Genomic DNA, 72089 nt, shown 5'->3' on the forward strand with positions numbered 1-72089 from the left:
TTATATGTGTTGCATGAGTATTTGCTGCATTGTTATATGTCATATGATGCATGCTATTATGTCACGAGTTATGATGCATATTGCATATCATGTTGAGCCGTATCTCCTTCGAGATAGCCTTTACTGTTGAGCTGTATCTCTTTCGAGATAAGCTATATCTTGGGGCCGCTCAGCCCTGTCTTGTGGACGCATGGACACCGAGAGTACACAGTGGCCGACGGTTCGGGAGGGCTTCGGTGGTCCGGGACATTTTAGGTCCACGTCTGTCTTGTAGTGGATGCAGTGACCCAGAGGTTGGACCGCGCGGCACTATCCACTTGGCGCCTCTAGACTGAGCATTGTTGAGATCCTTTTGTGACTCCTGTTTCTTGACTACCCCGGTATCATGATCATAGCATGTGCATTTCATATAGGTCTGTATACTCATACTTTTGTACTGGGCGTTCTTATCGCTCACGTCCTCGGTTTTGTTTATTCTTGGACACCCCATTCCCACGGGGCAGGCCTCAGGTTGGATGGCTCAGGAGGAGCAGGAGGAGGACGTTGAGTAGCTGGTTGGTTTAGTTTTCAGTGTTTTCCATTTGATTCGATATGGTTGTACTGGATATTTCATTTTGAGTTAGTCTAGACTTCGATTTCTATTGGGTTGTATAACTATTGTTGTTGGCCATATTTCCGCTGTTATCTCTGATTATAATTAATTAGGTTAATTGCATGCTTAGTTTTTGGTTAGTAGGTGATTCTGGAACGGGTCACTACATTTATGGTATCAGAGCATGCGTATGATTTTGGGATATAGATTCTGTTTTGGGATTTCCGTTGACCATTTTACCATTTTCCCTATTCTATCTTGTAGCGATGGCTGACCATTTTGATGACGGGAGTAGTCAGGGGAGTGTAGGTCGATGGGGTGACCAGGACGATCATAGACGTCATCGTGAGCATCGTCATCATCGGGATGGTCCTAGGCGTTTCGATATGCATCGTTTCATGCAGATGGGGCCTAAGCCTTTAGTTGGCGGTGAGACTCCCGATGATGCGGAGGATTGGTTAGAGCGCATGGAGAGTTGTTTCCGCGCATTCCAGTGCACCGATGAGCAGAAGATGGAGACCCTTAGTTTTCTTCTCGAGGGCCGTGCTCGCAGGTGGTGGCGATCGACTTCTGCGCCGATAGTTCAGTCGCAGGGTAGAGCGACTTGGGTCGATTTCCGTGCAGCGTTCATGCAGCTGTACTTTCCTCCAGCCCTTCGCCAGGCCAAGACGATTGAGCTCCTGAACCTTAAGCAGGGGAGTATGTCTGTTGATGAGTATCAGCAGAAATTCTTTGAGTTGTTACCCTTCGCTCCTCATATCAGTGGCAGTTCTGAGGCCAAGTATGATCATTTCCTCCAGGGCCTTAATCAGGAGATCTTTGATCGAGTCACTGTCTGTGATAATCCTACTTCTTATGATGGGTTAGTGAACCGGTGTCGCCAGGCAGAGATCAGTCTCCAGCGTGGTAGGGCTATTCTTTCTTCTTCTAGACCTCCGAGTACTTTGAGGCCTCGATCTCAGTCATTCAAGAAATCTGGTTCATCTTCTTCTGGATCTGGATCTCGATCTAGTGGTGTTTTCCGCTTTGGTAAGAAGAAGGAGTCTTGTGCGCATTGTGGGAAGAACCATCCATCGGAGCAATGCCGAGTAGCCGCAGGAGCTTGTTATCAGTGCGGAGAGATGGGGCATATTAAGAAGAATTGTCCTCAGTTGCGAGGTGGAGCAGGATCCGGTTCTGGATCTCAGACGACTGTTCAGCAGAGGAGGCAGGGTCAGGCAGTGGGTAGTTCGAATCTTCGACCTCGTGCCCAAGGTCAGGTTTTTGCGCTGAACCAGGATCAGGCTGCAGATGAGACGGAGAGAGTCATAGCAGGTACTTTTCATTTATGCGGTATTCCTGCTTTTGTTCTTATTGATACAGGAGCCTCTCATTCCTTCATTTCTGCACGATTTGTTAAGCGTCATAGGTTACCCTATGTTTCTCTAGACGTCATTCTTTCTGTTTCTACTCCGATGGGTCATTCGGTGTTAGCGAAGCGTCTAGTGATGGGTTGTCCCTTAGATTTTGAGGGTAACGAGTTGACTGCGAATCTTATGATCCTAGAGATGGAAGATTTTGATTGTATCTTGGGTATAGACTTATTGACTACCTACCGAGCTACTGTGGATTGTTACCAGAAGCTTGTTCAGTTTCGTACGACTGAAAGCTCTAGTTGGTTTTTCTATGGTGAGGGAGCGCGACCTCCGATGCCAGTGGTATCTGCTCTGAAAGCCTGTCGTGCTTTAGAGTCGGGCGGGGAAGGCTACCTCATCTATGCGATTGATTCATCCACAGGTAGTGTTGGTCTAGAGGATATTCCAGTGGTTTGTGAATTTCCTGATGTTTTCCCAGATGAGATTCCTGGTTTTCCTCCGGTTAGAGAGGTGGAATTTGGCATAGATTTAATGCCAGGGACTGCACCGATTTCTCGTGCCCCCTATCGTCTTGCTCCGTCAGAGATGAGAGAGCTGAAGCAGCAATTGCAGGATCTTCTTGATAAGGGTTATATTCGCCCGAGTGTTTCGCCTTGGGGAGCTCCAGTCTTGTTTGTCAAGAAGAAGGATGGATCGATGCGGTTGTGCATTGATTATCGCCAGCTGAATCGGGTAACGATCAAAAACAAGTACCCTTTACCCCGTATTGATGACTTGTTCGATCAGCTTCAGGGTACTTCTGTTTACTCCAAGATCGACTTGCGATCGGGTTATCATCAGATGAGAGTCAGAGATGATGATATTTCCAAGACTGCATTTCGTACTCGTTATGGGCATTACGAGTTTCTAGTTATGCCATTCGGATTGACGAATGCGCCAGCGGTGTTCATGGATCTGATGAACCGAGTCTTCCGAGATTTTCTGGATCAGTTTGTGGTGGTTTTCATTGACGATATCTTGATCTATTCCCACAGTGTGGAAGAGCATGCCCAACACTTGAGGATTGTGTTGCAGATTCTTCGCGAGAAGCAATTGTATGCTAAGCTGAGTAAGTGCGAGTTCTGGATTGATCGTGTGGTATTCCTTGGTCATGTGATTTCCAAGGAAGGAGTTTCTGTGGATCCCAGCAAGATTGAAGCAGTGCTGAATTGGTCACGTCCGACGACGGTGGCTGAGATCCGTAGTTTTCTAGGTCTGGCAGGGTATTATCGTCGCTTCATCGTGAATTTCTCTCAGATAGCCAGACCATTGACGCAACTTACTCGGAGGGATGTTCCATTTGAGTGGTCATCCGAGTGCGAAGATAGTTTCAGAGAGCTTCGTCGACTTCTGACTTCCGCACCTGTTTTGGCATTACCGTCAGGATCTGATGGTTTCAGTGTTTACACCGATGCCTCCACTCAAGGCTTAGGGTGTGTGTTGACGCAAAACGGTCATGTGATTGCTTATGCTTCCAGACAGCTGAAATCTCACGAGGAGAAGTATCCCACTCATGATCTGGAATTGGCAGCTATTGTGTTTGCGCTGAAGATTTGGCGTCATTATTTGTACGGTGTTCAGTTTGAAATCTTTACTGATCATAAGAGTCTGAAATATCTGTTCACTCAGGCTGAGTTGAACATGAGGCAACGTCGTTGGATGGATTTGCTGAAGGATTATGATTGCGAGATCAAGTACCATCCAGGTTCTGCGAATCTCACAGCTGATGCGCTTAGTCGCAAGGTGAGAGCCTCTGCACTTCAGACTTGTGCTTTGACTAGTGCCATCCAGGATAGTTGCTCGTTGGGGTTTAACTTCAAGCATCGGAAAGGTATGGAGAGCATTCGTGTTGCTACCATTTTATCTGAACCCAATTTGTTCACTCGGATTCGAGAAGCTCAGATGTCTGATCTCAAGACTCAGAGATTAGCTCGGTTAATTGGTGGTGATAGTAATTTCCATTATCAGTCCAATGGTCTTCTGTGCTTATCTAATCGGGTTGTAGTACCAGAGGATGACACTTTGAGGGACGAGATATTGTCTCAGGCGCATCGAAGCAAGTTAAGTGTTCATCCAGGAAGCAACAAGATGTATAGAGACTTGAGGCTGCGGTTTTGGTGGAAAGGGATGAAGCGCAGCGTGTATCAGTTTGTCTCCAAGTGTCTAGTTTGCCAGCAGGTTAAGGCAGAGCACCGTCGACCGGGAGGATTGTTGTTGAACTTACCTATTCCAGAATGGAAGTGGGAGCATATTACGATGGATTTCATTACTCACTTGCCATTATCTTCGAGGAACAGCGATGCTATCTGGGTAGTGGTGGATCGACTCACCAAGTCTGCTCATTTTCTGCCGTATAATCGTGATTTCACTTTCGATCGTATGGCTCGATTGTACATTCAGGAGATTGTACGTTTGCATGGAGTGCCTGTCAGTATTGTTAGTGACAGAGATCCTCGTTTTACCTCACGGTTTTGGGGTAGTTTCCAGTCAGCTTTGGGTACTACACTGAGTCTGAGTACTGCTTATCATCCGGAGACTGACGGTCAATCAGAGAGGACTATCCGTACGCTTGAGGATATGTTGCGAGCCTGTGTTATGGATTTCGGACCCGCTTGGCAGGATCATTTGCCTTTGATTGAGTTCGCGTACAACAACAGCTATCATCGTAGTATTGGTATGGCACCATTTGAGGCGTTGTACGGGCGACATTGTCGTACTCCATTATTCTGGGATGAAGTCGGGGAACGACAGGTAGAGGGACCGGAGTTAGTCCAGCAGGCTATAGATAAGGTTGCAGTAATCAAGAAGCGGATTAAGACTGCTCAGGATCGACAGGCTAGTTATGCGAACACAAAGCGTCGACCTCTTCATTTTCAGCCAGGTGAGAAGGTGTTTCTCCGAGTTTCGCCTTTTCGCAGGATTTTGAGATTTGGTCTCAAGGGTAAGCTGTCTCCGAGATTTATTGGTCCATTCGAGATACTGGAATGTGTGGGAGATTTAGCTTACAGACTTGCGTTGCCGCCGTACCTATCAAGTATTCATGATGTGTTCCACGTATCCTTGTTGAGACGTTATGTAGCAGATGAGTCGCACATCTTACATCCATCTGAAGTTCAACTTGATACGGATTTGTCTTACGTGGAGCGACCAGTTCAGATTCTAGATCGCAAAGATAAGGTGTTGCGGAATAAGATCATTCCTCTTGTCTTAGTGCAGTGGCAGCGTCGAGACACTGAAGAAGCCACTTGGGAGTTAGAGAGTCGTATGCGTTCGGAGCATCCAGAGCTCTTTTGAGTTGTGCTTTGTATAAGTTTGTGTTTTCAGTTGTAATCATAGTATCAGTTGTATTCAACAACAATTGAGATGTATTAATGATGTTGTTATTTCGTTTTGTTCATTCTCTAAGCCTGATTTCGAGGACGAAATCTTTTGAGGGGGGGAGAATGTAGTAGCCCGAATTCCAAATTGGGTAATTAACGGAGTAATGGTGATTAAGAAGGTTTAAGGTGTAATTTTGGCTATGGTCATGATCGGACGGACCGAAGAGGGTTCGGAAGCACCGAAGAGTTCGGACGATCCGAAGTGTAGTTCGGTGAATCCGATCATAGGTGTCAAGTGTTGATCGACACGTCATTTTCCATGCATGTTCGGACGGTCCGAAGTGTATGATCGGAGGATCCGATCATGAGCTGTCAAGAGCCAATGGACACGTAGCGTTCGGACGTTCCGAAGTGTTGTTCGGAGGATCCGAACATGGCCTATAAATAGTGCTCGGATTTCCTCATTTTGACTTGCCAATTTCTTGAGTTTTGCCTCATAGTTGAGAGGATTTGGAAGGTTTCTAGGGTTAGTTGTTGGTCGAGCGATAGCCAAGAGCTGCCAGGAGTAGTAGCGTAGCGGCGCCTGAGTTTCAAGGCAATCGACATCAAAGGGCTGTCGACGGACGAAGGTAAACCCTAAACCTTTGGTAGTACTAGGGAGTACTGGTTTTGCTAGTCGAGCATGGTAGTATTGATTGAGTATGCTTTTGATGCGTAGGCTTGTGCTAAACCTGATTAGCGGTGTTGCGTAAGGCTAGGCTTGCTGTGATAGAGGTACGAAAGTACTATCCGAGATATCCTGGTTGAGTATACATTCTTATATGTGTTGCATGAGTATTTGCTGCATTGTTATATGTCATATGATGCATGCTATTATGTCACGAGTTATGATGCATATTGCATATCATGTTGAGCCGTATCTCCTTCGAGATAGCCTTTACTGTTGAGCTGTATCTCTTTCGAGATAAGCTATATCTTGGGGCCGCTCAGCCCTGTCTTGTGGACGCATGGACACCGAGAGTACACAGTGGCCGACGGGTCGGGAGGGCTTCGGTGGTCCGGGACATTTTAGGTCCACGTCTGTCTTGTAGTGGATGCAGTGACCCAGAGGTTGGACCGCGCGGCACTATCCACTTGGCGCCTCTAGACTGAGCATTGTTGAGATCCTTTTGTGACTCCTGTTTCTTGACTACCCCGGTATCATGATCATAGCATGTGCATTTCATATAGGTCTGTATACTCATACTTTTGTACTGGGCGTTCTTATCGCTCACGTCCTCGGTTTTGTTTATTCTTGGACACCCCATTCCCACGGGGCAGGCCTCAGGTTGGATGGCTCAGGAGGAGCAGGAGGAGGACGTTGAGTAGCTGGTTGGTTTAGTTTTCAGTGTTTTCCATTTGATTCGATATGGTTGTACTGGATATTTCATTTTGAGTTAGTCTAGACTTCGATTTCTATTGGGTTGTATAACTATTGTTGTTGGCCATATTTCCGCTGTTATCTCTGATTATAATTAATTAGGTTAATTGCATGCTTAGTTTTTGGTTAGTAGGTGATTCTGGAACGGGTCACTACAATGGCTGTCCTAGGGACTGTAGCCATGGTTAGAACCCTACCTTATCATGTCTAGGAAGTGACCAAATCAGTTTCTCCAAGCCTAGTTCACGGATCATTCAGATTTTTACAGCAACATGTCAAGTTTCCCACGGTTCTAAAATTCTGTTTTTTTTTTTATGAAGATGGTTTCAGTTTTGGTGTGTTATTTGGATTATGGTTGGCTTCTAGCCCACAGCCATGATTCATACAACTCTCCATCATGTTTAGATCGAGCCAAGGTCGATCAAATGGCCCTTGGAACGAGACAAGACAGTACAATATTGTGATACAAAACACTACACAACAAGTGAGCTCTCGGTAAGAGCTTGATTTTGTCCTAGGTATTGGTTTGGGTTATGGTTGGATTTTATCCCTTAGCCATGGTCCAAGCCATGCATTAGGATGTTGGTATGAGTCTCTGGTTGATGATTCAAGCCCACGGCCATTTGTTTCATCTATATACCTCATGCACACACCATAGCTGCTACTGAAGTTTCTGTATGTGATAGCAACTGTGAGTCCTATTCAGAAGGCTTGTGTGAGTTCTTGGTAAACTTTTAGCCTATGGCCTTGGACTGGACACTACCTTAATGAGTTAGGAAAGTCGTGTTTTTGGCCGTTCGTGATTTGGTCTAGTTTAGAGGTCGTACGAGAATTTAAGGTGAAAGGTGCCAAAATGACTCTCGAAAGTGTGTTTTATGTTTTTGAGTTCCATTCACCTATTTTCGTGTTTTACAGTCGTTATGCATATTATTCAGTATGTTTGGAGTATTTTTAATCATGGTTAAACGTCGGTTTAATGTTGGTTCAGGTTGGTACATGCCATTATTAAGAATCAAGTTGTTGGTCCGAATCGTCTCGTTTTTGGTTAAATTGTCAAGTTTTTGGAAAGTTAAGATTTATTGCATGTGTCACATATTAGAATTAAGTCGCAGCAAGCCTGGGAACAATCCAACTCATCCGGTAAAAATAAGGTTATAATTATATTACGTGCATAAAAATATAAAATGTTTATTTTGAGATATATGCTATATGTCTTGTGGCCACCTTACGTTTATGGGTTTGGAAGTCAGTAGGCGCGACCGAGAACCTCTCTGCCCGGTGACTTATGACCGGTTTATGATTATGTATGGGTAAAGACATCCAGTCCAAGGGCTGTGATTGATCTCTACCGCCCAGTATACTGTGGTTTAGTCTGATCAAGCGCTTACGTTATGTTATGGGCCACTTGCTTAGAAACATTATCTCTACCAGAAAAATAATGATATGTTATGACAGAACTCTATTGAGCAAAGCTTTTACGTATGATTTTCAGATATGCACGTAGTTATAATTATTCATGATACGATTTTCACCGTACGTCTTAAGATACTTTAATTTTACATTGCATGCGGTTTTACGATATATTTACTTATTATTCACGATATATATACATGTTGAGTCTTTAGACTCACTAGACTCGACTGTTGTAGGTATTGATGAGGTCGAGACCGCGGGGCGGAGACCAGTGAGCGATCTTGGGACAGCAGTAGTAGACCCGAGGACCTCATGATTTAATTTATGCACCTTTTATCATTCAAACTCGATTTTAACATGTCGGACTATTTTTAAATTACTGTTTGAAACACTATGTTGACTTCCGCTGTTATTTTGAGGTTATGTTATTTACATGTTTATTTTATAAATTGGGCAAGATATTTATTTATTTAGAAATTTTTTAATAATTCCGCCAAATTATGAATACGAAATATGGGCCTTTTCAGGTTTGGTACGGTATATCGAGTTTTCCAAACAATACAATATACCGCACCGAAATATACGGCATTGGAATATCTGATGATGATACCGTACCGAAATATCGGTATACTGAAATCTCGGTATAGCGAAATCTCGATAATGAATACGATATCGGTAAATTACCATTGATAACAAAATTATATGTACAAAAAAAACTTTTCCATCCTCTTGCAACGTAAACTGATCACTAAGTACAAAATGAAAGACCAATTTGGATGTACACTCTTGACAAGAGCATATTTCACCATTATATATTTAGGCTAGGTTATCATCCAGTAGGAATACATATAGGCAAGAATCTTTCAAGTTCTGGTAGCCATAAAGCATTTCTTATGTTCTGGAATAGAATGAAGCCATAAAACCATAACACATAACAAGTAAATACATATAGGCAATAATCTAACCAAAGTTTGGCTCTTTAACGAGCACCCTCTCCCTGCACAAAGCTCAATGCAGCAGCGACATAGGTTGTTCCTAATGAACAACCAGATGGTGGCGGACTCTAGGAGAACAACGTGGCGATTCAGAATGGTACGAGACAAACATATGATGATGCGTTCTTGGCTTCTTCCATGCGAACTCTACACAAAAGCTTCCTCGGTTGGAGGAGAATCATGTTAGAGTTAGGGCAATATACAAGACTCCAAGGAAGACTTGAGATAAACAAGAAATCCTTGTTTGTTAGGCCAAACCCAAATTGTTGGAGTAAAGTCTGAAGCCCAACACAACATAATAGAAATTGAAATCTTAAAATGCCCTAATTTATAAGCGAAATTTTCGGTATTTCGGTATATACCGAAATATCGAAAACATTTAAAATATATACCGTATACCGTACAAAATTTTTTGATACCGAACTGAAAATTTTTGTATACCGTTAGTTTCAGTTTGTTCGGTATGTGTCGGTATGGTATGTGCAGTATACCGGAATTTTCGATATTTTTCTCACCCCTACCTGTAAGTAACATAAAAAAAACCTTTTATATATTTAATAAAAGGTATTTAATATTCAATATTATTACTTTCACATAGTTTGAAATGTATCATAATATATATCTATCCTTGTCTACATTTTTAATTAATATTAAGAAATTTATAAAAAAAAATGGGATATATGCCTAAATTTTTTAAAATAATTAATAATTTAAAAAATCTATGCACGTAAATTAGATTGTCATATATTTGTAGTATATATGCAATAAATTTTAATTAATGTGCATATAAAATAAGAATAATCTCTTGTGAAAAGTTTCACGGATATATATTATTGAGATGAGTCAACTTGATCTATACACAGAGTAATTTGATTGAAAATTTGGAACAAATATATGATATTGCAAAACAAATTGTTTTAGATCATGAACCAAAGATAAAATTTTGAGTATAAAATTAGAACAATATATTAATATCAATATTTATTACACTTGTTTGTGTGCTCAAATATCATATATTAGTACCCAATCTGAAAAAATTAATATCATATATTAATGTAAAATATTTAATATTTTGTATCAATTTTCATACAAATAAACACGTGTCATTAATATCAAAATTTGTCATACATCTTTGATACTCAAAAATCATATATTTTGCTAGATCCGAAACATTAAGTATTAAAATATATCATTTATTAATACAGGTCAAGGTATAGCGAAGTTTCATACAAAAAAACGTGTTATTAATATCAAAATTTATTATAATTGTTGTATGTTAATATCATATTTAAAATATTTATTTTTAAAATATTGTATATTTATTCAAAATTTTCTATTTTTATATCGAATTTAATTAAAAAAGAAAGAAAAAAGAAAACAGGCATGAGTCTGGTACTGCAAAATCGATTTGACTAAAACTAAATACATTGATAAAAACTTGTATGAGACGGTCTCACGGGTCGTATTTGTGAGACGGATCTCTCATTTGGGTCACCCATAAAAAAATGGCAAAAACTTGTGTGAGACGGTCTCACGGGTTATATTTGTGAGACGGATCTCTTATTTGGGTAATCCATGAAAAAGTATTACTTTTTATGCTAAGAGTATTACTTTTTATTGTGAATATGGGTAGGGTTGACCCGTCTCACGGATTAAGATCCGTGAGACGGTCTCACATGAGACTCACTCTAAAAAAATATTCCTTTTTATGCTAAGAGTATTACTTTTTATTGTGAATATGGATAGGGTCAACCCGTCTCACGAATTATGACCCGTAAGACGGTCTCAAATAAGACTAACTCAAATACATTTTACTATTAGCACGGAAATTTATTGATCATTTTGCTCTAAAATTGTCCCATTGGTTTTGCATTTTCACGGTAAACCGAATCAGGCAAAAACTCGTAGTCGTTTTGAGTTTACAGAAGATCTCGTAGGCAATTCTCATGGGACACCTAGGCGAAGAAAACAATTTTCACAAACCCTAGAAACTCCTTAAATTCAAGAATTAGGTATCAATCCATACTGATATCCATCGCCCCAGTCTCGGAACCGATTGAAGTTGATGAATTAATTATGGTTATTGTGAACAAGTAGTTGCAAGTTTGGAGGGATAGAGGAATTCTGGTATATGCTGGATGGTTTCACACTTGCGATGGGTGTGACAGGTTCCAAGTTAGAGAAGGCTTTAGGCGATCAGTTTCCTGAGGGGGAGCGGTATTTTGGGTTGGAGAATTTCGGCAACACTTGCTATTGCAACAGCGTACTCCAGGTGGGATGTTGTTGTAGCATTCATTTCTCGTTTATTGTGATTTTAATTTCTCGTTTATTGGGGCTTTTGATGAGTTTTGGGATGTGTGTTTTGGCTTTTGGGATGTTTTCCTTGGTCATTTCGATTTTTGTGGTCAAGTCAAAAGGAAAAGCTAGGACAGCCTCCAACCATGATTATAAGTTTATATTGGTTTGTTGATTTTTGTTTTCTTGAGTGCCGATTTCAGGGAAAGAGTTTATTGGGTCTGCCATGTATTTTTTTTATTTTCTTATGAGTTTTATTAAATTGGGTTGAAGTAAAAAAATTGGTTTGTTTTGGTTTGGTTAATTTGGTCTTGGGGAAGAAATTGATATGCCATTTGTAAAGGAAACTGGATTACTGAATTTCAAGTTACGAACTGGATTGCAGAATTTCAAGTGTTATTTACTGCATGGATGGCCTCAATTTGTCCTTAATGCAATCTCAATGGCTGTTGCTGAGATCTCCTGTCCGTTTTTACCTTGATGAGTGCTGAAAGAAATGTGTTTTGGAAGTGTAGCAAAAGCCTTTTATTATATGACCGTGATGAGAATCTTGAATGCTTCCTTACTTCGATATCACTTGTTTTTGCAGGCTCTTTACTTCTGTGCGCCGTTTCGTGAACAACTGTTGGAGTATTCTTCAAATAACAAAACAAGTGAAGCAGATGAAAATCTCTTGACTTGTCTTGCAGAGCTGTACTTCCAGGTAGTAGATTCATTGCTGAACTAAGTGTTTAGTTTTTGGCTGCTTTGATACATCTTTGAGGCATTCGAACTGCTTATAAGCTTCTTACTTGACTGATCAATCTATTTTGTCGGAATTTCGTGAACTTAATACACGAGGCCAAATCGCTTGCTTGGTAAAAGAATCCCTCTGATGTGAATGTGTTTATCATGGTTCCAAGTGCACTTTGAAATACTTTTTTCATAATTTTCATGGCTCATTTCATGGTTTTAATCATCGTCTGCTAAATAACAAAAGAAAAGCTTTGGTAATTACCTGAAAGGCTGAAACATTGGTTTCTTGACATTTGTTAACCAGTAACTATCCATGAGAAATGTTGGAAAACACATGGCTGGTTCATTTTGCCTGATTGGTTTAGCAACCATCAGTTTGGGACGAAGCCACATTGTGTATTGGTGATGCAGTTGGTTTGAATGCCTGTAATTTGGCATACTCTTGAGATTTGCAAATTAATGTGTTAATTAATTTTGTGCAGATAAGTTCACAGAAGAAGAAAACAGGTGTCATAGCTCCAAAACGCTTTGTACAGAGAGTAAGAAAAGAAAATGACCTTTTCCGAGGATACATGCATCAGGTGTGTTTTTGGTGAACGATAGCTTCTTTTGCCACTTGGAAGCACTGTGTTGGTTTCAATAGAATCTAAGTTGTCCAAGCTTTTTTTTTTTCGAGTGCCAAACGTTTCCTGGTAAATCCTTTTTTCACCATTAATCTATTGTGATTAAAATTCATGTCCGAAGTTTAGATACGTGTTTGTGGACACCAAAGTTATTTTTTTTTTGTTCATTTGATTCCTGAAATTCACACCAGGAATTTGTTGTCACGAAAGATTTTATTATAAACATTCAGAACATTTATTGTTTTGCTACGTGGTGCCGTGGTGGTTGTTCATATAGCTTTGAACCTTTTAGTTCTTTTAGATGGCAACTTATTGGAAGTTTCGACAATTAAGCAAATGTTGAGTATAGATGGTTATGAACTTTACAATATACTAATCTTCTTCATTATAACTTTCTCTTTTCAAGCTTCAAGATGACGTGAAATCCATGCTTTCATGCAGGATGCCCATGAATTTTTGAACTTTTTGTTAAATGAACTTGTCGACACACTGGAGAAAGAGTCTAAAAAAGTGCCAAGTATTCCACATACTTCTGCTGTTGAGGGTCTTGCAAATGGGCTAAGCAACGGCCCTATAAATGGTGTTAAGAAGGAACCATTAGTTTCCTGGGTGCACACCATTTTTCAGGTTAATACTCTGGGAATTTATGAAAATGATAATTTTTGGATTCAGATTTTATTGACTGAATCTCCACTCACATCAGAAATGTGCTGTACCATGATATAAAATGATCGTTGCTTGCCTGTTACGACTTTTTAGCAGAGCTCAAGCTTTTTTATACATAGCATTTTAGTAATTTTTTATTGCTTGAGAACTCATATAATCATTACGTGATGTGGTTGCCAAATGTTGATATGCTTCTTGCTCATTTTATCTCCGACTCTCGGCGAGACGCAGGGTACTCTTACCAATGAGACAAAATGTTTAAGGTGTGAGACAGTTACAGCAAGGGATGAGACGTTCTTAGATCTGAGCCTTGATATCGAACAAAACAGTTCAATTACTAGCTGCCTCAAGAACTTCAGCTCCACTGAAATGCTGAATGCCGAGGATAAATTCTTCTGCGATAAGTGCTGCAGGTAGGCTCCTTTCTTGACATATATTCTCACCGAGACTTGTCAGAAAAATTAAACTCTGTACGCTAAACACAGTTTGCAAGAAGCACAGAAGAGGATGAAGATAAAGAAACCCCCACATATCCTCGTCATTCATCTCAAGCGATTCAAGTACATGGAGCAGCTAAATCGGCACAAGAAGTTGTCCTATCGTGTGGTATTCCCTTTGGAACTAAAACTCACCTGCACCATGGACGATGTTGACTCCGAGTACTCATTATTTGCCGTGGTGGTACACGTAGGGAGTGGGCCGAATCATGGGCATTATGTCAGTCTCGTCAAAAGTCACAATCACTGGCTGCTCTTTGACGACGAAACTGTGGAGATGATTGAGGAGTCGGCTATCCAGACGTACTTCGGTTCAGCTAACGAATATGCGCCCAATATTGACCATGGATACATTCTCTTGTATGAAAGCATAGCTGGCGATAAAGCTGAATAAAATTTGATCCAACAATGGGAGCCCCCTATTCGTTTCGGTTTAAAGTTCCATAACATGTGGCCGTGCTGGAGACTTGGTTTTCATGTACAGTTAGACAGTGAAGGGATTTGCACTTTGTTACAGACTGCTTCTGTTACCTGGGAGCAGTTATTAGACACACAGAAATAAGAATGACTAATACTTGATTTACCTTACCAAGTTCTATGCATTCGTATCGGGCCAATCATGTTAACTTATTATAAGCCCCAGAAACAAATTACTTGTTTGTTTTCATCATGAAGCAAAACCGATTGGAAATCGAGTCACGAGTCTATTTTCTGATTATTTCTTTTCGTTTTAATTGTGAATCGATTTGATCGATAGATCGTCTCACAATATATCTACTTAAAATTAATGATATCGTAGTAACATAATCAAATTAATTTTACAATATATCTACTCAAAAGTTAATGGTATTTGATGTCAACCGGGCAAATCGGGTAGTAGCCGGGTGGGCGATTTGCCAAGTCGAGTGTTTAGATATATGTGCGAATGTTAATGCGAGTTACTGATGGCCCGGGGTGGTTGAGCTCCCTGTCACCTGAAAGACAACGCCCGGGATGATTTGAGTAATAACCCTGAAACCACAGAACGTTAGGGGAGCGCCGGAAGTTGTTCCGGCGTATCCACTCCGACGCTCAAGTCAGTGATGTACGCAAAGGAAAACTTGGGAAGAAAATAAGAATCTTCGTGAGTGCTTGTGTGTTTTTTAGAGAAAAGGATCGATGCCCCTTGAGAATACCTGCGAGGGGTACTTATAGGTGAATCGGGTAAGTGACTTGCCCACAAAGTTCGGGTGATGGTCACGATTGTGGGTGGTGGGCCACGTTGTAAAGTAGTGGGCCACGTGTTGAATGTTGGCTTGGTCACAGAACGTGGGAGTACAGGTTCCGAGTTTTCCGGAGAACGTGGTGACCAGGGAGAGATTGGGTTTTCTTCCCAGATATTATTTACCCGGGAACTTCTGGGACCGGGAAGCTATAACCCCGGGTACTGACTGGTTATTCCCCTGGTAGTCGCTTGCTACGTGGTGCACAACTCGCCGGGCCAGTGAAGACCCGGGATCCTTCCTTCACACCGGCTCGCCGCATGTAACCATACTTTGGTATCTCCTCCCTGCTCTCCACTTATCCGAGTCCAAGAACCTTCCGGGTCCGGAGCTTTACCCGGGCCCGGGCTCCTTTGGGGGTATCACCACTCCCTCCTAAAAAAGGTCGGGCTAGAGTCTATCTCGCTGTCCCGATTAGTAAAAGAAATGGTCCACACACCCTGAGCGAAGCCTTATAGAAATTTTAGAGAGATGGACACTATTGCTGGTGCTGCTACAAAACCCTAAAATTCGAACTTATCCGCAAGGTTTCGTGTTTCGAGGACTGTTATGCTCCCTCGATATTTACGCCTGTCTTTTAGCCTGCTTGGTGCAACTTCCAATATTCATTCCCACCGTTGATATATTCGAGAACCAACGATTGTGATTCACTCCTCTTCCCTATATATATATGATATCCTCCCACCCTTCCATTATCCTCCGCTGATTACTTCAATAGACATGGCCGGCGCAAGCAGCTCAAGAACTCCAGGGATGATTGAAGCGCTTGGGGAACCATACCTGGAAGCTCAAAAATCCATAATAGAAAATGAAGTGCTCAACGAAGTTCTCCGCTATTGGGAAGAGCTTCAAAAGCTGAAACTTCTTTATGATTCTGGGGAAGCCACCACCCCTGCCCTGGTATCCAAACTAAAGACAGTGCGCCGACAACTACACATAGCTGAGTGGGTGGACATCTTCACGGATGGCCGCGTCTATCAGCTGATGCTCCGACAAGAATTGAAGCTACTGAAACGTATCCTCGGTTCTCCCAGTTTCTGGCAAGGCTCCACTCCTCCTCTGTCTGCTTGGTTGAAGATGCGAGTACTTGTTATAGAAGAGAAATATGACGATGTAGTATGCACCAATGTATATGGTTGAATAAGAATTTATTTTAGTTCTTTTTTCTCTATCACCACTCGGCTTATAACCACTGTAAATCCACTGACACATCATGAACTGCGTAAAACCATCTGAAATAATTTACTAAAAACTTCTGGACTTGATATCTCCCGGGCGATTAACCCCAGTGCCGGGGCCTTGCGCTCCCCGGGCTGTGAATCACCTGCGGGGGCCTCGTGCTTCCCGGGCTCCATGAAATGCCGGGGACTCGTGTTTCCCGGGCTTGGATAAGTGCCGATACCCTAAGACTCCCCGCCCCTTGGTATGGTGTCCCATACACAAATTTCGATTTTTGATACTAAAGTTCCGCCGAGGGACGCTCCATTTCCCAAGGTAATAATGACACTGTGACATTGATATTTGTTCGCGTCCCTTTGACTACCTGGAACAATTTATCAGGCGTCTCTTGACCCCATACGTGTGCTCAAATCGATGGCTGCACTTAACCTCTCTCCTGCCTAAATGCGAAGTCGCTTCGTCTGCCCAGAAACTTTTCGGCTTCTTCCGTTTCGAATCTCATCTGCTTATAAATAGATGAAGGTGAGAGGATAACGATCATTCTGCCATGTCGAGCTCAAGTGAGTCAACTGTCTGCAACAGCCCGTACAGCCCGTATGGACACCTGCCCCCCTAAACGTGTGCCCATCTAGAATCTCTGCAGAGGACCGTCGAGGAACTTATTATGACGAGGGTTATGTCCACTTGGTATAAGATTCAGGATCTTATACAATCATACCAGGGTGGCCTGGTTTTCACCAGGCCCCAGAGGGCACTGGCGCGGAGATACAGGCGGGAACTCCACGTGACGCACGTGGCAGAGCTGGCCACCGATCCAGTTCTGTTACAGGCCATGTTGCGGAAGGAGTGGAATCAGCTGAACAAGCTTGCTGCCACCGAGTCTTTTGCCTCTATTCCCCTTCCCGAGCTGCACAGTTGGATGTCAGAGTGGCAAGATCATGTAGGCTCTAGGATGGCAGCTGTAATATGGGACCGGTTTCATTAATAATATTTTGCTTCGCGCATGTTTGTATTTTCCTCAAACTTCACTGGCTTTTAAGATAAAATACTGAGGTCTAAACCTCCTGAACTTAAAGTAACATGCCAGGGCTTTAAACCTCCTAGGCTTAAAATGGTAACATGCCGGGGCCTTAAACCTCCCGGGCTTAAGATAATAACATGCCGGGGCCTTAAACCTCCCGGGCTTAAGATGGTAACATGCCGGGGCCTTAAACCTCCCGGGCTTAAGATAATAACATGCCGGGGCCTTAAACCTCCCGGGCTTAAGATAATAACATGCCGGGGCCTTAAACCTCCCGGGCTTAAGATGGTAACATGCCGGGGCCTTAAACCTCCCGGGCTTAAGATGGTAACATGCCGGGGCCTTAAACCTCCCGGGCTTAAGATAATAACATGCCGGGGCCTTAAACCTCCCGGGCTTAAGATGGTAACATGCCGGGGCCTTAACCTCCCCGGCTTAAGATAATAACATGTCGGGGCCTTAAACCTCCCGGGCTTAAGATGGTAACATGCCGGGGCCTTAAACCTCCCGGGCTTAAGATAATAACATGCCGGGGCCTTAAACCTCTCGGGCTTAAGATGCTAACCTGCCGGGGCCTTAAACCTCCCGGGGTTAAGATAATAACATGCCGGGGCCTTAAACCTCCCGGGCTTAAGATGACATGCTGGCTCTCTTCTTGGAATGTTACTCAGACCGCCCTGATGACACGTGCCCCATCTCTCTCATCCCAACGGTCGGGGATGTTCCATATTCCGAGGAGCCGATCAGTCTGACACCCTCATGATTACACGTCCTTTCACCTGCCCTGCACAGCTGACAAGGTGCATCCCGTTCGTCCGTATCCATTCAGATCAATGGCGGAGATCCACGATCCGGGTGTATTCTTCTGAACCAATGCGGACCTTCGGATTACGGCTAGATCTACGGCCCAGATCGTTTCCCCGTTCCTATATATATGTCTCCTTCTCCATCACTCCCCACTCTTTAGCAAACTCAAGCTCTCGCGTCTCGAAACCCTGCACAAACTCTGCTGCATCCTCGGCGTTCCGACCACCGTTTTTCTTCAAAAACAATCCTTGTAAGTCCATTTCTTCGTCATTTCTTCTTCTCATACCTCTTCTACGTCAGGTAGGATCTACCACGGCTCCTCGGAATTTGAGGAAGAGGCCCTGCTTGATAGCCCACCGGTTTCTGCTTCTCCCATTTCTGCTTTCCGCCCCCAAAATCCAATTTCCTCTCCTCCTCCCAAAAAACTAAAATTTTCCCATGGGGCTGGGTCTTCAAGCTCCCAGAAGAAAAAGAAGAAGGCAACTTCTTCAAAACCCTCAGCCCGGGCTGCTTCTTCTCCAGCCCAGGCTGCTGCTACTGGCCCCCTGCCGTGGTTTTCCACCATGGCCAGCTCCCTTCGAGCCAAATCAGCCGAGGAGATCCGTCTCCTTGGCTCCATCCATACTAATTTTGACATCATCATCCCGGGCCCTAGCAACCGGGCTGACCAGCCACCAGAAGGGTGTCTAACCTTCTTCCGAGACCAGGTGGCCAATGGTCTCAGGTTTCCCCTCCACCCCTTCTTTGTTGGGATATCCTCCCTTCTGAGTATTCCCCTTAACCAATTCCATCCTAATGCTATCAGGATGATGACTTGCTTTTTTACTCTTATTTCTATGTACCCTGACATCGCCCTTGAGCCTTCCCTTTTCAATTTTTTCTTTATCTGTTATATTGGCGATTACGCCTTTTCCTTCAAGACCCGGTCTCACCACAAACTTTTCGGAGATATCCCTTCCTCCGTCAAGGACTGGAAACGCCGGTTCTTTTATATCCGTCTTCCCCGTCTTCCCGAGTGCCCGGCTGGGTTTATTTCTGCCCTCCCTGCTCAGCCCGGTCTCCCAGAAAATTACCGCACCCTAGACTCTTACACCCTGAGCGAGGAGGTGGTGGGCGGAAAAGTGTATAGCTCCTCCGCCCTCCTTAGTGAAAAGCTCCTGATGGCATTCGGGCTGAGTCCCAGGGTAGAGGACCCTACCGGTCGCATCATCGAGGAGTTCGACCCCTCCCGCTCCGGTAGGTTTCCTCTGCTTGCCATTTATATTTCCTTAACTCACCCTTTACCTGTGACTAACGGGTTGCTTGATTTTCTGCAGACGTCGAGATGAAAGAGGCCTTTGCCCGGAAAATGGCTGAGGAAAAGGCAGCTAAGAAGGCTGCCCGGAAGGCTGCCGCCGCTGAGAGAGAGGCCCGAGAGCGCCAGGGGTCTTCATCCCGGATGGCTACTGAAGGCCCGTCTGCGGGGGAGTCAGTACCCCCAGTGCCTGGTGAGAAGGAGACCCTGGCCCCTGCTGAGGTGGGGCAGGTTGGTACCCCTCCAAGTGCCCGGGCTGCCAAAGTCACCGGGCCCCCGGAGCACGGGGTTATTACAATTGAGGAGGAGGACGAATCTTCGGATCAGCCCCTCCTGATTGCCAAAAAAAGGAAAGCTTCCCGGGAGCTGGTTCGTGTTGAGCCCCGGGTGGTTCAGGGGTCAGGGCCCGTCCCCCCGGTGTCCCCTGGAGGATCCTCTCAGGTCCTTCCTGCCATCATTCCTACTCCTCCTGCAATAGCCGAGACTATATTCTCGGCCGGGAGCTCGAAGATGGGCTTCCAAATACTGAAGCAGGTGGTGACTCCTGCCGAGGAGACCATCCTTCAGGATTCGAAGGCCGGGGATCTCATGCTGGAGAGCCTCAACCTTATGCTGGCTGTAAGTTTCTTCTTCCACTACTTCTACTTCTTTGTTCTACCGGTAATACTTTTCCTTATGTGCTCTTTGTTTATTCACAGAGCGGGCAGCTGGCTAGGGTGGCCTTTGAGAAGATGGGTGCCCTGCAAGAGAACATAGAGGCTCGGGTCGCCTCTGTCACCGCTCTTCATGAAGGTTCCCTGGCCCGCATTGCTCACCTTAAAAACCTCCATGCGGGGGAACTCCAGGGCCAGGAAGCTACCATCAATGGCTTGCAGGGCCAGCTTGAAGAAACCCGGGCAGAGATCCTTTCTCTGAAGGCTCAGCTGGAGAAGACGGAGGCCCGAGCTGAAAAGCTAAACTTGGATGCCCGGGACGCCCTGGATAATTTCGTGCTGGCCACCGAGAGGGTGAGTGAACTGGAGGCGAATCTTACGGCTCGGGCCACCTTAGAAGAGGAGTGGCGGGCCGCTTTCCTTGCTACTGCGGAATTCCAGCAGCTAGTGACTAATAAAGCCTTTCCTTATTTCAAGGCAGGCTTTAACAAATGCAAAGGGCAAGTGAAAGAAGCCGGCCTTCTGCCTCTGGGAAAGAAAAGCCCCCTAGACTTAGCTCGGGCTGTTAGCTCCCTGCCGGGAGACGGCGCAGAGCTCCCGAATGAGGAAGAGTCCAAGGTGGAGGAGGACTCCGAGCCAGAGACTGCCCCTTAAATTCTTATATTTTCTCTTCTTATGGTAGTTGTAATAATCTCCCTTTTAATGAAAAATTTTCTTCACCTCTTCTGCGTCTTTGTCTTATCTTCGCCAATAAGAAAAATTCACAAGTGTTGGAAGTTAATCGGGCTTTTAACAATATCTGAACGATACCATTTTAACGCCAAGTACCAGGGGATCAATCAACTTGAATTTATAGGCAAACGAGACTTCGGTTCCTTAGGCTTAGTAATAAGGGAAGCCAGGGCATGGTATTACCCGGGCCCTTAATAATAAATCGGAGAGAAGCCGGGGCATGGTATCACCCGGGCCCTTAATAAATCGGAGGGAAGCCGGGGCATGGTATCACCCGGGCCCTTAATAAATCGGAGGGAAGCCGGGGCATGGTATCACCCGGGCCCTTAATAAATCGGAGGGAAGCCGGGGCATGGTATCACCCGGGCCCTTAATATGTGCCGGAGTTCCGGACCTTCCGGGCTTTAAGAATGATCTTTCCAGGAACGATCTTTATTACCAAATAATTAAAAGATGTACAAGAACTTTTAAGGAAAATATTTCTTAAGGTGAAAAGCATTCCAGGGCCTTTTGAGAGGATGGCCCTGTCCATCTTCAAGATAATAGGTGCCTGAGCTAACTCTGCGCACTACTTTGTAAGGACCTTCCCACCGGGCCTCAAGCTTGCCCACATCTCCCGCCGGGTTTGCTTTCTTGAGGACCATGTCTCCAATTTGAAACTCTCGGTGTCGGACCCTCTGATTATAAGCTTTCATCACCCGGCGTCGATAGGCCTCCATTCCGATCGCCGCTCTCTCTCTCCTTTCTTCAATGCAATCAAGTTCACTGGCACGGGCGTTGTCATTGCCTTCCGGATAGGTGTCTATCCGGGCTGATGTCTGCCCGATCTCTACTGGGAGCACTGCTTCAGATCCATACACTAAGCTGAATGGTGTTTCCCCAGTAGCTGTTCGAGGCGTAGTCCGGTATGCCCAAAGAACACTAGGCAGCTCCTCCACCCAATCCTTACCAACTCCAAATAATCGGGCTCTGAGAGCTTGGACAATAGTGCGGTTGGTCACCTCAGTCTGCCCATTGGCTTGGGGGTAGGCAACTGAGGTGAAAGCTTGAGTAATCTTCATCTCCTCGCACCAAGCTCTGACCTTATTCCCCTGGAATTGCCTGCCATTGTCAGAGACAAGCTTCCGGGGGATGCCAAACCTGCAGACAATATTTTTCCATAGAAATTTGAGAACTTCTCCTTCAGTAATCTTAGCCAGGGGCTCTGCTTCCACCCACTTAGAGAAGTAGTCAATCCCTACCAGCAGGAACTTCTTCTGGGCTCGGGCTACAGGGAAAGAGCCCACAATATCCAAGCCCCATTGGTCAAAGGAGCAAGATGCCCAGATAGGCTTCATCAAGGCCGTCGGGTGGTGGTTAATGCTGCTATGCCTTTGGCATCCTTCGCAAGAGTGGACTACCCGGGTGGCATCTTGATGCATGGTAGGCCACCAGAACCCGGCAAGCAAAGCCTTCCTGACCAGGGAAGTTGCCCCTATATGATCTCCACAACAGCCTTCATGGATCTCCCTCAAGACATAATTGGATTCATCCCCGGCGACGCACTTGAGGAGGGGACCCTGGAAAGATCGTCGGTATAGATTATCACCGATTACAACAAAACGAGCTGCTCTCCTTTTGATTTTACTGGCCTCCTTAACATCCTCCGGTAGACCAAATCGGGAGATATAGTCAAGGATTGGGGTAGTCCAGTCTTCTCCTCGGGCTGGAGGGGGCCCGGCCTCCACTGAAGAGACCAGGTTGGTGTGGTAAGATATGCCTGACTCTTGACAACCAGAAAGTGAAGCTGCCATCTTTGCCAGGGCATCGGCTTCAGTATTTTTCTCCCGGGGGATTTGCTCTATGCTCCAGTCTGTGAAATGTGCTGACAAATCTTTAATGAGAGCTAGATATTTCCCAAATTTTTCCTCCCGAGTCTCATACACTCCTTTTACCTGCTGGGCTACCAACTGTGAATCCGTATAGATAATGACCCGGCTAGCTCCGGCATTCCGGGCTGCTTCTATCCCGTTGACAACAGCCTCGTACTCTGCTTCGTTGTTAGAGGCCCGGAAGTCCAATCTGACAGCCAACCGTATTTTTTCTTCGGTAGGTGGTATCAGCAGGACCCCCACGCCACTACCCTCTTTGCAGGAAGCCCCGTCTACAAATACCCTCCAAACTTCCCCGGTATCGGGGACCACCATCTCAATGATGAAATCTGACAAGGCCTGGGCTTTAATGGCCCGCCGGGGCCGGTACTCGATGTCATTCTCCCAACTCCACAGTCCACTTTACCAACCTTCCTGAGACCTCGGGTTGAGTCATGATTCTCCCGAGAGGGGAGTTAGTCAACACAGTGATAGGATGAGACAAGAAGTATGGGCGTAGTTTTCGTGCTGTGATAACCAGGGCCAGGGCCACTTTCTCTACCTCTGTATACCTGATCTCTGGCCCTTTGAGTGCATGACTTACAAAATAGACCGGTTTTTGATCCGTATCTTCTTCTCGGATTAGTACAGAGCTGACAGCATACTCGGTGGCAGAAAGGTATACCCAGAGCTTCTCCCCGGGTCCGGGCTTCTCAAGGACAGGGAGCCCGGCTAGATGATTCTTCAATTCCCCGAAAGCTTTTTCACATTTTTCGTCCCAGCCAAATTCTTTAGCCCTCCTCAGGGCCTGGAAGAAAGGGTAGCTTCGGTGTGCAGATCGGGAAATGAAACGTGACAGGGCGGCGATTCTCCCCGTGAGTCTCTGCACCTCCCTGACCGATTTTGGGGATGCCATTTCAGTAATTGACCGGACTTTCTCCGGATTAACTTCAATTCCTCTCTCGGTGACCATGAACCCGAGGAACTTGCCACTTTTAACCCCAAATGTGCATTTGGACGGGTTCAGCTTAACCCCATACTCCCGGAGAGTGGCGAAAGTCTCCTCGAGGTCACGGATGAACTCAATATGTGCCCGGGACTTTATCAAGATGTCATCCACATAAAATTCAATATTCCGCCCGACTTGCTTGGTGAATATCCTGTCCATTAATCTCTGGTATGTGGCCCCGGCATTCTTCAGTCCGAAGGGCATGACCACATAGCAGAAGGTTCCTCCCGTGGTAATGAAACTAACCTTCTCCTGATCCTCTCGGGCTAGGGGGATCTGGTGGTACCCCTGGTATGCGTCCATGAAACTCAGTAGCTCATACCCCGATGTGGAGTCTACCAGCTGGTCAATCCGGGGTAGGGGGTAGCAATCTTTTGGACAAGCTTTGTTCAAATCCCTGAAGTCAACGCACATCCGCCACTTGCCGGCCGATTTGGGAACCAAGACTACATTGGATAGCCAGGTGGGATACTGAACCTCTCTGATTTGCCCGGCCTTCAATAGTTCTGCCACATGGTCGGCAATCACTTTATCCTTTTCAGGACCAAAGTGTCTCTTTTTCTGCTTCACTGCCCGGGAACCCGGGACGATGTTCAACTTGTGCTCTGCTATGTGGGGTGAGATCCCCACCAACTCTGAGGAAAGCCATGCGAAGATGTCCACGTTCTCTTCTAGGCACCTTATCAACTGAGCCCGGGTGATTGGCTCCAGATCTCGAGCTATTTTTATCGTCCTCTCGGGCTGCCCGGGTAAGACGCTTACTTCTTCCTGCTCCTCCCCTTCCACCACATGTACTTGTTGGATAGAGTGTACCTCCTCCTTCCCTGCCCTCCGGTCTTCGCCGCTTCGCCGGGCTCTTTTATTTTCCACCCGGACAGTTTCTGCATAGCAATCGCGGGAAGATGGCTGGTCTCCCCTTACTTCTCCCACTCTGTTCCCCACCGGGAACTTAAGCTTCTGGTGATAGGCGGAAGCCACGGCCCGGAGAGCATTCATAGCAGGTCTGCCCAAAATGATATTATAAGAGGTAGGGGCACTTACCACAGTGAACACCGTCATCACTGTCTTTCTGAGCTCCTCGGTTCCTACAGTGAGGGGTAGGACGATTTCCCCTCGAGGGTAGACAGTGTGGCCAGCAAATCCAAACAATGTTATTTCTACCAGTCGCAACTGATAATCTTCTAACTTCATTTGGTCCAGGGCCTCCTGAAAAATAACATTCACCGAGCTCCCCGAATCGACGAAGACCCGGCGAATGTCATAATTCGCTATTTTTGCCTGGATGACTAAGGCATCATTGTGCGGCAGGCTGACTCCTTGAAGATCTCTGGGGCCAAAACTGATGACCGGTACATCATCTCCTGGTGTATTATCTACCCCAAGACTCTCATGCCGGGAATGTGCTTTCCGGGCCCGGTTAGAATCTCCATCTGTCGAACCCCCAGAAATCATTTTAATCACTCCAAGGACTGGTGATCTTCCTCCGTCCTTAATTACTCGGCCCTGGTATGTTTGCCCGGGACTATCCCTTTTCTCTTTTCTTACCGGGCCTATATCCCCCGGCCTGCACCTCGCATCTTTAGGTATCCACGGTGGTCCCCGGGGCTTCTTTGCTAATGGTAATGGCTCACCCGGGCCCGACTGGGAAGGGGCCCTCTTCAATCTTCTGCACTCATTTGTACTGTGTGCGCATTCTCCGTGATAAGAGCACATCTTGGTGACAGGTGGTAAATTTAGGGGTGACCGGGATGATAAGGCTCCCCGATCGCCGTCACATATATGGACCCCTTCGTCCCGACGTGACCTCATTGGAGTGTATCGAGAAAAACGCCCGAGATCACTTCCCCGAGTTTTATCGTCTGGCTTTCCAGCTCGGTCATTTCTTTCTTTTCGGGTAGATTCCCTTTTCTGTCTCTGGGCTTCTTCCATGTTTATGTATTTTTCTGCCCGGGACAACAGATCTTCAAAATCCCCCGGCTGCTTCTTTACCAGGGATCGGAAAAAATCTCCTTCTCTGAGCCCTTGAGTGAACGCTGTAGTTTTGGTCTCCGGGGCACAAGCCGGGACTTCCAGGGATGCTTTGTTGAACCGACGAATATATGCCCGGAGAGATTCATCGCCTAACTGATTTATTTCGAACAGGCTAAAGGCAGTCTTCTTGTATTTCTTGCTGCTGCTAAAGTGATGTACAAAGATGTCCCTGAAACCTTCGAAAGATTGGATGCTCCGGGGTTCCAACTTTTCAAACCACTTCTGGGCAGAATCCACCAAGGTGGTGAGGAATACCTTGCATTTTATCTTGTCAGGGTAACAGTGCAACATCGCCATATTTTCAAACCGGGCGAGATGTTCTTCGGGATCGGAATTTCCATCATACTCCCGGATGTTGGTGATCTTGAAGTGAGCGGGGAGGGGCTCGCTTACAATCTCCGGGAAGAAAGGGCATCCCCGGGAGCTGACCGGGGTTATCGCATGAGAGGACCCGGCCCTGGCCTCCAATTCTTTCACTTTCTTTCTCAAATCCTTCAGCTCCTGGGCCACAGTGAATGTAAGAGCTTTGGAAAACGTCTGAGAACTTTCTTCCCTGTCTCTTTCTTTCTCGAGAGGAGATTCTCCCATAGCCTCACTGTCCCTTGGTTGGCTAGATTCGGGTGGGACCCTTTCATCGAGGGCTTTTTGGACAGCGGCAGCAATTAGTTGTGACAGCTCCTCGGGGACGTGACTGAATAATGGATTTTCTTGAGTTCCCCTACCCCCCTCAGGGTTCTGAGGACCAGAGTTGTTCCCAGTAGTTTTGCGAGTGGAAACCGTATCTACGTCTCGAGCTTCAGTTCCCACAGACGGCGCCAATGATGTCAACCGGGCAAATCGGGTAGTAGCCGGGTGGGCGATTTGCCAAGTCGAGTGTTTAGATATATGTGCGAATGTTAATGCGAGTTACTGATGGCCCGGGGTGGTTGAGCTCCCTGTCACCTGAAAGACAACGCCCGGGATGATTTGAGTAATAACCCTGAAACCACAGAACGTTAGGGGAGTGCCGGAAGTTGTTCCGGCGTATCCACTCCGACGCTCAAGTCAGTGATGTACGCAAAGGAAAACTTGGGAAGAAAATAAGAATCTTCGTGAGTGCTTGTGTGTTTTTTAGAGAAAAGGATCGATGCCCCTTGAGAATACCTGCGAGGGGTACTTATAGGTGAATCGGGTAAGTGACTTGCCCACAAAGTTCGGGTGATGGTCACGATTGTGGGTGGTGGGCCACGTTGTAAAGTAGTGGGCCACGTGTTGAATGTTGGCTTGGTCACAGAACGTGGGAGTACAGGTTCCGAGTTTTCCGGAGAACGTGGTGACCAGGGAGAGATTGGGTTTTCTTCCCGGATATTATTTACCCGGGAACTTCTGGGACCGGGAAGCTATAACCCCGGGTACTGACTGGTTATTCCCCTGGTAGTCGCTTGCTACGTGGTGCACAACTCGCCGGGCCAGTGAAGACCCGGGATCCTTCCTTCACACCGGCTCGCCGCATGTAACCATACTTTGGTATCTCCTCCCTGCTCTCCACTTATCCGAGTCCAAGAACCTTCCGGGTCCGGAGCTTTACCCGGGCCCGGGCTCCTTTGGGGGTATCACTAGTATTATAGTAAATAATCAAATCAAATAAATTTAATTATATAACAATCATATGATAAAAATATCCATTTTTTTAAAAAAAAATTAAAATAATGTCAGGTATTAATTAATATAATTTTATGGTACATTTGTAAACCTTGCGTGCAACCGTCACAGAGTACAATAGTTCCTGTAACTTGGAGAAAAAGAAACGGTCGGTCCCCGGGATTCCGGACAATGGACAAGGGCATTTTCGTAATCTCCTCAGTCAGCGCATCCGTTGCTTATTTGCTTTTGACCCGATGCATACGTAAATTTTGCTGCTTTCACGTTCGGCTCATTGGGATACTACGAAGATGAATCGCTTGGTGGTGAAGCGCGTGGTTATCGGCGGTGGTTTTAGCAGTTCCTCGGCGGCGGCGACTTCGTTTGATGTGTTTGGGGCGGCGAAGGGGCAGAGTTTGGGCTTGTCGGTGGGATGGGGGCGGTTGATGAGCTCGATGGGAGAGCGTTCGGCGTCGGGGACAGAAAAGAAGGGGAGTCACGACGTGGCACTTGAGAAGGTGGAGAAAGGTGGGATTTCGAGCTACTGGGGAATCTCGAGGCCTAAGATCACTAGAGAAGACGGCACTGAGTGGGTTTGGAACTGCTTCATGGTAAAATGATAGATCGTGTAGCTCTGCTGCTTCTCTTTGATTTTACTGCTTAATTTGGATCGAAGATATGATTTGATGCATGCTTGTTGCCTGTTGGTGTATTGAATGCATATCTCTTTGTTATTTATCTTTTTTGTATGTTGTTTCGCGCACTTCTTTTGCCGCCTGAGACAACCGTTAGCCTGGAGTCATGTTTCTCTGAAGCTTTTGCAGTTGTTGATATGCCATGGAAGCAACAAATATCACATCCTGTTCAATAATTGAAATCATCCCAGGTGTTGTTTCTGTACTAGGAAACCTGTTTACGTGTTAGAAGCTGCCAAATTAATGTGAACGTAACACGTATGTTTATCTGTATTTTTTAATGGTTCGGAACAGTTTATGAGTAGACGTCCTAATTTCGGACAGTCTATCACTCTATTGTGCTAGCATAACTTCAGAATTTTGATGATCCATAGAGTGGAATGTGTGTCTTAGTTTGAGCTAAACGATGGGAGCTTGATGAGTTTGGGCAAGTAATTTGATTTGGTGCGACACAGCTCATGATATATGAACTTGTCTATCTGGAACTACTCATACTACCATAGTGCCTTACACGAGGTCCGCATCTCATTAGATTGTATAAGGGATTGGGAGTGCTTGATCTGTCTTGATTCTCAATGGAGTTAGTAAGATGTAGTATTTGTTCTTCTATGCTGAGATCTCTCAATTTCTGTAGATGTGTAGCTGCATTCTTGACACCAACTCCAATTTGAAAGTCATGGTTTTAACGAGAGGAACATAACAATATGATCTCTAATTTAGACTTTGAACAAAAATATTATGAAATGACTGGTTTGTAGATTGGCTGTGCGTGGGCTTATTAATTTATTTATTGAATAGAAAATTAAACATCAGAAACTGCTTCTTTAATGTTTACAACAGTTCAACTGTGACGTAGCGAACCGTTGAAGTTGTATCTAGATGTCTTAGTGTGTAGTAATACATCATGCAAGCAAGCACTCAGATTTCTGAGTACTAATTACCTGTATTTTGGCTAAGTCCCTGAACACTTCTGATTTCATTTTTGTGTGCAGCCATGGGAAACTTATCATTCAAACGCGTCAATAGATCTTAACAAGCATCATGTTCCGAAGAAATTTGTTGATAAAGTAGCATACCGAACAGTGAAACTTCTTAGAATTCCCACAGACCTATTTTTCAAGGTATTCTGTTTTTTTTTTAATTATCTCCCGGTTTCTTCTTTTTTCTTTTTTCTTTTCTCTTTTCTTTTTTCTTTTGGATTCGGCTGCTTAGATTATTATCTTGAGATATGTGAGCCCTAATATTATTTCATTATAAGTTTTTATTATGAGCTTAATTGTTTGAGGAAATACAGTCACACCTGTTTGAATTATCTATTAGTGTTTCCATATCCTGGGTTACCTCGTTTCATATTTATCAGTTATAGGTTCTCAATTGAGTGTCTGAGCAGATGTCATTATGTTGTTTTAGCAGTGTGCAAAACAACAACCACCCTATAACCGCACCCAAATCCACCAAGTTTAAGTTGTTTTTAGATACATCTATACACAAACGCTGTAGTATGAACCTTTACACGAATTACACTCACAAAACTCAATGGTTTAAATGGATACCCAAGCACTTAGCTAACCTTATTGTAGTTTATGTGAGAGCATACAGAGGAGAGGAAAGAAGATGATTTATACTTTATTCATTGGTAAATGCCCTACATTAAATACAAAATAGAAATGAAAGGATAGCACCCTAATGTAATATAATCTAATCTAATCTAACCAATGTTTAAAATACAAAGATAAGATGACATCTTATCTAAAAAGATAAGGCCTATCCTAACAAGATTTCGGATCTTCAACAATTATACATCCATTTAACTTGTGCTCCAAGGATACTGAGAATTAATTCAGCTAAAACAAGGAAGGCTTCGTTGACTGAGTTTGTTGATTTTCCCATGTCTCCAACTGGATCAACCCCATTATTTATTTTCCTTCTGCCTTCAGAGTTCAGCCCTTTCCCACCACCCCTCCTTGCCATAAGCTCTTTTTGGCGTTAAAAAGAAAGAAAAAACCCGATAATAAGAGAGACAATTTACTTGAATGCGACACAATCAATTAATTTAAAATATAAGAGTGCAGAAATGAGTCAAATGACTAAGAAGCTCATATGTTTCTGCAATGTGTGGGCATTGGCGCTGGTTATTTGGGAAGAGTAACGAGCTGACAAGGTTTGGTGAGCTTGGTGATGGTAAAATATACTATTGCTGCATTGTTTGAGCTGGATTAAGTTGGAGGATTTTGTGAATTCTTAGCGCTGTATATGATGTGTCAAAAATTCATAGTATAATTTGTGCACACACATGTAAGGTGTGTAGGTGTTGATGTAGATGGGGTTAATCACAAAAGCGCAACCAGTTTATTCATGGCCCAAAACATTTGGAGTCGTCTTCTTGTTTTTTGAGGGGAGGATATGGATGTAAACTCTATTATGCACACTTTTTCTCATTTCTATTCAATTACCGCCATTGATATTTGGAATTAGTAAAGTCTGAAAGCAACTGCATCACATCACAACTGCATTTCGCTTATTAAATCATATGGTTATTGCCGTTGGATCAAAGTTAAAACTCTGAATCTTTCCTTCCTCTTCGGGTTTATGTCTAATTTTTTTGACTGTTGGATATCGTGGCTATGTTTGGATTCATGCTAGATGTGTGGTATCTGAAAACGAGTCTTAAAAATTTTGTTGGAGAATGTAATATATGCTTCATTTTCTCTCTGAAAGGAGACGGTTTTTTACTGCAGATGTTCCATCATGCAAGAATTTGTTGGGTTTGATAAATTTCTAATAACTTATGGAGCATTTTAAAATCTGAAAACGTACTCTTTTAGAGTATGATACAATATAATAATGAAGTTTTCTGGGATTGGTGAAAAGTTGAACGAAAATAAAAACTATGTAGGAAAAAGTGAAATTGGACAGAAATGTGCTTTCAGAAAATAGTGAAAGTGTTTTTTTTTTTTTATTTTGAGAGAATAAAAGCATGGTTTTGAAAATGAACATGAAATGTAGTAACCACTTGTACGCTCAGCTTGACAGCATAGTATGTATTTTAGTGATTTCATTAATACATAAGGTTCTTTTTGCAGAGGCGGTATGGATGTCGAGCAATGATGCTTGAAACTGTGGCTGCTGTTCCTGGTATGGTAGGAGGAATGCTTTTGCATCTCAGGTCTCTGCGAAAGTTTCAGCAAAGTGGTGGCTGGATTAAAGCATTACTTGAAGAAGCTGAAAACGAGAGGATGCACTTGATGACCATGGTAGAGCTTGTGCAGCCTAAATGGTACGAGAGATTTCTGGTTCTCACAGTTCAAGGAGTCTTCTTCAATGCCTTCTTTGTACTGTACTTGATGTCTCCGAAACTGGCTCATAGAGTTGTTGGTTACTTAGAAGAGGAGGCCGTGCATTCGTATACCGAGTACTTGAAGGATATTGAAAGTGGTGCCATTAAAAATGTCCCTGCTCCAGCTATTGCAATTGACTACTGGAGACTTCCTAAAGACGCGACTCTGAAGGATGTTATCATTGTCATCAGGGCCGATGAAGCCCACCATCGAGATGTCAACCATTTCGCTTCGGTATTGTCTGCTGACCATCCTAAACGTTTCTTTGTTAGTGCAATATAATGTTTAAATGCCTGAATTGTATGCTTTGGCCTTCGTTTTTTATTATTTATTTATTGTTTCATCTTCTTCCACACCATATCTTTTTTGCCTTTCTTTTGCACACTCCCAACGTAGTTCTGAACAATTAATACCAGGATCCAAACTCAAAGATAGTCAGGTATAGAAATGGTATGAGAACCTCATCATTTACGACTTGGGTTGGTTGAAATATTATCTTGTACGAAGAAATTCGTGATGTTGTCTGACTTTGATCATAGGAATGACAGATCATATGCATGGGGTTAGAATTTTACACCTTCAGCTTCGATAACGAAATATTCACAGAATGAAATTGTCATGTGCAGGATGTTCATTTCCAGGGGAAGGAATTAAGAGAGGCACCAGCTCCTCTTGGGTACCATTAATTTCGGTTGCGTTTGAAGTGGTTTGATTCTTAATGTCCATGATGAATGTTGCAGAATGAGTGGTTCAAACACTTATGGTATATATTGATCAGATATAGCAGAAACGGTGGCTTTTCTCTGAAAGGCACTATTTTGTTATGGTCTTTGGTGTTTGTAAAGATGTCTATATAGTGTTAGATGAAGTAATGTTGGTATTATCTTGGTTGAAAATACACCGTATGTCGAGTTCAATTCAATAATGAGAATTATTGGAGAGTACAGTAAGTGCAAATAAAAATTTGAATGGCGTGTGTAATATATCTTAAAATTTTATATGATGATGTGATTGACTAATGTGTTCCAATTACTTGGAAGTAAAGAAAGTAGGCCATATGACAAAGATTGAGTTTTCTAACATAATAATTTATAAAAATTAAATCTTTTCACGCTCTTCGATATTATCGTAAATGTAATTAGTCTTCTAAAATAGTGTAATAAGTATGAGTATCATTTTCACATAAATTGATATACGATAAATTTATGTCAAGCCTAATTTGTTTGGTTTTTTTTAAAAAAATAATATAGATTTAAAATGTATTTATTAAAATATGGCAAAATGGGGTGGGTTATGAAAATATAACAATCCGTTGAAATGTTTCTTGGATTCTCATTTTTTTTAAATATCGGATTGCAGGTCACGGATTAGAATCTGTGACACACTGCCACATATTCCCTTATTTAAATCGCCTCGAGCCTTTCGAACACATACACCACACCAGCTTATCTTTCTAACATTTCGACATTTCTTCTGATTCATTCGCCAAAAATCTGATTTTTTTTTTTGGCTTCGTTTTTTCCTCCACATTTTGTGTTAGAATATTTCTTCTCAGTCGGACGTTGTGTTTATAACTTATATGTTATCGAAAATTGTCAGGTATTAATTTATTTTATTATTATTGAATTAATGTTGTTTTATAATGTATTTTTTTTATAAGAATGTTTAACATTGACAGGTTATTATATTGTTCGTTGATTTTTCATTTATTTCATACGAGCGAATCTTAAGAGGTAACATTATTATTTTTATTCATTATATTTATTATTGTTCGTTGATTTATTGTACTAAATTTGTTTGAGTGAATTTTATTATTGAAACAATTAATATTATGACATTTAAAATTGAGGAAAATTAAGAAGTATATGTCCCAATAACAAAGTCTTAACTAACAAGCCTATAATGAAGCTCCACGTGCAAATATGATATTATCAGGAAAAAAATCAACTATTATATAATAAATAAATAAATAAAAGTACCCCAAAATGTCTTGATTAAAGTTAATACTGGCCAATTTGAGTTTAGACTTCTAATAAAATATCTTTAGTAATCTTGAAATACTAAAATATGCAGGTTTTATATATGTTCTAAAATAATAGATATAAAGAAGTAAAGTACTTGAAAATAGTGAATTTTGATGACAAATGTGAAGATAAATAATCCTTTTATCTACCAAAATAAAAAAATTTATGAAGCAGAACAATGAACAATGACAACACAGAATAGAAACAACAAATTGTGTAATTTTGTTTTTGTTTTTCCCTTTAATTCTAAATAGATGCTCCTTAGAACAATGAACAATAACAAGCGCAATGCCATCATAGTTGTACAGCGTGAAGATGGCACTTCTTGTTCTAACACCGAAGAGATTGCTCAATGTTTTGTTCAGTACTATAACAGAATTTTGGGTTGCCAAGTTGATCGCACAAACACTGATTCTGATATCATTAATGAAGGGCAGGTTTTACAAGAGAATAATTGGTGGGGATTAACAGATGAAGTCACGGTTGAGGAGATTGAGATTTCTTTGCATGATATTGACGATGATAAAGCCCCGGGGTCCGATGGGTTTGGGGCCAAGTTCTTCAAGAAATCTTGGCATATCATTAAAGAGGATGTTTGCAATGCTATTTTTGAATTCTTCTCTAAAGGAAGGATACTCAAACAATGGAATCACTCACTTATTGCTCTTGTACCAAAATCGAATTCAGCATCTTCAGTCAAGGACTATCGGCCTATCTTTTGTTGTACAGTATTTTATAAAATTATTTCTAAAATTCTTGTCAACAGGTTGAGAGGTTGCATGGGAGATTTAATTGATGGAGCTCAAGCGGCATTCATTCAAGGGAGATCTATTGTTGATAACATTCACTTGGCACAAGAGTTGTTGAGAAAATATGCTCGCAAACGTGGTACACCACGTTGCATTATGAAAGTTGATCTTGAGAAAGCTTATGATACGGTTGATTGGAGATTCTTGAAAGAAGTTCTTGTGCTTCTCAATTTCCCTCCCAGGTTTGTTGATTGGATAATGGAATGTGTGACCACTGTTTCTTATTCTCTTGTGATTAATGGCCAGTATTATGGGCATTTTCATGGTAAGAGAGGCTTGCGACAAGGAGACCCACTCTCCCCTTTATTATTCTCTTTATGCATTGAAGTACTATCTCGAATGCTAAGGAGAATGTCTCGGTCACCCCTTTTCACCTTCCACCCGAAATGTGCTCACCTTCGGATTATTCACTTAGCTTATGCTGATGATCTGCTGTTGTTATCTTATGGGGATAGATGTAGTGTGGACATGATTATGCATTGCCTTAACCAATTTGGAGACATGGCGGGTCTTAGAATTAATGCATTGAAATCAAATATTTTCATTGCCAGTGTTGATGAATCTAGGTCGCAGGATATTATTTCGGCCATTGGTTTCTCTCTTGGATCACTTCCTTTCAAATATTTAGGGATTCCCCTTGCCGCGAGACAACTCCGAGTAGCAGATTTCAATGTCGTCATAGACAACATCTCGAAGAAGGTTAGATATTGGCCTACACACTCACTTTCTTATGCTGGCAAAATTGAATTGATAAGATCTGTCATACAAGGAATTGAATGTTTCTGGTTTGCTATACTTCCGATACCAAACTGTGTAATTGATGCGGTATACTCCATTTGTCGCAAATTTGTGTGGCCTACTAAGCATCCTCCTATTGCTTGGTCTATGTTATGCAAACCGGTTGCGGATGGAGGATTGGGATTAAGGAATTTGAAAGCTTGGAATCGAGCATTGCTTGCCAAAACTTTATGGAATATTCATATGAAAAAAGATAGTTTGTAGATCAAGTGGGTGAGCCACGTTTAAAGCTGTTATGGGGATGTTTGGACTTGGGTTTGGCATAAAGACTGATCACCTTTGATCAAAAAAATCTTGTGCATCCGAGATGAATTATTGCAACAAATGGGTTCAGTTCAACAAGCTGTCGCATGCCTACACACTTGGTTTGGGACTGCTGGTGGTCTAACTAAAGCTTATCACTTCTTTGTCCAAGCGACAGGGTTGTGGCCTTGGAAGCCTCTTCTCGCGAAGAACTTCATACTCCCAAAACACCGATTTATTCTTTGGTTGCTAGCACATGGTAAACTTCTAACTAGAGATAGATTGGGGTTTATCAATGATCGCTGTTGCGTACTTTGTCTACTTGAAGATGAATGAGTTTCCCATATCCTTTTCAAGTGCAAAATTTTGAAGGATATTTGGGATGCGGTAAGGCATTGGCTCATTGCTTTCAAGTGCAAAATTTTTCATGAAGAAATTAATGAGCTCTCCATCAACTATTTTACGTGCTTTCAGGACTACTTACAGGGGAAGCTCATTGCTATCTAGACTAGGAACAACAGCTCTTTCAGCAACGGTGTACAATGTGTGGAATATTCGCAACAGGATCATGTTTCAAGGAGATAAGGCAGACACTAATGCAATTTTCAGGAAGATTAAGATCCATATAGGGATGTAAACAAACCAAATCGTTCGCGTGCTATTCGGAGTTCGGCTCGATAAAAAGCTTGTTTGAGTTCGTTTGTTAATCATATCAAACCAAGCTCAAGCTCGATTTTGAGCTCGACAACTTAATCAAACCAAGCTCAAGCCTAAGCGTATTTGGCTCGTGAGCTCGCAAACATGTTCGTTAATAGGCTCGCGAGCTCGAACTCAGCTTGTTTATGTGGCTTGTAAGCTCGAGCTTGACTCATTTGTTGAGTTGACAAATAAAAATATTAGTACTAATAAAAGTTAAAATTTTATGTCTAATATAAAATTAGTTCATAGATATATTTAATTTTAACAAGCTCGAATTCAGCTCAAATTCGAGCTCAATTGTATGTTTTACGCGCTCGAAAACGAGTCGAGCTCAAATCAGGCTTGTTAAATATGATAAACGAACTATTAATAAACCAAGCTCGAGCACGGCTTGATTAACATGATAAACGAGCTTTTATCGAGTCGAACTCGAGCTTTTCACAAGCTTAGTAATTTCAAGACAAGTCGAATTATAGCCTGATGATAAAAGCTCGAATAAAGCTCGAGCTCTATCAATCTTAAACGAGCCAAACTCAAGCCAGATGATAAAAGCTCGAATCAAGCTCGAGCTCGAGCTCGAGCTCGAGCTTGAATTAATCTTAAACGAGTCAAGCTCAAGCCTGATACTGTTCGGCTTGGTTTGGATCATTTACATCCTTAGATCCATACATACCGATGTGTTCCTGAGGCGACAAATCTTATGACTTCTTTATAATGTTTAGAAAGTTGAGGTAGTTTGTTGTTTGATATCATTTAATTTCGGATTATCTCCTGGGGTTTCCCAGTATATTTGTAACAACTTTTTACCGTTTTTAATGGAATTTATGTTTCACTAAAAAAAACAAATTGTGTAATTTTGTTTTTGTTTTTCCCTTTAATTCTAAACTAGATGCTCCTTAGTTTATATGGATTTATAAGGCTTAAGGATCATATATAAAAGTTTTCATTTAACGTAGTATGATTTCATTTTTAATTTCTTATCAAACTCCGATCAAGTCCAAATATATATTTCTGAAGTTGGTAAAGTTTATTTCAAAGGGAAAATCTGGAGAAGTGCTACAAATTTGAACCTATAATCGACCCGATTAAATCAATTCAACTCAGTTAAGAAACTTCAGATAAGGAATAATTTCGTTTAATATAAAATATATAGTTAAATTTTGTTGATAAAAAATATAATATTTGTTATATCATGATTTTTTGTTTGCAAGATAACTGAAAATACATATAATGTGTTGTATTTGCGGGGTAGACACATATCAAATAATATCAACGCTGAAAACATGGATGCACTAATTCCTCCACATCGGTCTGACAAATGTCTTTGGAGATTACATAATGCTGTGATTCACCTCCGTGTCCGCCTTTGTCTAGCACGCATGGGTTTCTATGGTGTCATTCAGTGTGTTCATATTAAAAATTATGATAATTATTTGCTTACAGCCATTGTTGAGAGACGGCGTCGTGAGACACACACATTCACCTTACAATCGGCGAGGCAACTATCACCCTATAGGACGTTGCTCTTATTTGGGAGGTTGAATATTGATGGCATGCCCATCAGTGGTGTATATACCACGTATAACAAACATACTTTACAATAGCGCTGCGCAACTTGGTTGGGTTTTACACCTACATCTTCTCAGATTAAATGTGCACATCTTTATCTGACCGCTTTGCTAGACCATTGCCTAAATAATATGATTAATGATCAAAACAACTGGTACCAACACTTAGGAATCTAGGTATTTATCCTGGAGGTCCTAGGTTCAAGTGTTGAGGAAGGCGAAAGAAACCACTTTCCAGAATTGAGATATTCTGTGAGTGGCGGTGCATGGGCTGGACCATCCTAACGACCCATGACCAGTAGTGGTGCGTGGGTATGTGTAGAGGCCTTTGTTGGTTCAGCCTAATGGCCCATGATCGTTACAAAAAAAGGCTCTGTGAGTGGCGGTGCATGGGCTGGACCATCCTAACGACCCATGACCAGTAGTGGTGCGTGGGTATGGGCCGTGGCCTTTGTTGGTTCAGCCTAATGGCCCATGATCGTTACAAAAAAAGCGCCTTTTTTTGTAATGATCATGGGCCATTAGGCTGAACCAACAAAGGCCTCGGCCGATGCTGGACCATCCTAACGACCCATAAATTTTATTATTGAAACAATTAATATGATGAACCAACAAAGGCCTCCACCACGGTTTGACGATGATGTCATCGAAATTCAAATTATTTATATGAGTAAATTGTGAAATAGTAAATAAATAACAATAAAAAGAATATTGATTATAGATAAAATTATAACACAATTATTGAATATATTTGGAGAAATTATAGCAAAGAAAGATATTGATTATAGAGAAATGTAAAGTTGAGATAAATTGATGTGTGAAATATAAAAAATGACATGTATTTTTATAGGTAATTTTTGGGGGTAAAAAAATATATATATTTGCAATACGGGCCAAATTGCAAAATTAAAACCTGCAAATTTGAGTTTAGTGTTCTTATTTATTTGAAATTTTTTCCTATTACAAATATAAAGTTCACTCAAATTCTTATTTGAAATTCTTATTTAAACACAAATTTTTTCCTATTACAAATATAAAGTTTAGTGTTCTTATTTATTTGAAATTTTTTTGTGTTATTGATTTTTTATCAAACAAGTTCATTTTGTGTTTCTATGTTATTTTTTTTTAAGAATAAAAATTAAGGATGATGGGTTTTTTCTACTTAGTATAACTTATATGCTTTTAATTTCTAAATAAATGAATTTTATAATTTTTATATTATGTTTTATAGTAATTTTTTTCTTAAAGAGGGTAATAAAAATATTCGAGGCATAGTTTTTAAAGAGCAATTTTTAATTCTAAAAAAAAAAAAAATTCCAAACCTATCACACATATTAGTTGGTATATCTATCTATATACTATATATAGTATTTAAGTCATAATTGAGATAAAATAGTATCGGGCTCTAATTTTTTGAATTCTCAAAAATACCCCTATTTTTTTTAACCCCCGTTATCTTTTTCTTTTTTTTTTTAACATTAAAAATTATAAAAAAAGTTTAAAGAACATATTTTAAAATAAAAAATTTTAAATTTATTTTTAACAAGAGTACTTATAATTTTGTTAACTAAACATGCATGCATTAATGCGTGCATTCTGGAGCTAGTTTACTATAACTGTTTCTATGTTATATTTATTTTTTCAAGAGGCATGGGTTTTTCCATTTGAGGATAGTTTTTATGCTTTTAATTTCTTAATAAATTTATAATGCTTATTTTATATTTGACAAAACTTGTGTGAGACGGGCTCACATGTCGTATTTTATGGGACATATATCTTATTTGGGTCATTAATGAAAAAGTTTTACTTTTTATGCTAAGAGTATTACTTTTTATTGTGAATATCGGTAGGGTTGACCCGTTTCACAGATAAAGATTCGTGAGATCGTCTCACAAGAAGCCTACCCTTTATATTTTATTTTCCCCTCTTTCTTAAAATTGACGAATCTTTATACTGAGAAATAATTTTGCGAAGAACATTTAATATTTGAAAACAAGCAATGAATACCTCGAATCTTAGTTGGTATATTTACCACAACTCGAGGCTCCATCGAAGCTTTAAAAGTCAAATAATATACGCAACAACAAAAACAACGGCAGAGTAGTTAGATATTTCCAAAACTTTTTACGTAAATCATAAAGAAAATACGTAAACGCGTAGCACAACAATGTATATACTAAAATCTTTTTCGACATTTTCTTTTAACAACTGTTTTATCCAAAAATAAGAAGCAAATAAGTTCTCCAATATTACAAACATAAAACATGGGGTTAGTGATTTTATATTCATAAAGGTTTTCAACATTAAACCATTTCTGGATTCTGAATATGACATTGCGCAGTAATACTATGTTGCCCCTGTTGACAGTGACTATTGGATAGGGACACAATATGGTCCACAAACACGTTAATTATTATTTTAATTTGGTTCATTAATTGTCAACTCATTAAATTGTAACAAAAATTCAAAGATATCTTGTGAGACGGTCTTACGAATTTTTATCTGTGAGATCATGAGTTAACTCTATCAAAATTTATAATAAAAAGTAATACTCTTAAAATATAAATTAATATTTTTCATAGATGATCTAAATAAAAAATTCGTCTCACAAAATACGACCTGTGAAACAGTCTCACACAAATTTTTGCCAAATTCAACTTATCATCTCGGAGGGTTTACAATTTACTTTGTTAACATGATTTGCACGAATAACAATTATCATATGATTTATTCAGTATACATCCATAAATAGTGATTACAGATTTCATCATCATTTAAAAAAAATTAACCTTTGGGTGCGTGGACATTAACTCTAACCACTATTATTCTCGATTAATGGTTTAAACGAACTGAACTGAGTCAAATATGAAAAATTTTAGGGCTAAAATTTTACCAGAATCAGATATATTCGAGCTCAAGCTCGATTCAAAATTAAAAATATATATTTTTTGTTTAATCTCGGTTCAAAAGATTGGAAAATGTTTACAAGCTATTAAACATATTGCATGAAAATAAATAATTGAAAAATTAAAATATATTTATATTATAATAATAATAAAATATTAAAACTTATATGAATTAGCGTAAATTTCAACATTGTTGTTTCACTTTTAATGTTAATTGCTCGATACATGTGGCGTATGCGTTTATTTCTTTATGATGCAAAGAAGATTATTATTTTTTAATTATTGAATTGATGTAAGCAAGCATTTTATATAACATTGACACGAAAATAATAATTATTTTTAAATAAAAATAAAACATGACATTTGAATAAATAGTAACCAATTATAATAAACTTTATTGAATCTCAACCACTGTTTTTTTTTTTTTTTTTTTATGGGTGTGTTTGCTTGTATTTATCTTAGAAATATAGGGTAACACACTTTAATTATTGAATTTATTTAACCAATTGTTAATCTGTTGTTGTAAAATATATTTTAAAAAGCATACATTTACATAAAAAGCTTTTCGAAATGAAGTTGATATTTTTTTTATTAAAATAATCGAATATATTTTTTGAAGTAGCTTAATTTCAAATTTATTGTTCATATCTATCCAATCTGTTTTACGATAAATGCAATTATATATCTTTGAAATTTATTTTAAAATGTTTGTATTTTGACTACTTTATAAAATCTAATGTAAATTTTTGTGTTGTACAATACGATGTGTCTATGAACAAATATTATACCAACAAATGTAATCTTAACAGAAAGGAAATCACAAGGATATCTCCGAATAATAAGGTGGCGAAAAAAAAGAAAGTTGTTAAGATTTTAAATCTTTCAACTTTTGCAAGTCTTTAATTATTATTTAAATATGCTAATTACTTATTTTATATTTATCATGCTATATTTATATTATACTATAATATTCTATATTATAATAAATTAGTGATTTGAAATATACAAAAACTTGTGTGAGACATCATGCTATATTTATATTATACTATAATATTTATATTATAATAAATTAGTGATTTGAAATATACAAAAACTTGTGTGAGACGGTTTCACGGGTCGTATTTAAAATAAATAAAATCTTATAATCACAAAATACTAAAAAAACCAAGACTAATGATAAACCAACATAAATTTTAAATATAACAAAAATATTTCCCACTTAATATAATTATAAAAATTATCACACTTGAATAACGATTTTGGTTAAATATAAATTTCTCATAAAAAAAAATTTTAAAGTGCAAGTTTTAATATAATATCTAATATTTTACACAAAAATACTTAACAGTTTGGTACATACAAAGACTAATTTAACTCATCTTAGAAAAAGAATGATTTATGATTGTGGAAGATGTGTAGTTCATTTGACACTGATACCCCAAATTTGAAAGGAGGTGTCGGATTCGATATCCGGTGATAACAAATCTTTAGTCGACTCAAAATATACATGTATATGATCATTGTATAGCAGCCAACGAGATATTATCTTTATATCTTTTTATAAATCTTATATATACAAAAATTATTAATGTGCACAATATTTACAGCTTGTTTTTTTTTTTTTAAAAATAATTTTATTTTTTACAAATTTTAAAAAAAAGGTTTCCCACGCGACCAATGAGGTGAACTTTATATGCAAATGATGAAGCGTCAGCATACAAGTAGGGGAGTGTCCTACACGCTACTTAAAGTGAAGGTAGGATTTCTTAATCGCGCCATTCATGATTTTTATTAATTTAATTACATAATTAAGCGTAATTAAAACTTAATTACACAGCCCATTAATTTAATTTTTAATGTACAACGTTTGATGAAAAACCCAGGAAGCCTATTCTCGGCTACGTGTGCCTCTAGCTCGGTATTTATTATTTAACAAAAAAAATTCAACTCGAAAAAGTGTGGATTTTTTTTTTCTCGAATCTGTTGCGGATATATGTTTAGAGTGAGAATTTTGGGGGCGGAGGGGAGAGAGAGTCTCAGAGAGAGAGAGTTTGTTCCTCTTCTCACGCTTTAATGGCGTGAGACCGTACCAGTGGAGTGTGTGTGTGTATAATACACAGAGAATGTACGTATTTGTGTGTTAAATCCATCCATCTTTGCATGTTTTACCAACAAACACAAATGGACTAGAAAAAGGAAAAAAGGGGAAATAAATATTTCTTTGAAACGAAAAATAAAATGGAATGCTTTTGGAATTTCACTATCCCAACCCCCCATCCATATTTATCATCAATACTTTTGGTTTTCTGAGACCAGCCCAGATGCTAAAATTGATAATCTATTATGAGTTTCTCGTCTTTTTGATTAGTTTTTGATGTGGGTGTTTTGATTCTTGCATTGTTTTGTTGTAAAATCTTGCGGCGTTGTATTTTTATTTTTCTTTACTGGGTGTTTGTGTTTTTTTCCCCTGTGTTTCTATTTCTGTTTTTGTTGTTGTTTCTTGTAGTTGTTTTTGTTTGATGGTTGAAGGAGTGAAGAAGATTGAGAAGAAGAGTGTAGAAAACATGAAGGATGATGATGAGCTTGAAAGGTTACTGGGCGAGATCCCTCATGCAACATCATTGAATCTTCACCCTGCAGTTAGTAATGTTCATCCTCAGCACAATAATCTTGTTCACAATGGCTATGGTCATGCATCATGCGTGATTCAGAATATGAACGGTCGTGTTATGTATGATGATGAATTTTTTAAGCATAAATATACATGTGCATCTTCCCCTGTGAGTGGGTTTTCTTTACAATCTGACGGCTCTTCCTCAAGCTTGTTTTCTGCGGGGCTTTCACTTTCTGACATTGGTTCACCTACCCCACCCCAATTTGAAGAGCTGAAGCCCCACTTGATTCCTGGTAATGGGTACTGGTTGGATTGTATGAAGGCTAATGACGGGAATTTTATCAATGATTTGAATTTGTCCAAGAATTTCGGTAGAATGTGCATCAGTGGTGAGCAAGAGGGTGTTTTGGCATCTTCTAATGGTTCCCAATCTAGTGATCCATCCGTAAATGTGGCTATCATGATGAATCTTGATAAACTCCGCGAATCTGATATTTATAGGAAGGGGTTTTCAGATTGTGGTGGATTTAATCTGAACAATCCTTGTAGACCTTTGAATTTTAAGGGCCAGCTTGGTTCGGCCGTACTGGAAATGCAACATGACCATAGAATTGCCAATGTGTTGAAACCCCGTCATTTCTCTAGTCGTTCGGATGGGTTGTTTGCTCGTTCAGAGTTTGTTAATTCTGCTCCAAGTCCTCCATTTTACAGGACTAACATGCTGACAAGCGATAATCTTCCAATCAGATTTGGTGTCTCTGATGTATCTTCCGCTTCGAATAGGTCTTTGGAAGGTGATAATCTTCCAATCGGATTTGGTGTCTCTGATGTATCTTCCGCTTCGAATAGGTCTTTGGTAGGTGATAATCTGTTTTATGCTTCTCAAAATGAAATGAATCTGATTGAACCTAGAAATGCCTTATTTCCTCGTGCTGTGAATCAATTGGGGAGGCTGATGTCTCAGTCTAATGGGGAAAATTTACGTCATTACCAGCCATCGGCACCCACTGAAAGAAGCAAAGTACCTTTGTGTCTTAGAGTGCCTCAAGGGAGCGATGCGTTTACCATGGAGGATAGATTGATAATCCAAGGGGAAGAATGCATGAATTACTACGAGATGAACAGAGGACAAGCTTTTTCTAGGGGACACGGTGCTAAAGATCTTCATCAAGAGAACCGTGCTGGCATGACTCAAGAAAAGAGGCCACATTTTGATGCTCGTCTTTCAACTGCTGCCGCTCAAGACAGTTGCCAGAGTCCAAAATTGTTCTATCCTTTTCCTCTGCCATTAAAGTTTAGCTCCCTCGCAGAATCTCAAGGATACATATATCACATAGCTAAGGATCAGCACGGTTGCCGTTTCTTGCAAAAGATATTCGATGAAGGAACTTCTCGAGATGTGCAGATAATATACAGTGAGATAATTGATCATGTAGTCGAACTCATGATGAACCCATTCGGAAACTATCTCATGCAAAAGTTGTTGGGAGTGTGCAATGAAGAACAGAGAATGAACATACTGCTCAGGGTGACTGAGACGCCTGGGGAGCTTGTTCGAATCTCTCTAAATACACATGGGTATGTTTATTACGTTTCTTAGGTTAGTTAATCATTCTGCAGGCCTATTAACCTTTAGCCTTTTTTGGTGTTAGAACTAGAGTGGTGCAGAAATTGATCGAGACTCTCAAAACAAGGCATCAAATATCGCTTGTTATTTCAGCTCTTGAACCAGGCTTTCTAGCCCTTATCAAAGACCTAAATGGTAATCACGTTGTCCAGAGATGCTTGCAATGCTTTACCAATGAAGATAGCAAGGTAATTACCGATCTATAACTTTACCATTTATAAAACTGCTTTGCTTCTTAATCCTTTTTCTGTAACACTTATAGTTTCGATCATGGTTCGAATCATTGCAAAAGTGTATCTACAAATAAAAGAGAGGAATTGTATCTGGACTTTTGATCCAGTTGCATATTAAAATTTTATTTTTGTCGACACTCTTGTAATCTTTTAAGATACAACGAGCAGTTAAAGAAACCTTGTTAAAGTTTGTCACCATGTGGTTTACTAATTTGCTTTTATGTTTTAATTATTAATTGAGATTGAAACTGATCGTGCAAAGGTGCTTAGAGCATTCTAGCATGATGTGATTAGATGTCTAGAAAAGCCAAGTGTTGTCTAAATTCATTTCAGTTCAATGCATACATACAACTCAGTAAAATTTGTCTGGATGTTACTGAGAGCTCATTGAGATTTTGCCTATTAACATTTCATTGTAACATGTTGAATCTCTTACATTATACATTCTGGGATTTCTCTAATGTGTGAAGTGTAACTTCATAAAGTGTCGTAACTGATGAAATCACGCATTTCATCCCATGAAACGACTAATTTTTTTAGCTACTCAAAATTTTCTGTATAAAAATGAAATCAAAATTATAACTTGAACCCACACTCAATCTAAGATGCCGCATTATTTTCCCAAACATTGATAGCTGAGCTAGCTATCCCGTCTTTTTCCAAACTTGACTACTCCTTTCCACCCAGAAACGGGATAAGACTCTACCTGTTTCCAAGAAAAGTGAAATGGAGAAAGACCGCATCATCAGTGACGTTACACGGGAACAACTCAAAGTCCCATTTCTGTTTGCTCAAGTTCAATTTTCTAAGATGTCATTGTTTTGATCTTAGCTTTGGAAGTAAAAAGTTGCATTATTAGTTTCAAGAATTATAAATGTTAATCGGGTGGCTGAACAATATCCAGTCTGCCAACCATGATCTAGTGGCTCCTGTTTCCTTTGTTATCATCAGCATGACTTCTCTTGTTTTGTGTTAGCTACTCAATTCCAAATTTATGTATACACATTGTAATTGCAGTTTATTTTTGCTGCTGCTGCAAAGTACTGTGTCAATATTGCAATGCATCAGCATGGATGCTGTGTTCTGCAACGTTGCATCAGGCATTCAAATGGAGAGCAGCGAGAAAATCTGGTTGCAGAGATTTCAGCAAACGGACTTCTGCTCGCACAAGATGCATTTGGGTAACCAAATTATTATAGCATATATGTGTAGCATAATATTATTTTTTAGTCTGGTACTGGTACGGCTTTTTAATCTTGGAGAAAGCATCTTTTTTATGCTTTGGCCTAGAAAATAGCATTTCATTGAAATAATTATAAAACATATCATATATATGTGATTATATTCCACAAAGGTAATATAAATATTGTGCCTGCAGAAATTATGTTGTCCAATTTATTTTGGAGCTTAAGATCCCTTCTGCTACATCAAAGTTGACTTCTCAGTTTGAGAATAATTATGTTCATCTCTCCACCCAAAAGTTTAGCAGCCATGTCGTTGAGAAGTGTCTTGACCTTTGTAACGTTGAAACCCAGTCAAAGATCATCCATGAATTACTTTCTGCTGATTACTTTGAGCAGCTGCTTCAGGATCCGCATGCAAATTATGTTGTTCAAAAAGCTCTCCATGTTTCTGAGGTATGGTGTGTTCGACAGTCTACGAATTCTAATCATTTGTTTTTTTGCAAATTTACATTTCCCGAATTGTATTATATTGTGCAAGTTTTCAATTTTATCTTGCAAGAAAAATGGATACACCATACATAGCATACACCATACCAATCCATTTGATTGTATGGATAGATTTATATGGAAGGCATTTCAAATGTTTCATTTATTAATTTAGTTAAATGCAATCTATTAATAGAGATGGTTTTGAAATAAATCCAATACTGTTATCATTCAAATCCATTCTTCAAATTAAAAATTTTCATCCAAATGTCACCTGAGACGATTCATTTAAGAAAGGAGCCACACCCCAAAAACATCATGACTTAAAATTTCGACACTTCAGAGATCACCTCATTTGCATTCAGTGCATAATGTAACCACAAAACATTTGCTAACCGAAACCATATAATATTTCTTTGAAATCAGGGTCCTCTCCATAATTTGTTGGTTGATGCAATTGAATCACACAAGGCAATCTCACGAAACAGTCCATATTCCAAGAGGATTTTCTCTCACAAGCTTTTGAGGCGGTGAAGTACATTAGTTTTCATTCTGGTAAGGACGCATCTCTAAGGTAAAGCCTGTTCGCTTCTGTAGATCTTTGGTAAATTTTGCTAAAAAAATGTTCTGTTAGTCTCGCATATCGTCCCAGAGTGTAGAGAATGGTTTCTAGTCGCTTGAAATGCTATGTTGCTCGCGATGTAGTGTTGTTTTTGGTGTATCTGCAAATAACTTTTTATCTTCTTGCTCGCGGGATCCTCTCTGTATGTCTGTACAATAATTATAGACATGTTCTCATTTTGGAGCATTGTGTGGCAATGCATTTTGACAGTTTATGGATTGTGTATTTGCTTTTCCTTAATTTCTTTAACATGCCACAATCAGTGTAATATTCCCCTATGCGACGGAGGCATCCGACATTAAATATTGTCCATTCTTGAAGAATTCAAAGCTAATGTTGGTTTTATTCCCCTAGTATTTTCATGATCTTTGCTTTTTGAAAATGTGATTGTATAAGCATGTCCGGGAATATGTTTTTTTTTTCCTTTTTTAAATTCAGTATTTAATTTTTAATATCTCAGCTCTGCATGACCTTGTTCTGGTCAGAATTTATTGTATTAATATCAAATTTTGATTGTTAAGGGATAAAAATCCAAAATACATCTACTTTAGTATTGTTGTGGAATGATTTTCAAATGACACCAGATTGGATTTATCTAAAATCTTTTGATAAATGATTTGAAAAATAAACTTCAAATGACAAGGATTCGAGTTTATTTGAAATCTTTTATTTTATGATGATTATTAAATTGAAAGTAAATAAATTTGAAATCCTCTTGATCAAGTTCAGCCGAAATAGTATAATACATTTGAAATCATGAATTTCGCTCGATCCGATACACTACACCCTAACGCCAAACTAATTTTTTCTTTCAATATTTAACAACTTTCATTTTCCAAACACAAATATAGGTTAGAAAAAATCAACTACGTACATAATCATGTTGTACGTAAAAATATATTTTACATAAGATTAATTTCATACAAAACTTTATCATACATTAAATTATATTTATATTAAATTTTAGTGTACATGCAAAAATTATATGCCAAAAAAATAATATACATAATTACTAAAAATCCAATTTTCCGAACATTTCTAGACTTCGTTTGCATAAACACTTTAATTTTTTTTTTAAAATCATACACACTTAGCAAGGAGGGTCTTTTATTCCTTTTCCACACAAGTTGTCGTCTCGTCTAACGATTCACAATAAACAATCATCAAACGTGATCACAGCAGAAAGGGGTGGGATCGGGTAGGGACCCGTCCTGTAACTATCATACCCAATCTACGTCCCGATAAAAATTGAGAATCTTTTTTTCCCCGATCCCGTACCAGACAAGTGTAGGGACCCGAATGTTCGGGATCCCGAACATTCGGGATCCCGTCGGGTAGGGATGTGATATCCCGATTTTTTTTTTTTGAAATATCTCGAGACCTATAATTCAGTGGTCAAATATTCAAATATAGGAAAATCAATACTGCAACACAACAAAATATCAAGTACATTTGTGTTGATCAAGGCAACATATTTATTTCATCAATCAAGAGCTGAAATGAATAGTTAAGGGATAATGACTTCAAAGTCATTACTGAATGGTTGCTTAAAATATTACCTTGGCTACACTTATTGTTTGTTGCTCCATAGCTTCATGAATGGTTGCCCTGTCATGTTCCCTCGTACGTACTAGCAAATAGTTGCTAGTGAGAACCTTGAGTACAATTATATTGTGAATAATAATATATTCAACATAATGTTGCACATGTATTTAATCAAATCAAAATGAATCAAATTAAAAGAAAGAAAGTTTGTTTCATAATCATCGGTGGAAAATTCGGTTTAATGGAGAAAATGACACTGAAATTGAAATTTCAGAATAGACATTAGATATTAAATTGAAACAAAGTGACAAAGAAGCTGACATTCACATATGGGATTAAATAAATTCTTGGTTAATCAAAACAAATCCAAAATAAAAAGTTCACATATCAAGCCAATGTCACTTTAAATCACCACGTCAACCATTTATTTTTCTACCATGGGGTCTTTGGAGTTTACACTTGAAGAAGATGCATTACTTTGCCGTGGGCATATGAGCGTGCCTACAAAAACAACAAATATACTATAATCACAATATATAACAAGATTAAAATTTACAATTAAAAAACTAAAGTAAGATGAATCAACTAAGGGATAGCTAGAAATACAACAATTACATAAAATTATAAATAAATACCAAGCACCAACTTACCAAACTCTAACTTACTGAGCCACATTCCTCTCCATGAATGTCAATGACTAAAATAAATAGATGCACAAATGTTAAAAATAACTTATTTTGTAAAAGTCAATTTATCTTTTGATGCAGAAAATAATGATAGACAAAGAATCAAAGTACTCATAAAAATTACTAAACAAGTTAAATATTGACGTACTTGTGACAACCTCTTCACAATCTTATAAAAGTTGAATTCATCTTCTGTTGGCTCTTTGTATAAGTTAATTTCTTCACCTCTAAGCCAATCACTAGTACACACTAGTGCCTCCACCATTTTGGGATGCAACGATGCCCTAAATGGATCCACAACCCTCCTCCCAAGGATAAAAGCATTCTCGCTAGCAACAGTAGATAAATGGATTGAAAAAATATCCTTGGCAATATTAGAAAAGATTGGAAATGCTGTTGTATTACCTTTCCACCACTCCAAAATATCGAAGCTTGAGCTCCATTTCACAAAAGGATCCGATAAGTACTTGTCCACTTCGTTGCTTATTTCTGTTTGCTTTTGAGTTTTTCTTATTTGAGCCATTTTCAGATGATAGTTCAATTTAACAGGTTCATTCTTATACATTTCCATCAAATATTTGTCTACATCACCATCATCAATCCTGTTAATATGATCTAAAGGAGAATTACCTTTGTATGCATTATACAACTCCGTTAGACAATTCTTTAAGCCATCGACAAAGGATTGTATTTTAGTAGCATCCAATTTCATATCTCCCAAATGGATCCAAATCATTTGAAGTTTATAACGAGGATCTAGAATGTGACCTAGGAAAACAAGCTTGTTCACCTTCTCAAGATCTCCCGAATACTTCTTGAACTTACTCTCCATTCTCTTAGCAACTTCTTGCAATGAAGGATCTGTAGTGTCGAGTAATGTCTCATCAATGATTGTCCTCATTGCAACTATTTCCTCCCAAATCAAGGGTGATGTAGTTTTCTTGGTATCACTAAGTTGCAATGTAGTATCATGAAAACTCTTGAGAAAATTCACAAAGACACCTCCTCCCCATCTTTTTTCGTAGGAGGTCCCACTCTTTTTTTTTCTTTGAACCTTCTACCTCTTCAAAGTATTCAACAAAATGTGCATTCTCTGTCATCCTATCAAAAATTTTTTTAAACTTGTATGCAACAGAAAGCATTGTATAAGTGGAATTTCACCTAGTAGGCACATCCATTGGAAGTTTCGACATTTTATCCATCTTCAATAGGATAGCACACTCCCTAAATTGGCCCAACCGTGCCCCGAAAGAGTGAATATACTTCACACAGTTTCTAATGGACTCAACTGACTCATTAAGAAACTTCAACCCACTCTTGACAATCAAATTTATAATATGACAACAACATCTCAAATGCAAGTACTTACCATCAAATAATAGAGTGCCCATTTCTTTTAGCCTCTTTCTCATGTACTCTACCGCTTTATCGTTCGTGCTAGCATTATCAACTGTTATAGTGAAAACTTTATCTATCTCCTAGACTCTTAAAAATGTTTCTAAAACTTTGCCAATGTCATCTCCTTTGTGAGAGGTGATCTTGGTAAAATTTATTATTTGCTTATGCAACTTCCAATCATTATCCAAGAAATGAGCAGCAATTATCATATAGTTGATATTCTGAACCGAGGTCCAAGTATCAGTAGTTATACTTACCATTTGATCACCAATTACACTATTTATCTTAGCCATCTCCGCTGAATATAAATTCCATACAAGAGCTGCCATTTTATTTCGGTTGGGAATCTTGAATTGAGGTTGAGCTTCCTTCATCATCTCTACAAACCCCGCCCCTTCCACAACCATAAACGTCATTTCATCTTTAACAACAAATGTGATAACCTTATCTTCAAGTTTTTTTGGCTAAAGATGTGCGGTGTCAAAACATTATTCATGGACGACTGTGTTAAGATCGGTTGAGAAGAACCTGACTTCACCGCATTATGAGGATTCTTTTGCATTTCTTCACGTGCCCATCAATGCCATTATTCCCATGTGTTTTGCTATGGGCAGGAACTTCAATTTTTCAATAATTGCAAACGGCAACAACAACAATGATCTCATTTTTGTCATTTTTCCTTATAATTTTCTTGGCGTGTGACCACACATCCGCTTTTTTTTGTTTGTTTTGGCTCCAATATCTACTACTTCCTCATGAATGATTGGTTTTTTGGATGGAGATAGTGTTTGAGGTTGAGTGGTGGAAGAAACACTGCCACTTTCACTTGATTCATCCATGTGCACCTAATTAATAACAAATGACAAATATTAGTAATCATAGTACATTATATTACAATAATAAGAAATATAATTACCAAATAATATTAATCTCAATGAACAATCATGGTGTCACTTAGATTTGCTTGGAATTCCTTGCATCTATCCAATGAACACAAACAAGATTTCAACGAAAATGTCAATACATAGAGCTAGTATTTACTTTATGAGTTATTAAATGTCAATAAACAAACAAACTTTGATCAATCTACAAGTAAAATAAATAACTATTATCTTGATTCTTTCACACTGAATTTACTCATACTGCATTTATTGTGTGCTTATCAGGCGCTTGCTTCATGGTTAAGGCATACACATCATCAAATGGATGTACCCCTAGCTAGTATCAAGGCAAAAAGCTGAGACTCACCTTAAGTCAGGCACACTTCTTATGAGCATATAATAACTTTTAAAATTCATGTTACATTTAAAATGCTTCAAGATCCGTCTCTAATTTATTTATTTTTCCAACTTCCAAAAGTTGAAGATCATCAAAATCAGAAAAATGACCAGAAAAAGAATCCAAGCAGAGAAGGAGTCTATTTGATTCTAACTAACCATTCATAATAAAATAGAATATCACAATCTCATCTTCCTCGAGACCTTCATTCTAATTCAGAGACGGATCTACGCTAGGGTTATACTGGGCTGTAGCCCAGCCCATTTTTTTTTATTTAGCGACGGTTTTAGCGACGGTTTTTGAAAACCGTCGCTACTTTTGCGACGGTTTTAGTAAACCCGTCGCCGATGTGGATAGGCGACAAATTTATCAAACACCGTCGCAAATATTAGCGACGGTTATTTCTAAAACCGTCGCTAAAGTATTAAAAAATAAAAAAAGGTGGATCGGCGGTTTTAATTAGCGACGGTTTATTCAATGGAACATCATTACCACTTTGATGTTTTTAATGCAGCAATAAATTTCATTTTGATGGAGTTAAATACTCGGTTCAATGAGTCATCGGTGAAACTTCTTTCTCTTAGTATAGTTTTAGATCCTAAAAATTCATTTGACTCATTTAACAGTGATGATATTTGCGAGCTTGCGAAGAAGTTTTATTCTGGAGATTTCACAGATCAAGAAATTGTTGTTTTGAAGTATGCATTGATACATTTATAAACTCGATGTGATGCAGAATTTAAAGGTTTCTACACTTGTTGAGTTGTGTCAGCAATTGACCGAGAGTGGACGGTCAAGTGTTTATGTTATGTTGACTAGATTGATTCATCTTGTTTTGACATTATCTGTGTCTACTGCCACTATTGAACGGGCTTTTTCAGCAATGAAGCATGTGAAGACGGCACTTCGCAATAAAATGGAGGATGACTTTCTTGCCGATTGTTTGACACTCTATGTTGAACGAGATTTAGCTAAACATATTGATGTAAATTCTATTATTGATGAATTTTATGTTTTAAAATCCCGTAAGGCACAACTTCGTTGAACGATATAATGTACTTTTTTTTTAATAATATATAATTTATCATATTGAGTTCAAGCCCACCCCAACTCTTATTCCTGGATCCGTCCCTGTTCTAATTCGAATTACTTCTTTCGCATTTAGCAGTAGATCAAAGCTGCAAATCGCTTCTTACCTGTTAAATGATTATTAATACATACCTAAGTTAAAACCCCGAGTGAGAAGCCAACAACCGTTACCATAAATCTGAAAACAAATACTTGCTTCAAACTATATTATCCTAAAAAAGTGAACACCCTTCTTTCTCAGATAACTCCCATAACACAGAAAACCAGCCAACAAAAGCGATTAACAAATCATTACGGATCAAGATGCAACCTTGAATCTCAATCACCACGAAAAATGTAAAAAAAAAATCTAAAATGCATACCCATACGCACGAGACTTACGATATCTGGATTCTAGCAAGGGCTCGGATTCTAAATCTCCGCGGAGATAGGTGGATAAAAAAAAATCTTTCAATCTTATCTTTATCCGGGCCTCAGCTGAGCGCGAGACTGCGAGAGAGAACCCTAGGCAAATGAGAAATCGGAAACTGAAATGAAAATGTTAATTATAATTATATTTATAATTAAAAATAATATAAAATTTAATAATATTTTTTCGGGTCGGGATGAGAATCCCGTCGGGAGGAGATTATATACCATACCCTTCTCCAGAAATAAATAGGGACGGGAAAAATCCCGAACCTGCGGGTCGGGAAATAAGCGGGTCGAGAATTTCGAGTTTTTTGCCAGCACTAAGCAGAAGTACATCCATATGGATTGTAAAAGTTTCATTCTCCGGTGCCCAATTTCCTCCTTTTTGCTTGGTGATTTTATTTTTGAGACAGAATTCATGGGTGATCATTGGTCCGATGCTTCGGGTGAACCTCCTATCTTTGACTTGAATTCTTTCCCGACGTGGCATGAACTTTCTCAATAGATTCCTATCTTCCTATTGATCTTGATTAGTTTATTTTTCAAGTGAAAAAACTTAAAATAAGTTTTTGGATAATTTTTTGTAATACTCTTTTTTAAAAACATTATTAAATTTTTTTTTATCGAAGTATATTTTTTAAAAACAATTAACATGTGTTTTGATGATATGATAAAAATCTTATCAAATATCTAATTATATTTTATAGATATTACATAATATTACATGGATATGCACAAAATTCAATATCACAAAATTCAATATTAACTAGGATTATTCGTTTATAAATAAAGGACTCCTAACCTTTATTAATGTATGCATTTGGTATGTCTTTAATATGCAATAATTTATGCTAGTCATGTAATTTTTCTCTCAAATACTATATTGTTTTGAGAGTCTGAATGCTTGTGTTCGGGCGGAGTCATCTCACATGTTTTATTTGATACATAGTTATATTTTGGGGTGGTTCAGTTCGCTTCCATTGAAGAATTCAGTTCCTGATTATCGGTTTGAGGTAAGTTACTTGGTGTATTTTTTTGATCGCATCAATAACATGTCCGTTGGAACGGAATTAATTCCCATGGTTATATTATCTGTTGTACAAGAAATTTATGAGAGTTCTACTTCTGCGGTATTTGTATAATATGATCAGCTGATCATCTCATTGTAGAATAAAAAAGTATTGTTGCCCAACATTTTTTGTTTAAAAGTGAGATGACCCGCCAATCATTTTATACAAAACAAAAACTGGGAGTAGAAGGTTGGCCAGCACGATGGCTGTTGGTCTCTACAACAGTTTGGCGTGCAAGCTAACGCCCCACCATCATTGCCCACCTCAAATATCTATGTTCTATTGTCTCATCGTACTCACACTTTACTTTTTAAAAGTGTCTGATATGGTAGTAACAAGCATGCTGAGTGACACTTGTGAGCCTTTTGAGAACAATATCTCAAAAGTTGCCTCCTTCGTTGTGTTCACCGGTGATTATCCTTCCATCCTCCACTTTGTTGCCATGAACTTGTTAGAATAAGTTTCCAACGAGCTAAATCGTGGGTTAATCTTTATTGAATCTTATGTAAAAATAATCTTTATATGAATAATATGTACAGTTTTATCCAATTATAAAATTTACTTTATTCGTATACACATGCAAGCTGCATACATAGTTGTCAATCGCGCGTAGCGCCCTGTAGCGCAGAGGTTGCCCATGGCTATAGTGCATAGCGAAGCGCGTAGCGAGGGCTATTTGAAAGTAAAGCGCCACAAGTATATAAATATATAATATATATCATATACTAATATCAATTTAATCCTTCATTGTTAAATAACAAAATATAATAAGTTCAAAGCATATAAAACCTCAATTCTAAAACTAGGAAAATATAATTTAAAATTCATCTTCATCTTCTTCATCAAGATCGAGACCAACTTCTTCATTTGAAATTGCATAACGTTCGGCCTCATTCTCTTCTTCGCTTTCTTCATCAAAGTCAAATTCATCATCATCTATAAAATTAAGTGTGGAAGATGTTTCTATTGGCCTTTTTCTCTAGACTTAGATGTGGCCGCCTTCGAGCTTCCTGTAGATGTAGGGGTCGCCTTCGAGGCCCCTTTGGATTTCCTCAATGTATAAGGAGCTTCATCTACTCCAACAACATTCGCAACATCTTGCCAAGTCAAATCATCACCATCATGAACAAAGTCAGGCTCATCATCCTCCAGTATCCCTAGCAGCCATTCATTGCCATCATCCACTTCATTCAATATGATAGGATAGATGGTATCACAACTATCGTATCTACGCCTCAGAACTCTGTTGTATTTGATGAACACCAAATCATTCAATCGTTTTTGCTCCAATCTATTCCTTTTCTTGGAATGAAGCTGCATTTATTTATATATGTTTATCAAGGCACGTGGCACGAGAACAAATTCTTAAAACTTCACAGTAATAGAAAATAAAAATTGTAGTATTATAAAAACTTACATGTTCAAACACACTCCAATTACGCTCGCAACCAGAGGAGCTACAAGTGAGACTGAGTATCTTTTGGGAAAGTTTTTACAACTTTGGTTTCGAAGCTCCATATGAGTTCCACCATGCACCTAATTAATAACAATAGTTATATTTACATTTCTCATTGAATTTATTTCAAAAAAATGAGGAAAAACTTGATTTTCATACCTGGTGATACAACCTTTCTCATTTTGATTGCAACTTCTTTCCCAAAAAGACCTTCGGCTTGTTTGTATTTTAACAATTCTGTATGTATTTTTCTCTCCGTCTCAGCATCAAAAGTCAACCTACTGATTGCATTGTACAACCCCGTAACTACTTCCTCATCTTGTTCTATCTCAGAATTTGAGTAAAAGAACTAAGGGTTCAAGAAATAACCCGCTGCATGCAAATCTTGATGGAGTTGCAACTGCCACCTATTGTCGATTATCTCAAAAATCTCTTTGTACCTATCTTCGTTATTACCAAAGGCTTTTGCTATTTTCTCCTTAGCCCTATCCATTGCCTCATATATATAACCCATGGCAGGCTTCTTCTCCCAATCCACAGTACCTCCAATAATGGGTCACCAACTTTCATAGCATAAATGATAGAATTCAAAACGAAGGCATCAAATAATTTTCTGTGCTTGCTTACCATTCTGTTCCTTCACAAATTTGCTTTTACTCCAATTTTCTGAAGTAAACATCTTTCTCAAATGTTGCTTATGCTGCTGAAAGCTTCTCATAGTCAAGAAAGCGGTGGCAAAATATAGTTCGGTTGGCCAATGAACTCATAGTCAAGAAAGCTTCTCTTTGGCCAGTGAACTCTCTCATCATGTTCAACAACATAGTTCGGTTGTAAATATATCCATTAACATTAATTGCCCGCTCAAGTGCCCTCTTCAAATCTGGCATTTTGAATATGTCCTCAAACATCAAATCCAAACAATGTGCTGCACACGGGGCCCAATACAAGTTTGGATATTTATCCATCAACTTCTTTCCTGTGAAGAACAAGAGAATAAAATGATAGTTAATGGAAGTGAAACTAATCAACGAAAGTTAAAAGACGTTGTAGCTTAGTATATTAGATTTTCTAACCTGCATAAATATTATTTGATGCACTGTCGGTGACCACTTGAACAATATTATTCACCCCAACTTTTTGCACAAACTTGTCAAGCAACTCAAACATCTTCTCACCCGTGTGAGAGTAGCTAGATGCATCAACTGATTCAATAAACATGCTGTCTTTTGGGGTATTCACCAAGAAATTGATAAGTGATCTCCCCTTTCTATCTCTCCACCCATTAGCCATCAAATTACAACCATTCTTCGCCATCTTCTCTTCATTTTGTTTCAAAATCAGCTTTGTATGGTTGATCTCCTCCTTTAAAAGTGGTTCTCTCACCTCATGGTAACTAGGTGGTTTCATCCCAGGACCATATTGTCCAATTGCTTCGATCATTGACTTCAAGCTGTCATATTTGACCGCATTGAATGCGATCCCTGCATCATACATCAACCTTGCAAATTTTTGAACTGCATTAGACCTCAACTTTTTCTGAACTTCATTAAATTGGGGTGCTTTACCACCTTGATTCTTTGCGTCTATCTTAAAGAAAGCATTTATAGGACCCAATGACCGTGGTTTTTTGGGCATTACCATTGACGAGTTGCCCGAGGAAGAAATTGTAGTGACCCGTTCCAGAATCACCTACTAATCAAGAACTAAGCATGCGATTAACTTAATTAAAAACAATCAGAAATAAAGGCGGAAAACTGTCACCAAAAGATAGTTATACAACCCAATCGAAAATCCAGGACAACTCAACTAAAATGAAATATACGGTACAACCATATTGAATCAAAAAGATACCGAAGAACTAAACCAACCAGCTACTCAACGTCCTCCTCCTGAGCTGTCCAACCTGAGGCCTGCCCCGTGGGAATGGGGTGTCCAAGATAAACAAAACCGAGGACATGAGCGATAAGAACGCCCAGTACAAAAGCATGAGTATACAAACCTATATGAAATGCACATGCTATGATATGAATATGATACCAGGGTAGTCAAGAAACAGGAGTCACAAAAGATCTCAATATGCTCAGTCTAGAGGCGCCAAGTGGATAGTGCCGCGCGGTACTCCTCTGGGTCACTGCCTCTACTACAAGATCAGACGTGGACCTAAAATGTCCCGGATCACCGAAGCCCTCCGGACCCGTCGGCCACTGTGTACTCTCGGTGTCCATGCGTCCACAAGACAGGGCTGAGCGGCCCCACAAGATATAGCTTATCTCGAAAGAGATACAGCTCAACAATAAAGGCTATCTCGAAAGAGATACGGCTCAAGATGAAATGCAACATGCATCATACAGCGTGACATAATAGCATGCATCATATGACATATATCAATGCACCACATAATCATGCAACACATATAAGAATGTATACTCGACCAGGATATCTCGGATAGTACTTTCGTACCTCTATCACTGCAATCCTAATCCACTGGAAAACCAGACAAACAGGTCTATTCCAAGCCTATTCATCAAGTGAAAACCATCACTAAAACTTATCTACCAGACTTAACTAGATAATCCTGAAATAATAATGATACAATTCCAAACCTTCGTCCGTCGCTAGCCCGCTGATGCCGCTAGCTCCCAACTAGAGCACAGCTCCGCTACAAAGCCAGTAGCTCCCTGCTAGTGCCTGAACCTCGGGAAAGACTAGAAACCTCTCAGAAACGACTAAAACGCTCTGGAACGCTCTGAAATGGCGAGTAAGAAATGAAGCCTTGCGCCTCTATTTATAGCCAATGTTCGGACGATCCGATCCACTTCGGAAGCTCCGATCCGATACACTTCGGACGATCCGAACCCACTTCGGACGATCCGAACCTTGCATGCGTTCTACGTGTCCAGCCACCTGTCTCGGACGATCCGAACCCTTGCTCGGACGATCCGAATTCTGCATGTCTGCCACGGGTCCAGCCACCTGGCTCGGACGATCCGACATCTGGCTCGGACGATCCGAACCATGATCGGACGATCCGAACCAGGTTCGGTCCTTCCGATCCCACCGAAAATAATTAATCCAATAATTAACTCAAATTAGGAATCGGGATACTACATTCTCCCCCCCTTAAAAAGATTTCGTCCTCGAAATCAGGTTTATAGGATGAACAAAAAGGAGTAACAACATTGTTATTATATCTCAATTGTTGTTGAACACAACTGATCTTTGGATTACAACGGAAAACACACACACACATCCATAGTACAATTACAGTACAACTCAAAAGAGCTCTGGATGCTCCGAACGCATACGACTCTCTAGCTCCCAAGTGGCTTCTTCAGTGCCTCTGCGCTGCCACTGAACTAAGACAAGAGGAATGATCTTATTCCGCAATACCTTGTCTTTGCGATCGAGAATCCGCACTGGTCGTTCCACGTAAGACAAATCCGAATTTAGTTGAATTTCAGAGGGATGCAAGATGTGAGACTCATCTGCTACGTATCGTCTCAACAAAGATACGTGGAATACATCATGAATACTTGATAGGTATGGCGGCAATGCAAGTCTATAAGCCAAATCTCCCACGCTTTCCAATATTTCAAATGGACCAATAAATCTCGGAGACAGCTTACCCTTGAGACCAAATCTCAAAATCCTGCGAAAAGGCGAAACTCGGAGAAACACTTTCTCACCTGGCTGAAAATAAAGAGGTCGCCGCTTGGTGTTCGCATAACTAGCCTGTCGATCCTGAGCGATCTTAATCCGCTTCTTGATTACTGCAACCTTATCAATAGCCTGCTGGACTAACTCCGGTCCCTCAACATGTCGTTCCCCAACTTCGTCCCAGAATAATGGAGTACGACAACGTCGCCCATACAACGCCTCAAATGGTGCCATACCAATACTACGATGATAGCTGTTGTTGTACGCGAACTCAATCAAAGGCAAATAATCCTGCCAAGCGGGTCCGAAATCCATAACACAAGCTCGCATCATATCCTCAAGTGTACGGATAGTCCTCTCTGTCTGACCGTCGGTCTCTGGATGATAAGCCGTACTCAAACTTAGTGAAGTGCCCAATGCTGACTGGAAACTACCCCAAAATCGTGAGGTAAAACGAGGATCTCTGTCACTAACAATACTGACTGGCACTCCATGCAGACGTAAAATCTCTTGAATATACAAGCGAGCCATACGATCGAAAGTGAAATCACGGTTATATGGCAGAAAATGAGCAGACTTGGTGAGTCGATCCACCACTACCCAAATAGCATCACTATTCCTCGAAGACAATGGTAAGTGAGTAATGAAGTCCATCGCGATATGCTCCCACTTCCATTCAGGAATAGGTAAGTTCAGCAATAATCCTCCCGGTCGACGGTGCTCTGCCTTAACCTGCTGACAAACAAGACACTTGGAAACAAACTGATAAACGCTGCGCTTCATCCCTTTCCACCAAAATCGTGTCCTCAAATCTTTATACATCTTATTGCTTCCCGGATGAACACTCAACTTGCTTCGATGGGCCTGAGATAAGATCTCTTCCCTCAAAGTATCATCCTCTGGTACTACAACTCGATTAGACAAACACAGAAGACCATTAGACTGATAATGGAAATTACTATCTCCACCAGCCAACCGAGCTAATCTCTGAGTCTTGAGATCAGACATCTGAGCATCTCGAATCCGAGCGAACAAAATTGGCTCAGATAAAATGGTAGCAACACGAATGCTCTCCATACCTTTCCGATGTTTGAAATTAAATCCCAACGAACAACAATCCTGGATAGTACTAATCATAGCACTGGTCTGAAGTGCAGAGGCTCTCACCTTGCGACTAAGAGCATCGGCTGTGAGATTCGCAGAACCTGGATGGTACTTGATCTCGCAGTCATAATCTTTAAGTAGATCCATCCAACGACGTTGTCTCATGTTCAACTCAGCCTGAGTGAACAGATACTTCAGACTCTTATGATCAGTAAAAATTTCAAACTTAATCCCGTACAAATAATGACGCCAGATTTTTAGCGCAAACACAATAGCAGCTAATTCTAGATCATGAATAGGGTACTTCTCCTCGTGAGGTTTTAACTGCCTGGATGCGTAAGCGATCACATGATCATTCTGCGTCAACACACACCCTAAGCCTTGAAAAGAGGCATCGGTGTAAACACTGAAACCATCAGATCCTGATGGTAACGCCAAAACAGGTGCAGAAGTCAGAAGTCGACGAAGCTCTCTGAAACTATCTTCGCACTCAGATGACCACTCAAATGGAACATCCTTCCGAGTAAGTTGCGTCAATGGTCTAGCTACCTGAGAGAAATTCACAATGAAGCGACGATAATACCCTGCCAGACCTAGGAAACTACGGATCTCAGCCACCGTCGTAGGACGTGACCAATTCAGCACTGCCTCAATCTTGCTGGGATCCACAGAAATTCCTTCCTTGGAAATCACATGACCAAGGAATACTACGCGATCAATCCAGAACTCGCACTTACTCAGCTTAGCATACAATTGCTTCTCGCGAAGAATCTGCAACACAATCCTCAAGTGCTGGATATGCTCTTCCACACTGTGAGAATAAATCAAGATATCATCGATGAAAACCACAACAAACTGATCCAGAAAATCACGAAAGACTCGGTTCATTAGATCCATGAACACCGCTGGCGCATTCGTCAATCCGAATGGCATAACTAGAAACTCGTAATGCCCATATCGAGTACGAAATGCAGTCTTGGAAATATCATCATCTCTGACTCTCATCTGATGATAACCCGATCGCAAGTCAATCTTGGAGTAAACAGAGGTACCCTGAAGCTGATCGAACAAGTCATCAATACGAGGTAATGGATACTTGTTTTTGATCGTCACACGATTCAGCTGGCGATAATCAATACACAATCGCATCGATCCATCCTTTTTCTTGACAAACAAGACTGGAGCTCCCCAAGGTGAAACACTCGGGCGAATATAACCTTTATCAAGAAGATCCTGCAATTGTTGCTTCAATTCTCTCATCTCTGACGGAGCAAGACGATAGGGGCACGAGAAATCGGTGCAGTCCCTGGCATTAACTCAATGCCAAATTCCACCTCTCTAACCGGAGGAAAACCAGGAATCTCATCTGGAAAAACATCAGGAAATTCACAAACCACTGGAATATCATCTATACCAACACTACCTGTGGAGGAATCAATCGCATAGATGAGGTAGCCTTCCCCGCCCGCCTCTAAAGCACGACAGGCTTTCAGAGCAGATACCACTGGCATCGGAGGTCGCGCTCCCTCACCATAGAAAAACCAACTAGAGCTCTCAGTCGTACGAAACTGAACAAGCTTCTGGTAACAATCCACGGTAGCTCGGTAGGTAGTCAATAGGTCTATACCTAGAATACAATCAAAATCTTCCATCTCCAGGATCATAAGGTTCGCAATCAATTCGTTACCCTCAAAATCTAAGGGACAACCCATCACTAGACGCTTAGCTAACACCGAATGACCCATCGGGGTAGAAACGGAAAGAATGACGTCTAGAGAAACATACGGTAACTTATGACGCTTAACAAATCGTGCAGAGATGAATGAATGTGATGCTCCGGTATCAATAAGAACAAAAGCAGGAATACCGCATAAACGAAAAGTACCTGCTATGACTCTCTCTGTCTCATCTGCAGCCTGATCCTGGTTCAGCGCAAAAACCTGACCTTGGGCACGAGGTCGAAGATTTGAACTACCCACTGCCTGACCCTGCCTCCTCTGCTGAACAGTCGTCTGAGATCCGGAACCAGATCCTGCTCCACCTCGCAACTGAGGACAATTCTTCTTGATATGACCCATCTCTCCGCACTGAAAACAAGCTCCCGCGGCTGATGGGCATTGCTCCGATGGATGGTTCTTCCCACAATGCACACAAGAAACCTTCTTCTTACCAAAGCGAAAAACACCGCTAGACCGTGATCCAGATCCAGAAGAAGAAGAACCTGACTTCTTGAAAGACTGAGATCGAGGGCTCAAAGTACTCGGAGGTCTAGAAGAAAGAATAGCCCTACCACGCTGGAGACTGATCTCTGCCTGACGACACCGGTTCACTAACCCATCATAAGAAGTAGGATTATCACAGACAGTGACTCGATCAAAAATCTCCTGGTTAAGACCCTGAAGGAAATGGTCATACTTGGCCTCAGAACTGCCACTGATATGAGGAGCAAAGGGTAACAACTCGAAGAACTTCTGCTGATATTCATCAACAGACATACTACCCTGCTTAAGGTTCAGGAGCTCAATCGTCTTTGCCTGGCGAAGGGCTGGAGGAAAGTATAGCTGCATGAAAGCCGCACGGAAATCGGCCCAAGTCACCCTACCCTGGGACTGAACTATCGGCGCAGAAGTCGATCGCCACCACTTACGCGCACGGCCCTCGAGAAGAAAACTAAGGGTCTCTATCTTCTGCTCCTCGGTGCACTGGAATGCACGGAAACAGCTCTCCATGCGCTCTAACCAATCCTCAGCATCATCGGGAGTCTCACCGCCGACTAAAGGCTTAGGCCCCATCTGAATGAAACGGTGCAAATCAAAACGCCTAGGACCATCCCGACGATGACGATGTTCACGATGACGCCTACGATCGTCCTGTTCACCCCAACGACCTACACTTCCCTGACTACTCTCATCACCAAAGTGGTCAGCCATCGCTACAAGATAGAATGGGGAAAATGGTAAAATGGTCAACGAAAATCCCAAAACAGAAATCTATATCCCAAAATCGTAAGCATGCTCTGATACCATAAATGTAGTGACCCGTTCCAGAATCACCTACTAATCAAGAACTAAGCATGCGATTAACTTAATTAAAAACAATCAGAAATAAAGGCGGAAAACTGTCACCAAAAGATAGTTATACAACCCAATCGAAAATCCAGGACAACTCAACTAAAATGAAATATACGGTACAACCATATTGAATCAAAAAGATACCGAAGAACTAAACCAACCAGCTACTCAACGTCCTCCTCCTCCTCCTCCTGAGCTGTCCAACCTGAGGCCTGCCCCGTGGGAATGGGGTGTCCAAGATAAACAAAACCGAGGACATGAGCGATAAGAACGCCCAGTACAAAAGCATGAGTATATGTCTGATCTTGTAGTGGATGCAGTGACCCAGAGGAGTACCGCGCGGCACTATCCACTTGGCGCCTCTAGACTGAGCATATTGAGATCTTTTGTGACTCCTGTTTCTTGACTACCCTGGTATCATATTCATATCATAGCATGTGCATTTCATATAGGTTTGTATACTCATGCTTTTGTACTGGGCGTTCTTATCGCTCATGTCCTCGGTTTTGTTTATCTTGGACACCCCATTCCCACGGGGCAGGCCTCAGGTTGGACAGCTCAGGAGGAGGAGGAGGAGGACGTTGAGTAGCTGGTTGGTTTAGTTCTTCGGTATCTTTTTGATTCAATATGGTTGTACCGTATATTTCATTTTAGTTGAGTTGTCCTGGATTTTCGATTGGGTTGTATAACTATCTTTTGGTGACAGTTTTCCGCCTTTATTTCTGATTGTTTTTAATTAAGTTAATCGCATGCTTAGTTCTTGATTAGTAGGTGATTCTGGAACGGGTCACTACAATAACAATCAGATCAGCATATACCACTCGTTCGTCGATTTGAACAGAGCACGCATATACAATAGATGTCGGGCACAACACATCTCCCGAAGGAAAAACAACATTGAACTGAAGGGGAAAAACAGAAGGAACTATACCCAAAGATCTCAAAAACAATTCAGACATAAAAGAATGAGTAGCACCTGTATCTATCAATGTCGTAGCTACTCTGCCTGAAATTAAAATAGTGCTAGAGATCACAGAAGAATCATGGTTTATACCTTCCTTCGTCATGGTAAAGATGCGACCCTGAACCTTCTCTTTACTCGCTCCTCTTGGACAATCTTTGGCAATATGGCCTGCAGTGCCACAACGATAACAAGTATGAGTGCCAAATCTGCACTCTCCCCGATGACGTCGACTGCACTTGGGACACAAAGGCTTCTCAGGATCAAAAGGAATTGCCGGTGGTTTAGGACTCGACTCTATCTTGCCTTTCCCCTTGAAACGATCTTTACCTCGCTGACTCGAACCCTGTCCCCTCTGAGCAATGGCCTGATGCCTCGTCTGCCTCTCCCTAGCAATGTCTTTCTCGTCCTGCTCGGCTAACAAAGCCTTATACACAATCTCCTTGAATGTCACAGCTTTCGACATGTTGATATCCCTCCGAATCTCTGCTCTAAGGCCTCGAATAAAATGAGCACCTTTGTCCTTGTCGTTGGAAGCAATATACGGGGCAAACAGACAACCCTCCTCGAATTTCAAAATGTATTCATCAACATTCATGCCTCCCTGACGAAGCTCCAAGAACTCAGTCACCTTCCTAGCTCGAAGTGCATCTGGGAAGTACTTATCATAGAAAAGATCGGTGAACTCTTGCCACTTCAAAGCCGGTAGATCAACACTAACCTTTGTCGCATTCCACCAAATACGTGCAGCCTTGACTAACATGAACACTGCACAACTGATTCTGTCCTTGTCCTCGTATTTGAGATGATCAAAGATAGCCTCGAGTGCCTTGATCCACTCTACGGCCACTAACGGATCAGTGCTTCTTGCAAATTCCGGTGGATCCATCCTCTTGAAAGCAGTAAAGATGCCATCGGTACCAACTGCTTGAGCTACTTGGCCTCTCACTTGACCTCTGCCTTGGCCTGCACCTTGCATATGAAGCAACTGCTAGATCTGCTCACTATGGACCTTGGCTTGCTCTTTCAACAGCTTGCCGAACTCATCGACAACTCTAGAGGAAGAACTATCCTCACCCTCTACGGCTTTCCTCTTAGGATGCATACTCTACAATGTGCTCACAAAAATTAAATCAATAGATAACAATGAATAGATCTAGAAGAAGGCATACCCGGACAGTTGAAAGTAGACGAAGTCATATGCATTGGTCCGAAGAACGGTGCTCTGATACCACTAAATGTGACACCTCGACCCAAATTAATAAAATACAGCGGAATTTAAAATTTTCTTTCGAATGGAAGGAGGTTTCAAATTACATTACCATAAAATATTTTCAATCAAAAGTAATTACATGATCATTCAAATGATATAACAAAAATACAAAATATCATTCCTATGATCATGTCCAAAAATACCAACAAAATATCATCTTCCTCCTTCTCTATATGCATATGACTCCAGCCCACAATCAACGTCCTGGCCCGTCACGCTGATCTGCATCACATGAATAAACTGAAATGAGTATAAAACTCAGCAAGTGAAACTCTTACATAGCAATAGACATAGCATGCTCTGAAAATCATAGCTTTAAAAACGTAAATACTATCAACTCTGAAATGTGGATAATAAAGCATAGCATAACAATAAGATGATATTTCTATTTTCTCTGCATTGGATTGATATCTATATAGTATCTCTGTCTCTGTACCTATATCCCATCGATATAAATCGACAACTCTGAGGGATATAAGCCTATGGTCGTTGATCAACTAATTGCATGCAATCTCTGACTATGTATCTATCAATCCACAAATCAATTTGAATTCTCTCTTTGGCATTTAAACAAACACTTTGCAAACTCTTTTCTCTTGTATTCCCTTTTCAATAATTGAGACATAAAATGCCTCCAATATATATAACAATTGTATCAACACATAAAAATGAATCAATTGAAGGGAATAGCACATTAAAACCATTGAAAAACAATACATATAGTATCATGTGAGCACAATAAATGAGATTCCACTTACAACCACTTGAAACCTTCAATCTAAACCCTTGGTTGAATTCCTACAACAATAAACCATAAATCACACCATTAACAACTCAATAACCAAGAACCCATGCCAATTAATCCATAAAACCAACACATTCAACAAACCCATATCATCTCTCACTCCAAAACTAAGAAATAACCATACCAAAAGCTTACCTTAGCTTCCTAGCACCAAGAAGAACTTCAATCTCAACTCAAATCACCAACTAAGAGCTTGGATCAAAGAAAGAAATTGAAAGAAAATGGAACCCTAGGTCACCCTTGAGAGCAAAATCGAGAAAGAGGAGGAAAGAATGAGGAAAAAGTGAACCAATCATCCAATTATATCACTTAAAATCTCGAAACACGACTTCACTGTGCGCGACCGCGGGTGCGCTCTTACCTCTACCGCGAGTGCGCTAAGCTCACGGCATCACAACCAAAAATCTGGAATTGACGACCGCGGGTGCGGTCCTAACATTACCGCGGGTGCGGTGCCTTCACCGCGGGTGCGGTACCAATACACCACGGGTGCGGTAAGGCTACGGGAAAAACACCAAATTCTGAAGCAAGAGACCGCGGGTGCGCTGCTGCAAGGACCGCGGGTGCGGTCCCCTCTCGGCCAAGACAAAATCTAACGCAACTAAAATCGAACCGAAACGCTGATACAATACAACTACCAACAACGAGCATCAACAATACCACAAAACAATAATAACCAACCATACTATAACCCATAAACACAACTCTAATATCTAAATCAAATATCCCAATAAACATACGAAACTTAAACCGTACCATACACCGGGATAGGCTATTACAACAAAAACACACATTTTTAATGCATATGCTATCATGAACATGACCTTTTCTGGAAATATGAAAATCAGGCTGCATGATTGATCTTAAGAAAAAATTATGTATATGAATGATTTTTATAAGTGATGAATATGATGACATGTTTTGAGGGAAGGTAGTTTGTTGTGACTAAATACGATGATATGATAATATGATGACATGTAAGACCAAGGCCAGTGGATGGGTAATACTGTCGCTGATGTCCCCGCCGTCGGGTACCGTGGTTATACGTAGAGATCCATCGACTAATACGATGATACGAAAGTCACAGTTAATAAACAGAATTCAAATAAAGAAAATGAACAGGTATATGATGATTTGTTGAGATATGTTTTGACATGTTATGCTTTGACACGATAAGTTAAGTTCACGCTTTTAAGATCATGTAGTTTATTTTAAATACATTACTTTTCACTGTTGCGTGTTATATTTATGTACTTGTTATAACGATTTTGGTGTGTTGAGTCTTTAGACTCACTATGCGTGAATGATACAGGTGAGCATATTGTTGAGGAGATTGGAGGTACCGAAGACTGAGTAGGCAGGGCTGGATGTTCACACGCTAACCCGAGGACTATACTTTTCCGCACATCATGTTTATGAGTTAGGAGAGATCATGGATATTTTCATATCCTTTCATTTTTATATGTTGATGGTTGTCAAGATTTTTGCATGTTTCACTTATGAATTATTTTGCTCGACGGTCTAGGGTTTGACGTTCTGCTATTTAACTGCAGTATTTTTATCAGTATTGGAACTCTTTTTTTTTTAAAAAAATATGTGTTTTTCAGCAGTTATTGCATACATGCATTTAAATACATTTTCGAGATTTATCTTTCAAAAAAAATTTCTATTAGTATTTTAAACAGTAGACGTTATAATTGGTATCAGAGCAATGGCCTTATATAGGATTGTGCCACCGCCAGCTTTAGCAGTTCAGTCTTCAAGCCTCAACTCATTAAGTTTAAATGTTTTTAATGATATCACCTGCATTTTTACATGATATATGTTTTACAGTACATGTTTATTTGTCTATATGCATGTTACGACATGAAATAAGAAATTATATGATTTTCATGTGTGTTAGCTTTGTGGTGGAATATGACATGATTAAGAATTTGGCTAATGGGCGTTAGGAAATGATCGAAAATGTTTTGAATATATTGATTTTTGGTTGGTAGTATTGATGTTCCACTCTTTGGGTCATAAGTTAGTCATGAAGATTATGAATGCTTTTGGGAAATGTAGATTTTCTAAGAAAATACTGATGGTTTGTGTTTACTTGTTGAGTTAATTTTTCAGAATTTCATATAAAAAATAATGATTCGAAGACTAGGATGATCTTTAGAAGTATAAAAATGTATAATTTGGGATTTTAGGTATTGATGGAAATGTAAGATTGGTTATGAAAATTGATTTTTTGTTTAATAAGCTTAAGATGATTGAGCTTTATGTCACGAGAAACCTATAAAATGAAATTAGGAACGCAAAGAACCTATGGGTAATTGTAGAATTTTCGAAATTAAGGACTGTTGGAAATTAATTTCAGTGGTTTGACAAAGATCACGAATTAACAGTTGCCTAACTGAAGATTAATGCGCAGGTTATTAAAGGCAACTGAAACCAGCCAAACTGAATTCACAAAGTCAACTGACTAATCGGTTGGAAACTGATCAGTTGATATATTCATTTGAGAGCTTATCAGCGTCTTCATATCAGTTGATCATTCAGATGTACACGTCATCAGTTGAAAAAGGACATTCAACCGACAACAGTACAAAGCAGACTGCTACTTGTAGTGGAACGCCGCATTTCTGAATTTACAGTGTACGACTGTCAGAAGAATATTGGCTTGGCAATCAACGGATATAAAGATTCTAATATTATTTAATGTTACCGTTGAAGAGAAGCTATAAATAGGTGAAAAGAGCAGTTGAGAAACAACTCTTGAACAACCAGTTGATCTATCTATTCTCAAGCTTGTTGTTACCCTGGTGATATTATAGCTCTCACTCAAGAATCAAAAGCTCACTCTTATCCAATTTATTTGTAGCATTTAAGGCTACTTTTTGAGCTTACTAGCACAAATCATTGGATTATTTATTCGATCTTAACTAGATTAGTTGTGCTAAGTCCAGAGTGAGAAATTTAGTAAACTAAGAGTTTCAGTTTGACAGTGTTAAGTCCAAACTGAAGTCGGTCTGTACAAGTTTTGTATAGATCAAAGTCATTAGTGCATATCATATCCTTGTGATAGAATGGGTGACGTAGTAGTTATTCAATCTCCAAACATCCATAAATCTTCGTATCATTACTTAAATCATTTATTGTATCTTTCAGTCAGTTTATTTCCGCAACTATATTCAGTTAAACAGTTTGTTATTGACTGACAAGATTCCTAGTATCAGTTTGTCATAGAACTGACACTTCATTCGAAAAGATTACAAAATCGTGTGTGTTTATTCAACCCCAATTCTAAATACATTTCAACCTTTCAACCGATCCTATCAAGTGGTATCAGAGCAATTGAATCTTATCTCAGAATATTCTTATTTACAAACTGTTAAACTTGTCTTCATTCAACAAAATACCAAAGTTTTCCAGAGAAGACTTTGACGACTGGAAAATCAGAATGCAGGCTCATTTAGCTACACAAGATGACGACATGTGATATGTCATCACTGATGGTCCCATGAAGATTCTAAAAGCAAACACTGTAGTTGCCATTACTGATGGGGCACCTCATCATTGCATAGAAAAGCCCAGAGAGGAATGGACATCTGAGGACAAAAAGAAAGCCAACCTAGACAATGTGGCTAAGGATATCTTATACAAAATGCTAGATAAAGTCACTTTCAACAAAATCAAGATGTGAAAAACTGACAAAGAAATATGGGAAAAACTAATCCAGCTGTGTGAAGGAAACGAGCAAACAAAAAAGAACAAGCTATAAGTTTTTGTTCAAAAGTTTGATAACATCAAGATGAAAGCTGGTGAATCCATGCATGATTATGATGAAAGGATCAGTGGTATTGTCAATGAACTGAATGCACTTGGAAAGGTGTATTCAAACAAAGAAGTGGCACTGAAGGTGATCAGAGGTCTTCCCAAAGAGTGGGATGTCAAGACCATGGCAATGAGAGAGTCAAAGGATCTTAATAAGATCGAACTTCATGACTTGTTTACTAATCTAAAGGCTTACGAGTTTGAACTACAAACCAAAGAAGGAGAGCCTTCTGCACCAACTGTCACAACTGCTTTAACTGTTGTCAGACTGGAACCAATTGGTTCAGTTGACAAATCTGCTGATCATCTGAGCAATGATGCTATGTCATTTTTTGTCAAGAAATTTGGAAGGTTCATGAGAAGGAATCAAGGAAACTTCCAGAATCAATATCAGAAGAACCAATACAAAGAAGAATACTATGTTTGCTACAACTGTAGCAAATCTGGTCATTTCATAGCAGACTGTCCTAAGCCAAAGAAGGACATTCGAGTATCAGCTGATAAGGGAAAGAAGACCTATGAGCACAAAAAAAAAAACAAAGATGACAAGAAATCATTCAAGAAAAAACATGAAGTGCTTCTGGCTGAAGAAAGCAAATCTAAGTGGGCTGAAACTGACAGTGATGAGTCAGAACCAGAAAGCCCAAGCAGTTCAAGTCAAGATGAAGAGGAAGTCAAGTGCCTAATGGCAGATGATGCTGAACTAGAATCAGCAAGTTAACAGGTATTTGATTTTAGCTCTACCGATTTCACTCGTAAGGAACTCATTACCACCTTGCATGACATGTAAATGAGTATCACAAACTTGATCGATCATTTCAGAAGGTCAGAACTGAGCAAACTGATCCCAATGACAACAAAATAGAAACCGATGAGTCTGTTGAGTCTGAAAAGGGAGATTGCACATCAAAAAGATGAAATGATCAAAAATCAAGCTTTGATATGTCAGTTAAAAACAGACATTTCAAAACATACTGAATTGATTCAATCTTGGAACAAGTCTTCAGTTGCACTAACTAAAATACATAATTATCAAAAATCAGTTGATGATAAAACTGGTTTAGGCTTTAACAATCATGAGGAAAATTCTGCATGTGATACAAAGCCAAGGTTGTATGAAAACAAAGGAAAGTACATTACCTTTGTAAAATCAACCATGGTAAATGAATTTTCAGAACCTAGCAAACCAGCTGTTCAATTGATTGAAAA

General features: G+C 39.9%; 5 protein-coding genes across 7 annotated transcripts; 3 read left to right on the forward strand and 2 right to left on the reverse strand.

Moving 5' to 3' along the window:
• Positions 1-10981: 10981 nt before the first annotated feature.
• LOC140829386 (ubiquitin carboxyl-terminal hydrolase 4-like) lies at positions 10982-14649 on the forward strand. Its single transcript, XM_073192579.1, has 6 exons — positions 10982-11406; positions 12019-12132; positions 12647-12745; positions 13229-13414; positions 13685-13866; positions 13939-14649. Exons 1-6 carry the CDS (start codon positions 11266-11268, stop codon positions 14342-14344), a joined length of 1128 nt encoding a protein of 375 aa, XP_073048680.1. The 5' UTR covers positions 10982-11265; the 3' UTR covers positions 14345-14649.
• Positions 14650-23145: 8496 nt separating this feature from the next.
• Positions 23146-26376, reverse strand: LOC140805794 (uncharacterized). The gene has a single exon (XM_073162103.1). It carries the CDS (start codon positions 26374-26376, stop codon positions 23146-23148), a length of 3231 nt encoding a protein of 1076 aa, XP_073018204.1.
• A 1215-nt stretch (positions 26377-27591) lies between these two features.
• LOC140829392 (ubiquinol oxidase, mitochondrial-like) lies at positions 27592-32444 on the forward strand. Its single transcript, XM_073192591.1, has 4 exons — positions 27592-28019; positions 29096-29224; positions 31187-31675; positions 32068-32444. The coding sequence occupies exons 1-4, from the start codon at positions 27720-27722 to the stop codon at positions 32125-32127; spliced, it is 978 nt and encodes a 325-aa protein (XP_073048692.1). The 5' UTR covers positions 27592-27719; the 3' UTR covers positions 32128-32444.
• A 10023-nt stretch (positions 32445-42467) lies between these two features.
• Positions 42468-47556, forward strand: LOC140829400 (uncharacterized). Of its 3 annotated transcripts, none has more exons than XM_073192613.1 (6): positions 42468-42613; positions 42995-44680; positions 44755-44917; positions 45980-46143; positions 46341-46599; positions 47059-47556. In XM_073192613.1, exons 2-6 carry the CDS (start codon positions 43008-43010, stop codon positions 47164-47166), a joined length of 2367 nt encoding a protein of 788 aa, XP_073048714.1. In that variant the 5' UTR covers positions 42468-42613; positions 42995-43007; the 3' UTR covers positions 47167-47556. The 3 variants fall into 3 exon arrangements, with proteins under 3 accessions (XP_073048714.1, XP_073048723.1, XP_073048704.1); XM_073192622.1 differs by lacking the exon at positions 42468-42613 and having other exon boundaries at positions 42626-43885; positions 43952-44680; XM_073192603.1 differs by lacking the exon at positions 42468-42613 and having other exon boundaries at positions 42627-44680.
• Positions 47557-56882: 9326 nt separating this feature from the next.
• LOC140805809 (uncharacterized) lies at positions 56883-57846 on the reverse strand. The gene is made up of 2 exons (XM_073162122.1): positions 57261-57846; positions 56883-57163 (listed from the first exon to the last, which is right to left on the reverse strand). The coding sequence occupies exons 1-2, from the start codon at positions 57826-57828 to the stop codon at positions 56883-56885; spliced, it is 849 nt and encodes a 282-aa protein (XP_073018223.1). The 5' UTR covers positions 57829-57846.
• Positions 57847-72089: the final 14243 nt, after the last annotated feature.

The sequence above is a fragment of the Primulina eburnea genome, chromosome 1, assembly GCF_022965805.1.
Source record: "Primulina eburnea isolate SZY01 chromosome 1, ASM2296580v1, whole genome shotgun sequence".
NCBI classification, from domain to species: Eukaryota; Viridiplantae; Streptophyta; class Magnoliopsida; order Lamiales; family Gesneriaceae; genus Primulina; species Primulina eburnea.

Excerpts from the sequence above, each read along its gene's own strand:
- LOC140829386 (XM_073192579.1), top strand. The coding sequence starts at position 11,266 with ATGCTGGATGGTTTCACACTTGCGATGGGTGTGACAGGTTCCAAGTTA. Across the intron at positions 11,407-12,018 it reads ATTGCAACAGCGTACTCCAG|GCTCTTTACTTCTGTGCGCC; the intron begins GTGGGATGTTGT and ends TTGTTTTTGCAG. Across the intron at positions 12,133-12,646 it reads TTGCAGAGCTGTACTTCCAG|ATAAGTTCACAGAAGAAGAA; the intron begins GTAGTAGATTCA and ends AATTTTGTGCAG.
- LOC140829392 (XM_073192591.1), top strand. The coding sequence starts at position 27,720 with ATGAATCGCTTGGTGGTGAAGCGCGTGGTTATCGGCGGTGGTTTTAGC. Across the intron at positions 29,225-31,186 it reads CCACAGACCTATTTTTCAAG|AGGCGGTATGGATGTCGAGC; the intron begins GTATTCTGTTTT and ends TTCTTTTTGCAG. Across the intron at positions 31,676-32,067 it reads ATGTCAACCATTTCGCTTCG|GATGTTCATTTCCAGGGGAA; the intron begins GTATTGTCTGCT and ends TGTCATGTGCAG.
- LOC140805809 (XM_073162122.1), bottom strand. The coding sequence starts at position 57,828 with ATGGTAATGCCCAAAAAACCACGGTCATTGGGTCCTATAAATGCTTTC. Across the intron at positions 57,164-57,260 it reads ATCAAATAATATTTATGCAG|GAAAGAAGTTGATGGATAAA; the intron begins GTTAGAAAATCT and ends TGTTCTTCACAG.
- LOC140805794 (XM_073162103.1), bottom strand. The coding sequence starts at position 26,376 with ATGGGAGAATCTCCTCTCGAGAAAGAAAGAGACAGGGAAGAAAGTTCT.
- LOC140829400 (XM_073192613.1), top strand. The coding sequence starts at position 43,008 with ATGGTTGAAGGAGTGAAGAAGATTGAGAAGAAGAGTGTAGAAAACATG. Across the intron at positions 46,144-46,340 it reads CTCGCACAAGATGCATTTGG|AAATTATGTTGTCCAATTTA; the intron begins GTAACCAAATTA and ends TTGTGCCTGCAG. Across the intron at positions 46,600-47,058 it reads AAGCTCTCCATGTTTCTGAG|GGTCCTCTCCATAATTTGTT; the intron begins GTATGGTGTGTT and ends CTTTGAAATCAG.